The sequence below is a fragment of the Bubalus bubalis genome, chromosome 16, assembly GCF_019923935.1.
Source record: "Bubalus bubalis isolate 160015118507 breed Murrah chromosome 16, NDDB_SH_1, whole genome shotgun sequence".
Taxonomy (NCBI): Eukaryota; Metazoa; Chordata; class Mammalia; order Artiodactyla; family Bovidae; genus Bubalus; species Bubalus bubalis.
In genome coordinates, this window is record NC_059172.1 from 84126808 (window position 1) to 84198896 (window position 72089).

The 72089-nt window shown below is 42.3% G+C and overlaps 1 long non-coding RNA gene across 1 annotated transcript; it reads left to right on the forward strand.

Moving 5' to 3' along the window:
- The first annotated feature begins 7085 nt into the window (after positions 1-7085).
- Positions 7086-57371, forward strand: LOC123329674. The gene is made up of 3 exons (XR_006545186.2): positions 7086-7174; positions 29871-29983; positions 56528-57371. It is a non-coding gene; the product is annotated as an uncharacterized LOC123329674 (long non-coding RNA).
- The last annotated feature ends 14718 nt before the right edge of the window (positions 57372-72089 follow it).

Here is a 72089-nt window from a genome sequence, read left to right on the forward strand (position 1 = left end):
TGCTGGGAGGGATTGGGGGCAGGAGGAGAAGGGGACGACAGAGGATGAGATGGCTGGATGGCATCACTGACTCGATGGACGTGAGTCTGAGTGAACTCCGGGAGTTGGTGATGGACAGGGAGGCCTGGTGTGCTGCGATTCATGGAGTCTCAAAGAGTCAGACATGACTGAGTGACTGAACTGAACTGAATGGGACTGGATACCATGATCTCAGCTTTTTGAATGTTCAGTTTTAAGCCAGCTTTTTCACTGTCATCTTTAAGCTTTATTAGAACACTCCCTAACATCAAACACAAAAATAAACTCAAAATGGATTAAAGACCTAAATGTAAGGCTGGACGCTATAAAACTCTTAGAGGAAAACATAGGTAGAATGCTCTATGCATAAATCACAGCAGGCTCTTTTTTGACCCACCTCCTAAGTAATGAAAATAAGAGCAAATAAATAAATGGGCCTTAATTGAACTTAAAGGCTTTTACATAGCAAAGGAAACCATAAGCAAGATGAAAAAACAAATCTCAGAATGAAAGAAAATAATTACAAATGAAGCAGTTGACAAAAGATTAATCTCCAAAATAAACAAACAGCTCATGCAGCTCAATATCAAAGAAAGTAAACGATCCAATCAAAAAATAAGTGAAAGACCTAAATAGACATTTCTCCAAAGAAGAGACGCAGATGGTCAACAAATACATGAAAAGATGCTCAGCATCACTAATTATTAGAGAAATGCAAATCAAAACTATAAGGAGGTATCAACTCATGCTGGTCAGAATGGCCATCACCAAAAAATCTACAGGTAATAATCCTGGAGAGGGTGTGGTGAAAAAGGAATCCTCTTACACTGTTGGTAAGAATGTAAATTGATACAGCCACTATGGAGAACAGTATGGAGGTTCCTTAAAAAAAGAAAATAGGACAAGCATGTGACCCAGCAGTCCCATTCCTGGGCATATAATTGGATAAAACCATAATTCAAAAAGATACATGCACCCCAATCAAGTAAACTGTCTTTGGGGCTTATCCTGTTTGAAGACAGATTTCTGCCATTTCCATACAAAGTATTCCTAATGTACAGACTTTCTGTGTTTTTTTTTTTTTTTTTTCCTCTCCATGGTAGTGCGATTGCCTCCTTTCGTAAGACATGGAATATAAGCTACCACAGGTGAGAAAAGGGCAAGAAATTGCTCTAAGTGTCAGCATAAGAGACCCAGCTTGAGGGTCACTTAACACCTCAGAGGGGCACAAATGCTGTTGGTTGAGACTTTTTCTCTAGAGCTAAGGCATCAGGAAGCTTGAGATGAAGAGGAGAAAGAAATGTATATCATCTCTGCTCAAAAAAAAAAATATAATTTCTAGTTAGACAAAGATTTCCTTTAACAGCTATTTATTGCGGACAGTGTCACATCTTTTGTTTTGGACTGAATCCAGATCCTCCTCCTCCCTCTTCAGCATTCTTGTATCTTAACCACCACCCCTTGACTTGGAGTCACACCTAAGAAAACAGAAGTCTGTGATCTCAAAATTTATTGACTATGCCAAAGCCTTTGACTGTGTGGATCACAATAAACTGTGGAAAATTCTGAAAGAGGTGGGAATACCAGACCACCTGACCTGCCTCTTGAGATACCTATATGCAGGTCAGGAAGCAACAATTAGAACTGGACATGGAAAAACAGACTGGTTCCAAACAGGAAAAGGAGTACGTCAAGGCTGTATATTGTCACCCTGCTTATTTAACTTATATGCAGGGTACATCATGAGAAATGCTGGGTTGGAAGAAGCACAAGCTGGAATCAAGATTGTCAGGAGAAATATCAATAATCTCAGATATGCAGATGACACCACCCTTATGGAAGAAAGTGAAGAGGAACTAAAAAGCCTCTTGATGAAAGTGAAAGAGGAGAATGAAAAAGTTGGCTTAAAGCTCAACATTCAGAAAACTAAGATCATGGCATCTGATCCCATCACTTCATGGGAAATAGATGGGGAAACAATGGAAACAGTGTCAGACTTTATTTTTTTGAGCTCCCGAATCACTGCAGATGGTGATTGCAACCATGAAATTAAAAGACGCTTACTCCTTGGAAGGAAAGTTATGACCAAACTAGATAGCATATTCAAAAGCAGAGACATTAATTTGCCACTATGGATTTTCCCATTGGTCATGTATGGACGTGAGAGTTGGACTGTGAAGAAAGCTGAGTGCTTAAGAATTTATGCTTTTGAACTGTGGTGTTGGAGAAGACTCTTGAGAGTCCCTTGGACTGCACGGAGATCCAACCAGTCCATTCTGAAGGAGATCAGCCCTGGGATTTCTTTGGAAGGAATAATGCTAAAGCTGAAACTCCAGTAGTTTGGCCACCTCGTGTGAAGAGTTGACTCACTGGAAAAGAGTCTGATGCTGCAAGGGATTGAGGGCAGGAGGAGAAGGGGACGACAGAGGATGAGATGGCTGGATGGCATCACCAACTCGATGGACGTGAGTTTGAGTGAACTCCGGGAGTTGGTGATGGACAGGGAGGCCTGGTGTGCTGCAGTTCATGGGGTCGAAAAGAGTTGGACATGACTGAGTGACTGGACTGAACTGAACTGTAGGCTTTACTGGACTTCCCTAGTAGCACAGTGGATAAGAATCTGCCTGCCAAAGCAGGGGACACGGGTTCAGTCTCTGGTCCAGAAAGACTCCATGTGCCATGGGGCCACAGAGCCCGTGAGCCTAGACCCTGTGCTCCGCGGTAGGAGAGGCCGGGACTGTAAGAGCACCTCTGTGCCCTGCAGCAAAGAGCAGCCTGGCTCCCAGCAGTTGGAGGAAAAAGCCTGCAAGCTGCAAGGAAAGCCCAGTATAGCCAAAAATAAATAAATAAAAGTTTTTTTTTAAAAAGAGGGTAAGCTTTACTCACTGTCTTAATGAAATGAAGTGTTCAAGAAAAAAAGAAAACAACTTTTCTCTCCCTTCCTCCTTCCCTCTCACTCAGTATCCCTCCAGTGTGACAGATTCTGTCAAACTCTCCCATCTCTTTTATTATGAAGTTTCCCAAACTCATCAACCCACATACGCTTCTTTTTCCCTTTTCCTTTTTGCTGCTTCCTCCATCTCCTCCTTTCCCTGTAACTCTCTGCCAGTGCAGAGGTTAAGATCTAAGTCCCATCTACTTCTCTTGTTATCCATCATTCTGATGTGAATAATGAGGTCCCAGGAGCCAACCAGCAAAACAAAACTCCCCTGGTGGGTGGAGATGTGGGCGAGGTGGTGAGCGTTCGGTCACAGGTGACTGGTCTGTATTGCTTGCCTTATGAACGAATTCAGACCCAGGCCTCCATTGCATTCAGGTTTGTTGAGAAAAGCTTTTCCTGCCATCTAGGTAAACCCTGGACACAGCTTTTAAAACAAAGCCAACAAACAAAACCCCTCTTCAAGCAGCTTTATAAACTGAACTCCCCAATACTGAGCCAGGAAAATTGTTTGGAAAGAGTCACTTATCACAGCCCCACAGCCTTTGGGATCTGTTCCCTGCCCAGCAAGGTCTTTTTGGAATATAAATAATGTGAGGTTGTTTCTCTCTGGCCTGAAGAATTACCTGCTACATAACAAGCTTTTTGCTTGCTCCCTACTGAACCTGAGCAGGGTCCTGCAGGGCCATCCCAGGTGGGATGAGTCTTTCTGCACTGTTCCCCGCCCCCCTCTCCATTTCTTGTTTGTAGGAAAAAGACCTTCACTGAGTCCCAAGTTGCATTTCAGAACCTACTATGTACAAAGTCTCATTCTGGGCACATTTAGAGACAAAGAGTTGAGTAAGACTAAGCCACATATCTCCAGTTACTATCCTAAGAATCGCTTGGGTTAACAAAAATCATGGGATAACATTGTAAGCCAGTATATGGTCAGGAATCCTGACTAAGAGGAAGGCATAAATGTAGCCCCTAGGTCAGGGGAGGGGAGGTGGCATGTATCTTACTTGTCTTTTTTGAGGAATATAATATGTCCCATTCTCAGAAACAGCATAGAGCCACAGACATCTGTGGGATCAGAAATATCAATTTTGAAATAGTCATGGCTCCACTTGTTATGAAGTTGCAAACATATCTCTGTAGAAAACAAAAGCACTTTGATTGGGTTCCATTGATGCTGACATCTCTGCCTTGTGGTGTACATGGGGGGAAGTGCCTCTCCCCTAGCTTCTTGTGTTCATCTGGGGGGTGCTGGTGGCAGCATCATGCCCCCCCCCAATTCAGATTCCCCCAGCGAGTGGGGCACATGTGGTCAGTAACACCTGCTTCCTTCTGGAGGTTAATCCAGCATTCTGGATTGCCCCTTTATGCTGCAAGTTTTCAGGGGCAAGCCCCACTCAGGAGGCCTTGTTCACCACTGCTTGTGGCTGGGCAGGGAAGTCCTGCTTGAGTTTAATATTAGGAAGTCACATTGTCCAGTATTGACTTCATGGGTAGCAAAGACAGCATTTGACTGCCTATTTGCCTTCTCTGCTGCTCAGTGGTTCCAAATTCACATGGAAAAATTAATGATATTTATTTGGTCTACCTCAAACCCTTACAGAATTTTTTCTCATTTGCCAGCAAGACCTTGATTGTCCACACTGGACTCAAGTCTTCCTAGTTTTGTATGAACACTTACATTTCACTTAAATTTCTTAACATTCTTATTTTACTACTTTAACTGTAGTTGAACTATATGGCTTATTTCTTGAAAACTGCAATTGTTTGAAAATGATTTCCATAGAGGACGTTTTCTCTCTCACTGATGACATCTCAGTGTCTAAGGTTAGTAGTAACAGCTATGCCTTAGAGTGGCTTTTCTCTGAAAAAATTATGGTGTTTTTCACACTGTACGTCAAGACCTATTAGCAATAATATCAATTTAATGGGTCATGACAACATTTTAAAATGAGATAGAAGCTATCAGACCATATTACACACAGAGCATTATTTGATGAGAATCTTGTTTTATATTTGTTTTAAATTTGTGCCTATGTATATGTGTTTGTGTGCATGTGTGTGTGAACTGCATAACAACAGAAAAATCAGATCAGATCAGATCAGATCAGTCACTCAGTCGTGTCCAACTCTTTGTGACCCCATGAATCACAGCACGCCAGGCCTCCCTGTCCATCAGCAACTCCCGGAGTTCACTCAGACTCACGTCCATCGAGTCAGTGATGCCATCCAGCCATCTCATCCTCTGTTGTCCCCTTCTCCTCTTGCCTCCAATCCCTCCCAGCATCACAGTCTTTTCCAATGAGTCAACTCTTCTCATGAGGTGGCCAAAGTACTGGAGCTTCAGCTTCACCATCATTCCTTCCAAAGAAATCCCAGGGCTGATCTCCTTCAGAATGGACTGGTTGGATCTCCTTGCAGTCCAAGGGACTCTCAAGAGTCTTCTCCAACACCACAGTTCAAAAGCATCAATTCCTCGGTGCTCAGCCTTCTTCACAGGCCAACTCTCACATCGATACATGACCACAGGAAAAACCATAGCTTTGACTAGACGGACCTTTGTTGGCAAAGTAATGTCTCTGCTTTTGAATATGCTATCTAGATTGGTCATAACTTTCCTTCCAAGGAGTAAGCGTCTTTTAATTTCATGGCTGCAGTCACCATCTGTAGTGATTTTGGAGCCCCGAAAAATAAAGTCTGACACTGTTTCCACTGTTTCCCCATCTATTTCCCCTGAAGTGATGGGACTGGATGCCATAATCTTCATTTTCTGAATGTTGAGTTTTAAGTCAACTTTTTCACTCTCCACTTTCACTTTCATCAAGAGCCTTTTTAGTTCCTCTTCACTTTCTGCCATAAGGGTGGTATCATCTGCATATCTGAGGTTATTGATATTTCTCCTGGCAATCTTGATTCCAGCTTGTGTTTCTTCCAGTCCAGCGTTTCTCATGATGTACTCTGCATAGAAGTTAAATAAACAGGGTGACAATATACAGCCTTGATGAACTCCTTTTCCTATTTGGAACCAGTCTGTTGTTCCATATCCAGTTCTAACTGTTGCTTCCTGACCTGCATACAGATTTCTCAAGAGGCAGATCAGGTGGTCTGGTATTCCCATCTCTTTCAGAACTGTTTGGCAAAAACTGTCTGGTCGTTTTCCAATGAGTACACAAATGGGCGACACCTCACGGCTACTTTTGTCCTCAGGAATGGATTTGTGGCTGCATTTTAGTTGATGGCATGCCATTGGAAGTGTTAAGCATTCCTTCGAGGTCTGGTTCATAAAACCCACCATGCAGTCCTCTATTCTCTCACTTCCTGTATACCACCTGGAGGCTAAATGCTGATCCCAGGCCATGATGGAAACTCTATGTTGAAGATGGTGTTCTTCATCAATGCAGATCCTTGGATGACTGTGTAGAATAGACCCCCTTACCACATCTCACCCCTACCCCTAGGCACCAATGAGACTCTACAAGGATGAGAAATAAACTTCTAATATGTTATGCTACTGGGACTTGGGGCTTACCTGTTTCAGCAGATAAGTCACTTTAACTAATGGATATTACTTACTATTAATATGTGATCAAAAGCCACTGTGAGACATGGAGGACATTATGTTAAGTGAAATAAGCCAGACATAAAAAGACAAATAACACTTGATCTCACTTACATCTGGGATTCTAAAAAGAGTCAGATGAACAATAACAGAGAATAGCTACCCACTCCAGTATTCTTGCCTGGAGGATTCCATGGACAGAAGAGCCTGGTGGGCTAAATTCCATGGAGTTATGACTGAGCGACTAACACTTTCACTACTTTACCAGAGTCTGGGAGATGCGGGAAAGGGGAGATATTGATCAAACAGTATAAAATTTTAGTTATAGAATGGGTAAGTTCTGGAGACCTAATGTATATAGCATTGTGACTATAGTTAATAAGAATATACTGTATGCTTGAAATTTGCTAAAAGAATAAATCTCTAGTGTCTCAACATATATAAAAAAGGTAACCATGAGAAGTGTTAGTTAATTTAATTGTGGTAATTATTTCACAATTTATACATATGCCAAAACATCATGTTATACACTTTAAATATATACAATTTTTATGTATTCCTGCTTCCTCCCAAAAAAACCACTTTGGGACTATAGTGGACCCCAGACAGCTGGACCCCAGACAGCAGCACACACCTATTCCCAAGAAGCAGGAGCTGTCAAGGTAAGCCTGCAAATTCTCCTAACATAAGTCAGGCCAGACTGTTGTGTATCTTATTATGTTTCCCTGGTGACCCCAGGAAAGTCAAAGGAGTATTGGTATCTTTGGTTGACTGGAATTTGTGCAAATGAAACTTGGGAAGGCCACTCCAAGTTGGGATCCTGTATCAGCAAGAATGAGTAGTTAAGGCAACTAAGTGCATTTGTTTACAGTGAGCACATTCACAGATATAACACAAAACGTGTCTACCCTACAGGATAGCTCAGTTGGTAAGAGTCCGCTTGGAATGCAGGAGACCCTGGTTCAATTCCTGGGTCGGGAAGGTCTGCTATAGAAGGGATAGTATACCCACTCTGGTATTCTTGGACTTTCCTATGGCTCAGCTGGTAAAGAATCCACCTGCAATGTGGGAGACCTGGGTTTGATCCCTGGGTTGGGAAGATCCTCTGGAGAAGGGAAAGGCTACCCACTCCAGTATTCTGACCTGGAGAATTCCATGGACCAGTCCATGGGGTCGCAAAGAGTTGAACATGACTAAACGATTTTTCACTTTCACCCTACAAGATAGCTACCATATTTTACAGATGAAACTAAAGCACAGAGAGGTCAAATCACTTACCCCAAATCCCACAAATAGGTTATGGCAGAACTAGGGTTGAACCTTGGCAGCTGGAGTTGTGGTGTGAACCGCCGGCCATAATGACCTGGAGGGTGTTTCATCCATCGTTAACTGCCTCTTCAGTATGCTGGATATTATAGACAGCTGGCCTCATAAGACTTACCAGGAAAGGAGGCTGTTACTAAGATTCAGAAATGAGTTTAAGTTTTCACTCTATGTTAATATACATCTTTATTAAACTGAACTCATTCATAGATTTTATATATGCTTAGGAGACAGCATGGTACAGGGCAGGAGTTATGAAGCATTTTGTAGAAGAAGACCCTTTTCTTCAAATAAAATTATATGTAAAACTCAATACCTAGCACATGTGGAAGCAGAGATGCTCTTGTCAAAGCAGGAATAGCAGACCAGGTGCGCCACTCTCCAGGCAGCTCCTCCACTCTATTCCTCCTCACTTTAGCCCAGGGCTCTGTGGCTCGCAATTTAAAACCACCAGTACAGGAGACAAAGCATGAACTTTGGGGCTGGATGGGCCTGCCTGCTTGCTTGCTTTATCATTTTACCATACACTCATTTATTCATGGCTCAATAAATAGTCATTGAAGACTGTGTGCTAGACACTGGTTTATCAGCTGTGTGACTCTGACAGTCTCTCTGGGTTTCAGTGCCTCCCTTGTGTTTATACCTAATGAGAACTGCCTCGTAAGACTCCAGGTCATGAGAGAGGCTGTAGATGCAGCATCCAGTGCATGTCCTGTGCTTAGTGAGGATGTTCAGAAGATGGTCCTCCTTTACTTTCTATGCAGATCTTTAAAGTGTGATGTCATTCAGAGTAAAACCGTGTGAAAGCATATTTAATATACAGAAGCACTTTAGAAACAAACCTACGTGTCCTCACCCATTGCCCCCCTCCCTTGCAAACCTGTCCAGCTTTGAAGGCTTCCTTTTTGTTCCTTCTCACCTTCAGCTTAAGACCATGTCTCCATCCTGCTCTTGATCAAAGCCCCCAGTCACCTGTTTACTGGTCTTTTCTTTTTCTCCAAGCCTATGAGTCCCCAGCGCACTCTTTTATCTCCTCCACAGTAGCTGATCCCAGCTCCCCGCCCCTGGCTGAGCCCTCATTCCTCATAGTCCCTTTTCTGCCCAGAGTATCCCGCATCCCCTGGTTAGAGGATTCTGCCTTCACCTCTTCTGTTGCTTCCCTGCTGCTGGAGAACTAATCACAGCCTTGTTTCAAGATTGGCTATTAATGACTGAGGTTAGTACTGAACAGGCTTTCAAGAGTTTCCACTAGCAACAACTCTAAGATGTATAAAATTATATCATTCAAGTCAACAACAAAAACTATACATTTAAAATTTTCTCTAAGGTCAAATAGTTCATCCATTATACAGATAGTGCAATGGCTAAGAATGGGGGCTTTGTAGCTACACTGCCTGCTTTCAAAACTAAGCTCCTCTTTATATTAGTAGTATGACCATTGCACAATGTCTTGGCTTTCTTATGAGAAAATGAGCATATTAATAGCACCTATCTCATCACACTATTATGATATATAAATAAGAAAATGCTCAGAATATTGCCTGACATACAAAAAGCACTCAATCAATGTTATCTCTTATCTGGATCGTGGAAGAGTAAAACTCAGACAAATTATAAGAAAGCAGACAATTGCCAGGGTGTTTAGAAGACAGAAAATGCAGGAAAAGCATCTAGAAGGTAAACTCTTTAGCTCTTACCACAAAGCATTGGAATTATATCCATCTTCTTGGGTTTTCCCTGTCTTCTTCCTAGGTGTTGACAAGGTAGGTAGTCAGTCATGGTTGTAGAATAAGTGATTAAATGAATAGATGAGAAATGAATGAGTGAGGGAATCATTGGTAATGGAACAAACCAAATAGTCAGGTCCCTTTCCACAGTCTTTGATGCCCAGTTTATCATGTGCCATGCCCTGCTAAGTCGCTTCAGTCATGTCTGACTCTTTGTGACCCCAGGGGCTGTAGCACACCAGGCTCCTCTGTCCATGGGATTCTCCAGGCAAGAATACTGGAGTGGGTTGCTGTACCCTCCTCCAGGGGATCTTCCTGACCCAGGGATTGAACTCCTGTCTCCTGAAGATCCTGTATTGTAGGTGGATTCTTTACCACTGAGCCACTGGGGAAACCCCCAGTTTATCACACTTGACCCCAAACACAGGTCTTTGAGAAAGTGTTATAGTCTTTCTCAAATTAAGAATACTGTTGGTAACTGTCCAGCACCCACCATCTCCCTCACACACACACACACACACACACACCAAAAAGAGGATTCTCAGCTTTTGGCTCTACTTTCTTGGCTTTGTGATTCTGCCCAAAGTCCTCTGTGATTTTGCTCCCCTTCTCCAGGAAGGACAGCAGAATCCACCTGTCCGTCATAGAGAAAGCTGATGTTATTAGTAGGTCCTGGCATTATCTTGGCAAGAAACAAATAGTGCCATGTGTCTCTGTTTTCCAGAAAGACTGGAGGATGGTCAGAAGTAGACTGGCTTAGTTAGGAGGAACAGGACTGAGTTTTCTTGCAGGAACTCTTAGACTTGGGTTTTATGATGGAGAGAATTTCCATGTGAGTAATAGCATGCCTGCCAATTATTTCTGTTCCATATTGACTAAAGTAAGTTCTGCTTTTCTGACATGGTGCTGACATATAGTACAGTGGTATGAGATAGAAAGCAGGTATAATTTCAGAAATCTTTCAGGAGTGACCTGGCACAGAGGCTTTCCTTCAATTTTCTTAGTGCACTGGAAGTGGAAGGCAACCATGCTTGTAACTTGGTCAGACCAAACTGTAGGTTTCAGCCATTCAGTCTAGCACAGAACACAGTGAATTTGGTTTAGAGCAATTGCAACAATCTTGCTACATGCAAGTACATTTTCTTATTTCTTTCCGCCATAACGGAGGAAGGGACAGCCTGGCATAAGGGGTGAAAGAGGAGGGAGTGGTCAACAACCGTATGTCCAGGCATCATGTCAGCTGTCAGGTGCCTCCCTGACATCTGAGTTTAATGGCACTTGTTTCCCATTGACTCTCTGTGTGGCCTTGGGCAAGTTACCCTCTCTGACCTCAGATAGCTCATCTGTAAATTGGAGGTAATGTTAGCTACCTGGCACAGCACGAGCATTAAATGAGAGAATGTGTACAAACTGCCTGATGCAAGGCCTGGCACAGTGAACAGCCCCCTTCATGGATCCTAACGTGTTTATTAATACATTGAGGAGAATGGGGCCTCCTTGAGACCTCTGCTGAGAAGAGGACATGCTTTGAAACAGATCTGATACATGTAAAGTGTTTCTGGAGTTCACAGAATGGTCAGCTTGCATACAGCTGACATTCGGCAAATGTTTAATGCCAGTAATGATGACAGAATCTTGGGGAGCTTGTGGTTTGGGACCCCTGAGAAGAGTGAGCCTTGTGAAGAGTTTGAAGAGCCCTGTGAAACAGACTGTGTCTGCTACATTCACTTTTCTTAAAAAATAATTTTATTAATTTTTTTTTTGGCTGTGCTAGGTCTTCGTTGCTTTGTGTGGGCACTGTCTAGTTGCAGCGAACCAGGGTCATTCTTCATTGCAGTGTGCAGGCTTCTTATTGCAGTGGCTTCTCTTGTTGCAGAGCACAGGTTCTAGGCACATGGACTTCTATAGTTGTGGTGTGCAGGTTCTAGCTCATGGGCTCGGTAGTTGTGGTGCATGGGCTGAGTTGCTGTCTGGCATGTGGCATCTTCTCAAACGAGGAATAGAACCCATGTCCCCTGCATTGGCAGGCAGATTCTTATCCACTGGACCACTGGGGAAGTCCTGCTTCATTCCCTTTCATGTTCAGGTGATCTCAGAATATCTGTGCCATTAGAGAATAAAAGAGAACAAGTTCAGAGCTGGTAGGAATAGGAGACACTCTAAGAAATCAGTAGAGCTGTGTTCTGCTATCAATTTTATAATTTTATAAGCACTATGGTCAACTACATGTAGGGCATGGCCAACCAACTTTGGCAATTTGTAAGTTTCATTAATAATTATGACTATAATTGATTGAACAGTACTTAAGAGCCAGGCACTATATTAAGCACTTTCTGTTGTTGTTCAGTCGCTCAGTCGTGTCTGACTCTTTGAGACCCCATGGACTGCAGCACACGCCAGGCTTCCCTGTCCATCACCAATTCCCAGAGCTTGCTCAAACTCATATCCGTTGAGTTGGTGATGCCATCCAATCATCTCATCTTCCGTTGCCCCTTCTCCTCCTGCCCTCATTATTTCCCAACATTAGGGCCTTTTCCAAAGAGTCGGCTCTTTGCATCAGGTGGCCAAAGTATTTGAGCTTCAGCTTAAGCATCAATCCTCCCAATGAATATTCAGGGTTGATTTCCTTTAGGATTCATTAAGTGCTTTACAAATATTATTAAATTTAATACTTACTACAACACCATGTCAAACCAACCCCCTCTGGTTACCTTTGCTTTAGACATACCTATCTCTTACTTGGTAACTAAACCGTAACTTTTTTTGGTCTAGGCATTTGAGAACAAAGATGAACACGTGTCTGTACAATGTGCCAGGCTTGAAACCAGGCCCTTCATGAACATCATTTCATTTCTCAGTACAACCCAATGAAATAGTTGTTAATATTCTCAAATTGTCGTTTTTTTTTTTTTGAAACTGAAGCTTAGAGAAATTAAGAAATGTTTCCAGGCTTCACAGTAGAAAATGATTAAGCTGGAATTTCACTTGATGTCAATTTGCCTCCAAGGCTGTATCCTGCAACATGGGGTCCCAAAGCATTCAGCTGGAGGAAGTCTTGGCAACCCACTCCAGTATTCTTGTCAGGAGAATGCCATAGGCAGAGGAGCCTGGCAGGCTACAGTCCTTAGGGTCACAAAGATTTGGACAGCACTGAAGCAACTTGGCACGCATACACATAAGGTGCTCAGAGTAGAAGGAAATATATGGCGGAGAGAAGGCCATGAATGGTTCTTGGTTCCTCGTGTTTACTAGTGGTATGAACTCTCCGGAAGAGAGGATTGATGGCAGTCCTAGAATAAACAGCCATTGGCATCCTTAGGGTCAGCATCCAAGTTGGCAGGGGCCAGAGATGGAGTTCTCAAAACTGCGACAGGGAAGGCGGCTCCTTCTGAAATCACTATGAGACTTCTCTGGTGGCTCAGTGGTAAAAGAATCTGACTGCAATGCAGGAGACTCAGGAAATGTGGGTTTGATCCCTGGATTGGGAAGATCCCTTGGAGAAGGAGGTGGTAACCCACTCCAGTATTCTTACCTGGAGAATCCCATGGACAGAGGAGCCTGGCGGACTACAGTCAGTGGAGTCTCACAGAGACAGCAGGACTGAAGCGGCTAAGCAGGCTAAGTTCTGATTCAGATGGTCGATAAAAGACACATTTCCCCCTCTGGGTTTCTTCAGTATCTAGGAGCTGTGACCCAGAACCTGTGTCTAGGGACAGACTGGAGATGGAAGTGGAAAGGCCACTTGAGCGCATAAACTCTACAGATGACAGCAGAGGTGGCCAGAAGCAGATTAGATGTGCAAACACGGTCAGGCGTGGTCTTCCAGTAGTTACTCTGCTGCATTACTGATTCATCACAATTCTGAGTTCATTAAACAGAAACACCACTCCATACCGCTGAGTCTCTAGGTGGGCGTGGCCCCTGGACTCGCGGCCGAAGCCCCTCCCAAGGGGACAGGTCCTCGGTCGCGCCCCCTTTCCTGCATACACATGTTGCAATCACGGCCAGGCAAATGTACCACAAAGCTTCGGCTGCTTTGTCCTTTTTCCCTCATGAGACCCCTGCCTTGCAGTTCCTCCTGCCCTTCGCTTTGGAGCCGCTAAGTTCACTGCCCTCAACTCCTGGCCAGCTCTCACTGCAGCAGCCTCCTCCCCTCCTGCTTTTGGAGCAGACGCCCTCTGCTCTGCCCTGCCCTCAGCACTCACCTCCGACTCCCCTGTACTGCCCTGGGAGTCCCTTCCCAACCCAGAGTCAGTCTGTCCTGGTGTCCCAGTTCTCCCTCGGCTCCACTGGATCCTGAAGCTGACCACTGTCGAGGCTTCCAGGCTCTCTGTGACCACTCGCAACCCCAGAGTCTTGGAGTGTTGGAGGATCTTGGCAGTGAATGGATGGTTGGGGAGAGAAAGATGCAAGACAGAAAGGGAGCAGGCAAAACGGAACTCTGTATACAGCTCTGCAAGGATCATTGTTACACATTATGGCTGGCTTCAGAAGGGTTAAATTACTTGAAAATCTGTTTTTCATAGATAGATAAGTATATACTTACAGTTTTTCATGGTGCTTTTAAAAAAGCAACACTTTAAAAATTAAAAGTCAGCTAATTTATAGCAATAAATGCGGCAGAAAGAGAAGCTCAGTGTATTTATAGAAGCATGTTTCATATCAGGTTCGGCTATTAAAATATCCAGATGTACAATTATGGAATGAAAATCTACTCAGTGTATGTTAAGCAGATGGTTCCCAGCTGCAGCATTTCTTTGCACTGAATTTTGAGTCATAAAGCCCTGACATCAGGTCTTCCATGCAACGTTAGGTGGAGCGTAAGTCAGCCTGATCCTGCTGGTTAAAAACCGCAATATTGGGTTTTGTATTTTTTAATATTATTAACAGAGCTCTTATACTTGGAGAAGTTCAAACAGTACAAATAGAGGTAAGTGGAAAACTAGTCTCTTAAATTCTGTTGCCCTATCCCACCCTCCAGTCTAACTTCCCCAAAGTAAGCACTTTTAACCATTTCTAATTTTACTTCATGTTCCATTGATTCAATATCTTCTCAAATATCTGAGCTGCCAGCAGAACACTCTCTGTCCTGGGAAATCCCATGGACCGAGGAGCCTGTCAGACTACAGTCTATGGGGTAGCAAAGAGTCGGACACAACTTAGTGACTAAACAACAGTAGCCAGTATTGGCCTGCTGTCAATGATGGTGAATTTTGTCCATTTGTACTCTTCTCCACATTATCTTGTGAGCTCCATAAGGGCAGGAAATGTGCCTGTTAGCCCTACAGACATGCTCAGCACTGTATCTCAGGACCCAGAGCGATGCTAGCATGTGGAGGGTGTTTAATAAGTAATTTTAGAATGAACTAAACAATCTGCTCAAGTATGTACTTCTGACTCAGTAAACTGACTCAGTAAAGGGAGTGCCATCACTTGGTAAAAGTGGGCCCTTCAGAGATAATGCAGCCTCTTTCACCTCTTCTTTTGTCATTTGTGCTACTGTATTATTTTTGTAAAGTTATACCACTTGGATTTTGTTCTGTACCTATAATTATATCTCTCATGTTTTGTCTATAGATTGAGTCCAAAAAATAAAATGTCACTACCAATATTATATTGGTATAAGATTATAATTTTAATATATTAATTGCAATTATTATAATATTAAACATAATTATTATAATAACTGCAAATATACTAATATAAATTAACATTATATTGGCATAATGTAACACTATAATGTATAATAAGTAACTACATATTTTTCACTTATTGCAGACCCAAATTCTAATGATATCATGTCACTAAAACTGCAGTTCCAAGGAAAATGTTCCAGTGCATGTGTCAAATGAATTCTCTTCTGACTTTACACCCTTGCTCAAAATCATGTCATTTAGTTTGCTCCATCTTTGCAATGGGATTTTCTTACTTTTGTTTGTTTTTCCCCAAATTTCTAAATCTTTCTCTTTTGTGTATCAAGGGGAAAGAGTAACTTCCTTATTAAAGAGTAAAATTCTTCCTTGTCTGTAATACTATTTTTTTTTTTTAACTGAAATTCATTCTTTGAGATGGTCATCTTGGAGTCCTTTGACCTCAAATTCTAATTTGGGTCAATTGTTTTGTAAACTGTCTATGGAACTATCTGCTTTACATTTTATCCTTGGAATAATTCCATATTATTGTAGATCCTCCCATACGTTTTTTCTTAAATTCCTCTTTTTTCACTTCATTTTTCAGTTTCCAAGTGGATTGCCAAGTCTATTTTTTTTTTTCCCCAAAAGACTGCAGGAGAGAAACTCTTTGACTCCTTGCAGTTCTGAAATGAACTTAGTCTCCATGGTGACTGACTGGAGCAGAAACTGGCTTCAAATGTAGATCCACTGGAGGGCAGGTGCACCTGCAGACTGACATTGAGTTCACTCTGTCTCACAGTAAACATTCTTGAAAATTACTTGCTTGTGGTGGGCTGGCAGGAAAGAAGTCAGAGGAAGAGGGTTCAATACAAAATAACACTAAATAGGGCTTTCCTATTGGAATGCTCACCTGAACCAGGTGGCACAGCAGGAGCCGGGTACTTTTAGGGAGATGTGAGGGTCGTACTCCAGCTGTGCTGCTGGCCTGTGTCCTGTGCGACCATACGATGGACCTTCTGTCTATGGGGAAGGACCCAGATGCTCTGCTGTATCCTCTGCCTCTCTCCATCCTTCCCATGGGACAGCCATGCCGGTGGGTGTAGGGTCACAAGTTCTATTTCCTCAGTACCCTGGAGGTATAGCTAGAATGTATTCTGGCTTCCAGTATTGATAATACAGTTTCTATCATCAGTCTAAGATTTGACCCTTTGTAGCTACCTACTTTTTGTGTGTGTTATTTTTTCTTTATGGCAGCTTTCAGGAGTCTCTAGCCTTGGTGAGGTTTTGTACCAATGTATGTGTATCTTGTTTTATTCATGCTACTCAGCATGAATAAAAATGGATTCATTTCATTCTGAGATGAACACATTTCATTCTGAAGATTTTAGGGGGTTGCTTTTTGGCTCTGAGAAATTTATTTTTTTTTATTCCCCCAATTATATCCTCTTTGCATTAACTGGATTCGATTTTGAGGGGATGGATGTTGAACACTTGGTTTGGTGCTTCGTGTCTTTCATAGATTATATTCTTTTTCTTTAATTCTGTGAGCTTCCCTGGTGGCTCAGATGGTAAAGAATCTGTTTGCAAAGCAGGAGACCCAGGTTTGATCCCTGCGTTGGGAAGATCACCTGGAGAAGGAAATGGCAGCCCACTCCAGTATTCTTGCCTGGAGAATTCCATGGACAGAGGAACCTGGTGGGTTACAGTCCATGGAGTCACAAAGAGTCTGGACATGATTGAGGCACTAACACACACACACAAGAGCTTAACAGTTTCCTTGCCTTATTATCCAGCCCTACTATTAAACTTTTAGAGCAGAAATCACATTATTTTCTAAATGTTCTACTTTTCAGCAGCCTATTCATGTTCCGTTGATGCAATATCTTCTCAGATACCTGAGCTGCCAGCAGAACACTCTCCAGGGAGGGCTGCAGCACACAGGGAAGTTCTGCTCCCAAGTAGAGATTCAGAGTAGGTCCAAGCTCTGAAATAGCAGGTACGAAGAGTAGAAGCTGACTTCCCTGGTGGCTCAGATGGTAAAGCGTCTGCCTACAATGTGGGAGACCTGGGTCCAATCCCTGGGTCAGGAAGATCTCCTGGAGAAGGAAATGGCAACCTACTCCAGTATTCTTGCCTGGAGAATCCCATGGACGGAGAAGCCTGGTGGGCTACAGTCCAAGGGGTCTCAAAGAGTCGGACACGACTGAGCAACTTCACTTTCACTTTTAAGAGTAGAAGAGGGGCTTCCCTGGTGGCTCAGCTGGTAAAGAATATGTCTGCAATGCAGGAGACCCTGATTCAATCCCTGGGTTGGGAAGATCCCCTGGAGAAGGAAACAGCTACCCACTCTAGTATTCTTGCCTACAGAATTCCCATGGACAGAGGAACCTGGCAGGCTACAGTCCATAGGGTTTCAAAGAGTTGGACATGGCTAAAGTGACTAAGCAGCAGCAGCAAGAGTAGAAGAGAGATGTGGGGTAGTAATCAGGACAATTAATCTACTGAGGTGGTGAGTCTGTTACTCAAACACCTTTCTCCCTTTCTACCACTGGTCCCCCAGCACACAGAGCAATTGGCAATAGCAGTATATGCCCCAAACAGGAAACCTGAGACCTGATCTTGGAGGGAGAATCTGCTCAGAGAGTCTAGGGCTTAGATGCGGGAATATGCTGGCCACCTTAGAGTAAGTCTGTCTTTATTTTTACCACGAGGATGGAGGCAGGGGTGAGCCTGCCTGTCTGCTCCGCACAAACATACCTGTATGGTTATCCCTCTCTCTGCACAAGTACACAAAGCTCACTGCCAAACTTTTTCACTTAGGAACTCGGGTATCAGAGAAACTGTAGAGGAAACCTGTGCCAGCATCTCTATTAACTGACTTAGTTTTTCTTTTATAAATCTAAAAGGAAACCCAGGATGACAAGCTTTTTGAGGAAGATCAGCACGTTAAAGGAGAAAGACCAAGGGCGGGAAACAAAACAAGAAACTAGTTCAAAAGAAAGTTTAAAAAAGAAAAGAAAATCTGACCTTTGTGGAAACAGACTATTTAGGAAAAAAGGGAAAACTTTAAATGATTTTTATTAATATCCTCAGATATTTGAGAAGATATCGCAACAACAGAGCATCAATAGGCTGTTAAAAAAATTGAAGATTCAGAAAATAATTGATTGAAAATTTAAAATGTGAAACAATTTCGTTCATGTGAATTAGTGTTTTCGGTGGCCCCCAGTGAAACATAGTTCCCAGTATTCATGGTTCTCTCGCTTTGTATCTGGCCTACCCTTGTGACGGGTACTTTGAGTAATGGGATACTGTGAAGGTGATGCTGTGCCAGGTCTAGGGCGGAAACTCAAGAAGGGTCAGCAGCTCTTCTCTGGTGCTCAGGATGTAAGGGAAGTCAGCTGTTATTGAGGGAGTCTGAACATGCCTTGAGAACCCAATCTAGCCACATGGAAAGGCCACCTGAAGGAGAGCCGAGGCTCTCAGCCAGCAGCCAGAGCTGGGCTCCCGGTCAACAGACAGCAGATGCTGTGTGAGAGGCCATTGTGGAATTTTCTTCCCTAGTACCCAGTGATCCACACCAGCTGGTGCCATGTAGAAGAGCGATAAGTGCACCTTGCCAAGCTCTGTCCAAATTTCAGAATCATGAACAGATGAACTGAAGAGTGGTGTTTTAAGCAATTGGTATTTGGAGAAGTTCATTATGCAGCAATAAATACCCCAAACCAGTGTGTCCCTTGGCTGATGTGTATATGAACTGGTCTATCTCCATACCTGTCTGTATCTCTGAAGCTATTTATTGTTGTTTTGAGACTCTTCAAGAAACAATTTGAATTACAAGACATTTAGAGACTCAGGACGATGAAGCCTCCTAATGTCCATGATCAGTCTTATATTTTTAAATATATTTGGTATTTATAGGTTATGGTTCAGCATCCTGATGTTCCCTTTTAAAATGTTATGTCTAAAATATGTGTCATCTGGGAAGTGGAATAACATGTGCTGGTTCTATTAATGTACATGTCCTTCAGGTCCCAGGGAAATTATAAAGAATCTTTAAAAGAAAGAAATAAATGAAAATAAAACAAAACAAAAGAATTTCAGAAGCAGGAAGGAACTTAACCTGCATTCATTTACAAGATCGTTCAGTAACGCTCAGTTCTGTATGAGTGACTCACCTTTTGTTGAATTTGACTAACATCTAGCCTTCAGTTTCTACAATCATTTCTGTTCACCTGGCAACTTGAAGTATTATGTCTCTCATCATATTACTCGTTTTAATTACACTGCAGTGTAATTGCAGTGTGGCCTCAATGAGAAAAAATACACATGATAGAGCTTGATTTGTAATTCTGGCTGTGACTCACCATATTGCTGTTAGAAAAGGAAAAAAATAAATTGTCCCGAGATGTGCTATCTAAAACTGTAGACACTGTCCATATGTGGCTATTGAGAATTTGCAATGTGACTAACCTGAATTGAGATGGCCCAAGTCACTCAGTCATGTCTGACTCTTTGCAATCCCATGAACTGTAACGTACCAGGCTCCTCTGTCCATGGGATTTTACAGGCAAGAGTACTGGAGTGGGGTGCCATTGCCTTCCCCAGAAATAATGCTAGTTCACTATTTTTGGAGAATGGTATCTTGTTAACTAAAATTTATCAGCCTGCATATACAATTATGCCTCTCTCTTTATATATTGGACAGCACTCTAGATCAAGGTTGTCCAATATGTTAATAAATATAATGCAAGGCACAAATGTGAATTATATAAGTAATTTTAAGTTTTCTAGAAGGCACATTAAAATGTGAAAGACAGATAATATTAATATGTCTTATTTAATCCAATACATCTAAATTACATTAACATGTAGGAAAATATTTATACTGATTACACATGTTAATGTAATTTAGATGTATTGGATTAAATAAGACATATTAATATTATCTGTCTTTCACATTTTAATGTGCCTTCTAGAAAACTTAAAATTACTTATATAATTCACATTTGTGCCTTGCATTATATTTATTAACATATTGGACAACCTTGATCTAGAGTGCTGTCCAATATATAAAGAGAGAGGCATAATTGTATATGCAGGCTGATAAATTTTAGTTAACAAGATACCATTCTCCAAAAATAGTGAACTAGCATTATTTCTGGGGAAGGCAATGGCACCCCACTCCAGTACTCTTGCCTGTAAAATCCCATGGACAGAGGAGCCTGGTACGTTACAGTTCATGGGATTGCAAAGAGTCAGACATGACTGAGTGACTTCACACATCACAACGATATCATTTCACAATATGAGTCCTTATATTGAGGCCTGACAATCTTAAGTAACTTCAATGGCAATAACAGAGTCATTTATTCTAATTAAACTATCCATACCTTTGCTGGCCCCACTACCTTCAGCAAAGCACCTCTAACCCTACCTTGGGGAAATTAGAAGCCATCAAAGAGATATTTTCTTAATGTCTTATCACAACACCTACAAACTTACTTTTAAAAATACTGTTAAAAGTTGATCAAGCAAGAAAAATTCTCTCTGCCCTTCATCTATCTATAATGGATGGTGACATAATGTGTATGACAACAATAGCACAAGGACTGGGAGGAGGGAAATGGGAGTGCTCTTCCATAGGTTTCTTTGACCATAGTAATATTGCTTTAAGACAGTGACAAAGACTACAGTATACTAAAGAATCTACAATTACCTCAAAATGGAAATATAATTAATAAAAATACATACTATAAACTCAACCAATTATGGGAAAAACACACTGAGATATAGCTAATAAGTAAATAAATAAAATTATTAAAAATACATAAAAGAAGGTAAGAAAGAGAAGTGAGAGTATAAAAATAGATGCAGTAAGACACATATGACATGATCATTTCTGTAGAGAAATTCTAAGGAACCTAAAAAATGAAGATAAAAAAATGAAACTATAAGAACTAAAAATTAGAGTACCAAGGTTGCAGAATCCAAGTTCAATGTATAAAAGACCATTGTGCTTCTATATACTAGATATAGCATGTCAATTTTTTTAAATGCCATTTATAATAACATCCAAGAAATACTTAAGGTAAGTTTAATAAAATATGTGCAATATCTGTTTACCAAAAAGTATAAGATATTGCTGAGAGAAGATAAGAAGACCTAAAAAATGGAAGCATATACCATATTTATGGATTGCCCTCAAATTGCTGGAACAACTGGATATACATATGGAAAAAAGTAAATTCTGAGCATTATCTCACAACATACACAAAAATTACCTGGAAATGAATCATAGACCTAAATGTAAAAGTTCATGTTATAAAATTTCCAGGAGAAAATATTCACAACCTTGTGGTGACCAAAATTTCTTTTTTTAAAAAATACTTATTTTTAATTGAAGGATAATTGTATTGGTTTCCATCATACATCAACATGAATCACCCATAGGTATACATATGTATCTTCCCTCTTGAATCTCCCTCCCACCTCCCACCCCATACCACTGCAAAATTTTCTTAATAAGCAAATCGTAGAAGAAAAAGTGGATAAATTGGACTTTATCAAAATAAGAACTTATGATCTTTGAAAGATACCATTAAGAAAATTTTAAAAAAACCAAGCCTTCTGCAGATTGAGAAAAAATAAACCAATACATATCTCACAATAGACTTGAATCCTTAAAACAACATGTGAAAGACTACCTTTATCATCTGAGTTTGGATACAGTTTTGAACAGACACAGAAGCTACCTACACAGAAGAAAGGATTTCTATATCTAACTACCTCACAGTTGAAACTTTTGAATGCGAAGAGTGTTATAAACAAAAGAGAAAAAGAATGACTTACAAATTTTTCTCAATAGATTTACTGACCAACTCTTTAAAAATCAATAAAAAATATGAAATAATTCAATAGAAAAAAAATGGTTGATTCACAAAGAAAGCCTATTTGCCTTATAAACACATGAAAAGATATCAACTATTACTAATAATTAGATATATAAAAGTTAAAACAACTATATCATATAATTTCCACCCTCTAACTGGCAAAAACTTTCAATTTGATGATCACAGGACACTCTGCTCTGATTGAAGGGGACTGGTTCTCATTCTTATTTCAGTTTAGGGGACCTGAACCCTACAAAGGCTTCCCAATCCTCCCTGGCTCCATCCACTTCCCAGAACTGATTTTTTGCTTTATTTCTCACTCTTGTGTCTCAGATGATAAAGAATCTGCCTGCAGTGCAGAAGACCCAAGTTCAATCTCTGAGTCCAAAAGATCCCCTGGAGAAGGGAATGGCAACTCACTCCAGTATTCTTGCCTGGAAAATCACATGGCCAGAGGAGCCTGGCAAGCTATAGTCCATGGGGTCACAAAGAGTTGGACACGACTGAACAACTAGCACTTTCCCTTAATGCTATAGCTTTTCTCTCTGCTTCACGATTAATGGCTTGTGTATCCGTGTCCTTGACTGAACCATGCGCACGTGGAAAGCACACTGAACACTACCTCTCCTTTCTGTGCCCCAACTCCTGCACTCTTTGTGGCTGGTAGTTGGCTTGTGATGAATGTTTGCCACAGTGAATACAAACCTTCTGTTTTCTTCCAGAAAAGCACAGAGGTCAGTTGCTGACAAGTTAATCTGAATTTTTGTAAGTTGGGCTTATAGTTTATAAATTATGGATGAGTCTACTTCAGAAAGCTGTATGTCAAAGGGTACCAGGGAAGAAGTTGATTCTTAGAAATTAATGCGCAGAATGCTTCTATTGCTTATCTCTCTGGATTCTCTAACACATTCTTTGTGCATGCTCCAAAGGATGGTGGGAGAGACTATGGACAAAAGTGATATGAGGCTATTCAGGTATCAGAAACATTTCCACTAGCCATTAATAATTTGCGTCTTATTTGGTAATGTCTACCACTGTAGGCTGTGAGTTCTGAATTGATATCAATTAAAAAAAATAAGATACCAACCAGAACTAGAATTGTTTTGAATTAAGATAAGGTCCTCTGTAGCAGCAGAAATTACAATCATGACTTTGCTCATCTGTCTCCCTTATGGAATTGTTTTGCAGATCTGATCGTTTTTTAAAATGTATTTACTTTTAATTGAAGGATAATTGCAATATTGTGTTGGTTTCCACCACACATCAACAAGGGTCAGTTGCAGGTCTATATATGTCCTTTCCCTCTTGAGCCATCTCCTACTCCATCCCACCCCTCAAGTTGTCACAGAGCCCCGGTTTGAGCTTCCTGAGTCATGCAGCAAATTCCCACTGGCTCCCTATTTCTCATGTGTTAGTGTGTATGCTTTTATACTACTCTCTCCATTTGTCCCACCTTTTCCTTCCTACCCCGACTCTCCATGTCCATAAGTCTATTCTCTATGTCTTGTTTTTCAGATCTAATTCTGTATTTAAGGCAGGAATTTTAGGAGGTCTTTGTGGAGGTGGAGAAATAAGGAGAGAGGAAAGCAGGATATACTAATTTTGGTTAATTATACTCTGCAGAAGAGAAGGCAGCAGGTATGGCTTTGTGTGTGTGTGTGTGTGTGTGTGTGTGTGTGTGTATGTGTATGTATGTATGTGTGGCGAGAGGCAGAGAGGTAAAGTGGTAAGGCAGTGCTAAGATGAATGATTCATTATTATTTGGTTGTGTATCTGTCTCTTGATTAAACCATAAACATAAAAAGGCAGTTACCTTACTATCAGTTGAAAACTGGCACTTAGGAGACAGATTGGGGCTGAAAGTACAGATTTAGGAATTACCTGCAGAGATGTAATAGCTGAAATTAAGGAGATAGATGAGACCACGGAAGAAAAGAGTCAGAGAGAAGTAAACAAGGACAGGGCTTCGGAAAGACATTCAAAAGATCTTTACTGAACATGTTATTATAGACTTAAGAACAGACAGTCTGGAAGAGACAGCCCAGCTGTGCCACTTCTTAGTGTGGCCTTGAGCAAACATCTTGAATTCTCTGTGCCTCAGTGTCCTCATCTAATTTTAAAAGTTGTTAGATGCAAAGAATTTAACATTGACCTGGCGCACTCTAAATGCAGTGTTAGTTGTTGTTAATGCATGGTATAAGGGTTAGCTGTTCCTGTTGTGGTGGTGGTTGTTATAATGGCTGGGCACTGGGTTAGATTCTCTTAATACAATAATGAAATATATATATATGTGTGTGTGTGTGTGTGTGTATATATATATATATATATATATATATATATATCTGAGTTACTTTGCTATATACCTGAAACACTGTAAATCATCTATATTTCAATAAGTTTAAAAAAACAAAACTAAAAAAAATTAATTAGACACACCCTTACTCTTAAAGAATAATCTAGTGGTAGAAACAAGACAACAGTTTATTGCAACAATGTGGTCTATGTCACTGTGGAGACAAGTCCAGGGCACCTTTGGGACTGCAGAAGAGGGTGCCATTCCAGTGATGGGGTGTCAGGAACTGCTGCCTCTTTTCTTTTCTCCTGTCTGTGTTTTTCTGCCCTGTCCCGCCCACACCAGCCACACATCCTTAACAGCCCTGAGACCTAAAGAAATTGGACACCTGGACTTCCCACCTGCCCCCAGGCTGTGAGATGCTTCAGCCAGTGCTGGGTGACACAAGGTTTTGGCTCCTGAGCTCTGAGGCTGCTTGGAATTCAGTCTTGCTGACAGTGTAGACAAAGCCTTCCTTGCCCTAGCTCATTTTCATTTCCCCAAATTGCCTTTTGTGGTTTCCATAGAAATGAGAGCTTCTAGCTGGGCCTATCCCTATGGAAGCTTCAAGGAGATTAACAGTCCCCATTGGCATATTCTGTTTATTTCTCATTTTCTGGTTTTATTAAAAACTCAAAATTCATCTCTTTGTCTCCTTGATTGCAAGGGAGAGGAGATTCAGCACTTTGTTAGTAGGTTACATATAACATGGGCTTCCTTGGTGGCTCAGTGGTAAAGAACATTGGAAGTCAACACTGTAAGTTGAAAAAGAACATGGAAAGTGGTAAAGAACCCACCTGACAATGCAGGAGATATGAGTTTGATCCCTGGCTCAGGAAGATGCCCAGGAGAAGAAAATGGCAACCCATTCCAAGATTCTTGCCTGGTAAATCCCATGGACAGAAGAGCCTGGTGGGCTACAGTCTACAGGGTTGGAGGAGTCAGATAGGACTTAGCAACTAAACAGCAACAGCAAATACATATAACGTACATTTGATTTGCAGCCACTGTTTTATGGTTGATCAACATCATATTTGCTGGCTTGGAGTGAAAACCGTATGTGAATTTCCCTAGTTGCTGATGCTAGACAAAAATGGCTGACTTTCAATGTTTGCTTGTCAGCTGATGGGATGCTGAAGACCAGGTCGTGATGCCATCCTTGTCTCAGTTGGTGTAGACACTTACATTGGTTCTGAGTAGCTAGGTCACATACAGTCACCCTGAATCTGTATACTCCAAAGTGACAGATCCCCCAAGGCAGGGAAGAGTCCATAGGGAGGCTGAGGATGGAAGTGTGTAAAAAGGAAGGCTTGTCTATATGGCACCTTGTCTATAACCTCAGAAAGCTCAGAGGTGCAGGCCAAGCCTGTGCCGGTATCTTGGAGGGCTAGATTGAGAAAGCTATTGTGTTTGTGCCTTTCTTTTTCCCATTATTTTCCAAAGCAGGTTTGTTGAGGTAAAACCTACACACAGTAAAGTTCACTGTTTCAGTGCTCATTTCTGTGAGTTTCAACAGAGTTTTGCAGCCGTCATTATAATTGAAACAGAAAAATGTCCCCTTCAGTTCTCTTGTGTCCCTTTACTCCTCCTCTCCCTCTTGCCTCTGACATCTGATCTGTTTTCTGTCCATCATTTTGCCTTTTCCAGAATGCCATATGCAGATGTAGCCTGCTGATGATTTACAATAGCCAAGACACAGAAGCAACCTAAATGTACATTGACAGAGTGAAGCAGCCAAAAATGAAAATAAATATATAAATAAGTAGCTATTATTTTAAAAAGTATACTTCAATTATATATATATACACATATATGTATATATATATATATGTATATATATCCTTTTAATCTGGCTTCTGTCCCTGAAAGAAGAGATTCATTCCTGTTGGTGAATGTCTCTGACTCTTAGAGTAATTGCTTGTGGTAGGAGTTATCCTAATTTCATTGATTAGGTTCCAAAGGCTCAAAAAGGAGTCATGATGCTGGGGGAGGAAAGACTTTCCTTACCCTCTTAATCTGGGTCTATGAAATAAACTCTTAATAGGCAGATTAACTGGAGCAAAGTACACAAATATGAATATAAAATATCCATTTTTAATATTATGTGCACAGGGGCATCACATACAAGAAAGGAAATACCCTGTCCCTCAGAGCAGACAGATTTGAGAGCTTATGTGGGAAACCCAGGTTCGATCCCTGGGTGGAGAAGATCCCCTGGAGAAGGAAATGGCAACCCACTCCAGTATTCTTGCCTGGAGAATCCCACAGACAGTACAGCCCATGGTCACAAACAGTTGAACACGACTGAGCAACTAATGCTTTCACTTTCTTCTTTCATGTCCTCTTAATAGGAGGAGAGTGGAATATAGGCAACATAGGGTCAAGTAAATGACTCTTAAGAAAGATAAATGGGCTCTGGGAAGAATAGACGGGATATATGACAGTTTGTGACAAAGTTTGTCTAGGTGTGATATTGATTTTTAGTGTTCTATTCTGTGATGAGTCAGTCTTCCCCGGTGGATGAAAAAGCCTGGGAGATGGAACTTATGACAACTGATTTCCTTTAGGAGGATGTATCTTTAGGCAGATAAGTGGAGTTCAGAGAGTCTGCAACTCAAAATAACCAATGTAGCAAAGGTGCATATTTTAGGATGATATGTCCTAAACTGTTTCAGTACTCTAAAACCCACCCAGCTCATAAAAGTGGACCTGGGTCTGGGTCCATGTGGTTCCCAAGTCCACACTCTTTCCACTATCCCTCTGCCAAAGGTGACTCTGGCCAAGGAGACTGCATTTTCCCCTGTTCTTAACAGCTGAGAGAGGAGATGATGAAGAAGGGACCCCATGGTAAAGACCATCCATCTGCAGGAAAACATAGCCCCCACTCCCACCTGCCTCCCTCTGTGAGCCTTTTGGGTGTCAGGATGTTTGGATTTCATGTGCACCTCATAGCTTGGCGTGCTCCCATACCAGGATGTAGAGTATCTCTTTCTCTGTTTGGAGAAGGTCTTCTGTAAGTATGTCTGTATGTCCTGCTTATTTTTATATTGCAAAGCTAGCATTTCAGAAGAAGGCTTTCCAGGGAAAGAGTTTGGGTGGGCAACTGAGTGAATGACGGCAGGCAGAGCAGAGCCTCTGCCCTGGGGAAAGAACAGAAGCATGTACTACCAGGTACTGTGCTTTAATTTCTTTTTAATAAGCTTCTTTTTTAAAATTGATACAGAACATAGTCCATCTGTGTATTCATTATCTATTGCTGCATAACAAATTACCGCAAAACTTTGCAGCTCAAAACAATCAATATTTATTATCTCACAGTCTCTATGGGTCAGGAATCCAGGCACTTAGGTAGTCAGAACTACCCAGGAATCTTAGCTGGGTAGTTCTGACTCAGGGTGTTTTACAAAACTGCAAGCAAAATACCAGCTGGGACTGTGGTCTCATATCAAGGCTTGGCTGGGGAAGGGTCTGCTTTCAAGTGCATTGGCTGTTGCCAGGCCTTGGGTCCTTCCTGGGTGTGGATCAGAAGCGTCAGTTCCTTGCCATGTAGATCTCTCAGAGGACTGTGGGCTAAGTGCACAACATGGCAGCTGGTCTGTCCCAGAGCAAGCAAGAAAGAACAAAAAAACAAACACAAGACAGTATCCCCAAAGCCACTCTTTTTGTAACATCATTACACAGTGACAACCCATCACTTTCCCTTTATGTACTTGTTAAGCAGTGAGCCACTAGGTCCAGCCCACTCTCCAAGGGAGGGCATTGTACAAGGGTGTGAATACTTGGAATTGAGGATCATCTTAGGTGCTGCCTGCCACGAAGTATAATTTTATTACAGTAAAATGCACAGACCTTAAGGATTTAAGTAAATGAGTTTTGACAACTGGATGGACCATGTAACCATCACTCAAAATAAGATTTATAACATTTCCATCCCTCTAGAAAGTACCTGATGACCCTCTCTAGCCAATTTACCCCAACCCTGCCACAACCACACATCCACACATGCCACCAACCACTTTCTCATTTCTGTCACCATAGGCTCATTTTGACTGTTTGTAGACTTCATATGAATGGAATCATTCAATTTGATTTTTAATTCCTGTTCTTTCCACCATACTTGGTTGTATGGAAATAATCAAAGACCACTCACATGAGAACAAATAAAGACCATTTATTTGGAACTTGCTCTAACAAATGAGTCAGCCACCATCATTTGCCTCTTGGCAGAGATTCAAAAGGAGGCAGCAGGGTGGGAAAGCTTTCCAGTGGATAAAAAGCGAGGCCCCAGATATATCCCAGTTGGAGGCCACCGGCATGGGGAAGCTGTAGATAGGATAACTAGAAGCTGAGCATCCTGTGGTTAAGGGACCATTGGTTAAGGGACCATTTTTTACTTTCTCTGGTTAACTTCAAATTGGAAGTTAGAATAAAACTTAGGGAAGCTGTCAGTAATGGTCAAATCCTGACCACGGGGGGCCTATAGCTATAGAGGTTGTGGTTTGGCTTTCCAGGCTGGTTGCTCCAGCTTGTGGGTCAGAGCTTTGTAACATGGTTCTAATGTCTGGCCTGGCCATGATTATTTGACTCTCCTGGTTCTCAGTTGCCTTCAAAGAGCTGAGAAGAGAGATCCTTGTGACTCTGTCCTACAGGTCAACCGGTGAGATGAGAAGAAGAGCAGGAAAGCCCTAGGGGTTCATTTACAGGGAAAACCAGTGTTAGCAACTAGCAGATATGCTGCAGGGAAACCAGACAGGACCATGAGAACATGGCCCAAACTGAGGGACAGCCTCTCAGGCCTGCCAAGGGGGGTGACAACTGGCAATTTGGGCATACCTAGAGACTAAAGGGGGCTTCCTTGGTAGTTCAGCTGGTAAAGAATCTGCCTGCAACACAGGAGACCCTGGTTTGATTCCTGGGTCAGGAAGATTCCCTGAAGAAGGGATAGGCTACCCACACCAGTATTCTTGGGCTTTGCTGGTGACTCAGACAGTAAACAATCTGCCTGCAATGCAGGAGACCTGGGTTCAATCCCAGGGTTGGGAAGATCCCCTGGAGAAGGGAAAGGCTATCCACTCCAGTATTCTTGCCTGGAGAATCCCATGGACAGAGGAGCCTGGTGGGCTACAGTGCATGGGGCTGCAAAGAGTCAGACATGACTGAGCGACTAAGCACAGCACAGAGACTAAAGGATGAATATTTAGGCCAGATGGAAACCTGCCTCTTTTCCTTAGTGGCAACAGCCAGGGTGGGCTGGGGAGGAGGCTGGCCCCGGTCTAGAGAAATCAGGAAGGAGGCTCTCTGAGGCCCGAGAATCCACCTGAACTAGCAGCCCTAGTGCCAATGTGGATTTCCCAGATCTCACAGACTAAACAGTTCTTGAAATTGAGGACACATGGGGATAGCTGGAAAAAGAAGGCGGGAACTATGACCCCAGATCCCTTGTTTTTCAGGAAAATCAAAGAAATGGAGACCTGGGGAGAAGAGGCTGTCCTGGGGCCCTGAAGTGGAGACGGCAGTTCCACAGAAAAGTCCTCCATGACTTCTCTTCAAGACTTCAAGCCAGGTAAGGAGGGGTCAGTAGAGGACCCCAGGCCCTACTCCTCATTCTTCTGTGTGAATATAAATAACCCAGAAACTGGACGATCCCGACAGGATGTCCAGGAAGACAGCCTGGTTCTGTGGGATTATGCTGGGGCAGCCCAAAGGAAGTCATTATCCTCTCCATCTTTCTAGGCTGTTCCATGCTCTGCATCCTGATACTCAGTCTGCCAGCACTTCACTCAGACTGGCCTTTAGTGTTTTTCTCTCTTCCAAAATCTGCTTGGAAATTCAATTATATTTTCACTCTCTTAGACGGGTCCTCTAAGGAAGAACTTGGCTCGTAAACTTGCTATGCGAAACACAGAAATGTTACTGTTTTCTCCAGCAACAGATTGCTTTAAATGTTTAAAGCAGTTTCTTTTTTACTTTTACATAAATGATCCGCTGCCACTGATATTTGTGTCATGATCTAAAATACAGAAATGGTAGATTTTTTGTGTGTATATGTGCTTTGTCTTTGTTTTGCAGAGCTACACTTCAAATTTTGTAGCTACTATCTTCTGAAACTCAGTCTCTGGGCTTGGATGGAGTCCAGTAGGGCTTTTTAAACTTTGCTCTGTGCTGAGAAAATGAAGGCCAAGATATCAAATGTGCGTTCTTACTTCTCGGCACCATCAGGCTTATCTCCATCTTCTCTGTTCCTCCCTCTTTCCTTTCCTTCCTTCCTATATCCTTTTCTCCTTTCCTCTACCTATCTGTGTTTCACCTCCCTTTCCTTTCTTTCCATCCCTCCTTCCTTTTCCTTATAACTATTTCTTTCTCATGGTTTTGGCCGTGCTGTGTGGCAGGTGGAGTCTTGGTTCCCTGAGCAGGGATGGAACCCCCTGCCCCCTGTGTTGGGAGCATGAAGTCTTAACCACTGGACTGCAAGGGAAGGCCCCTTGAAACTACTTTTGAGCATTTAAAGTACAACAGGCAACATGATGGCATTGAATGTAGACACACAAGAAGGGAAGAAGACCAACATCTGAGAAAAGAAATAATATTATCTTAACAGTGCTTGAGTGCTCAGTTGTTCAGTCATATCTGATTCTTTGTGACCCCATGGACTGTAGCCCTCCAGGCCCCTCTGTCCATGGGATTCTCGAGCCTAGAATATTGCAGTGGGTTGCTATGCCCTCTTCCAGGGGATCTTTCCAACCCTGGGACTGAACCCGCAGTTGCTGCATTGGCAGGCAGATTCTTTACCACTGAGCTACCTGGGAAACCTTATCTTAATAAGTAGAAATGTATAAAATACTTTCAAAGTCCATATACGAGTATGCCTGATGCTGCCCGGAGGGATCAAGTAAGGCTTCGCATAGGAGGTGACCTACAGGCTGAGAACTGGAGCATTAGCAAGGGTTTGCTGTTGTATATGTTGGACAGGGGAAAAAATGGTGTTCAAAGTGGAAGTAATGGCGTGTGCAAAGGCACAGGGGCCTGAGGGGAACCCACAGTGGTTCCATGATGCTCAAATGTTAAATACTAAAAATGATGGGAAGAGGTAGAATGTAGGGATCAAGCCTGTCTGTCATCAAAGTTCCTGGAAACAATCCCAAAGAAAGGCAATGCCAAAGAATGCTAAAACTACCACACAATTGCACTCATCTCACACGCTAGTAAAGTAATGCTCAAAATTCTCCAAGCCAGGCTTCAGTAATACGTGAACTGTGAACATCCAGATGTTCAAGCTGGTTTTAGAAAAGGCAGAAGAACCAGAGATCAAATTGCCAGCATCTGCTAGATCATCGGAAAAGCAAGAGAGTTCCAGAAAAACATCTATTTTTGCTTGATTGACTATGCCAAAGCCTTTGACTGTGTGGATCACAGTAAACTGTGCAAAATTCTGAAAGAGATGGGAATACCAGACCACCTGACGTGCCTCTTGAGAAACCTATATGCAAGTCAGGAAGCAACAGTTAGAACTGGACATGGAACAACAGACTGGTTCCAAACAGGAAAAGGAGTACCTCAAGGCTGTATATTGTCACCCTGCTTATGTAACTTCTATGCAGAGTATATCATGAGAAACACTGGGCTGGAGGAAGCACAAGCTGGAATCAAGATTGCCGGGAGAAAAATCAATAACCTCATATATGCAGATGACACCACCCTTATGGCAGAAAGTGAAGAGGAGCTAAAGAGCCTCTTGATGAAAGTGAAAGAGGAGAGTGAAAAAGTTGGCTTAAAGCTCAACATTCAGAAAATGAAGGTCATGGCATCTGGTTCCATTACTTCATGGGAAGTAGATGGGGAAACAGTGGAAGCAGTGGCAGACTTTATTTTTTTGGGCTCCAAAATCACTGCAGATGGTGATTGCAGCCATGAAATTAAAAGACGCTTACTCCTTGGAAGGAAAGTTATGACCAACCTAATAGCATATTCAAAAGTAGAGACATTACTTTGCCAACAAAGGTCCATCTAGTCAAGGTTATGGTTTTTCCCATGGTCATGTATGGATGTGAGAGTTGGACTGTGAAGAAAGCTGAGTGCTGAAGAATTGATGCTTTTGAACTGTGGTGTTGGAGAAGACTCTTGAGAGTCCCTTGGACTGCAAGGAGATCCAACCAGTCCATTCTAAAGGAGATCAGTCCTGGGTGTTCATCGGAAGGACTGATGCTAAAGGTGAAACTCCAGTACTTTGGCCACCTCATGTGAAGAGTTGACTCATTGGAAAAGACTGTGATGCTGGGAGGGATTGGGGGCAGAAGGAGAAGGGGATGACAGAGGATGAGATGGCTGGATGGCATCACCAACTCGATGAACATGAGTTTGAGTGAACTCCATGAGTTGGTGATGGACAGGGAAGCCTGGCGTGCTGTGATTCATGGGGTCGCAATGAGTCAGACAGGACTGAGCAACTGAACTGAGCTGAGCTGAATAATTAGTGATGTTGAGTATCCTTTCATATGCTTTTTTCTCTGTGTCTTTTTTTGAGAAACACATGTTTAGCTCTTCAGCCCATTTTTTGATTTGGTTGTTTTGCATTTTTGATACTGTGCTGCATAAGCGGTTTGTAAATTTTGGAGATTAATCTCTTGTTGCTCACATCATTCACTAATATTTTCTCCCAGTCTGTGGGTTGTCATTTCATTTTGTTTATGGTTCCTTTTGCTGTACAAAAATCTTTTGAGTTTAATTAGGTCCCACTTCTTAATTTTTTATTTTATTTTGATTATTATAGGTGATATATTGAAGAAAACTGCTGTGATTTATGTTGAAGAGTGTTCTGCTTATATTTTTCTCTAAGAGTTTTATAGTATACCTGTGGAGAACAGTATAATATGCACTATGGAGGACAGTATAGAGGTTCCTTACAAACCTGAAAATAGAACTAACATATGACCAGTAATTCCAATCCTGGGCATATATCCAGAAAAAAACATGGTTTGAAAGATGCATGGACCCCAGTGTTCACTGCAGCACTATTTACAATAGCCAGGACATGGAAGCAACCTAAATGTCCATTGACAAATGAATGAATAGAGAGGAAGAAGTACATATATACAATGAAATATTGCTCATCCATTTAAAATAATGAAATAATGCCATTTGCAGCGATATACATGGACCTGGAGATTATAATCCTAAGTAAAGTAAGTCAGACAGAAAAGGACCAATAGCATATGATACCACTTATATGCAGTATCTTAAAAAATGATACAATAAACTTCTTTACAAAACAGAAACATCCACAGACTTAGAGAAGGAATTTATGGTGGGGAGTGATGGGGAAGAAGGGATAGTTGGGAGTTTGGGACTGACATGTGTACACTGCTGTGTTTAAAATGGATAATGAGTAAGGACCCACTGTGGCTTCCCAGGTGGTGCTAGTGGTAAAGAATCCACCTTTCAATACAGTACACACAGGAGATGAGGGTTCAATCCCTGGGTCAGGAAGATCTGCCTGGAGGAGGAAATGGCAACCCACTCCAGTACTCTTGCCTGGAAAATCCCATGGACAGAAGAGCCTGGAAGACTATAGTCCATAGGGTCACAAAGAATTGGACATGACTGAACCATTGAGCACACACACACACACACACACATAATGACCTACTGTATAGCACAGGGAACTCTGCTCAATATTCTGTAATCGCCTAAATAGGAAAATAATTTGAAAAAGAATAGATACCTGTACTGAGAACAGACTTGTGGACATGGCTGATGGTAGAGGGGGAGTGGGGAAGAAGGAGAGGGTGGGAGGTATGGAGAGGGAAACATGGAAACATACGTTACCATGTGTAAGATAGATAGCCAATGGGAATTTGCTATAGGACTCAGGGAACTCAAACCAGGACTCAGTAACAACCTGGAGGGGTGGGATAGGGAGGGATGTTCAAGTGGGAGGGGACATGGGTAAACCTATGGCTGTTTCATGCTGATGTTTGGTAGAAATCAATGCAGTATTGTAAAGCAATTATCCTTCTGTTAAAAATAAATTAATTTAAAAAGAGAGAGAGAATAAATACCTGCACTGTATAACTGAATTACTCCAATATAAAACAAACAAAATTTTTTTTTTAAAGAAGAAGGAAGATTGGAAACAGCAAGGTCACATTAGCCAGAGGCTATAGAAATCTAGGAAAAGTAAAGACAACAAGAGAGCTCAGAATTCATCCAAGTCGCTTCAAACCCTCCCCCAGTAGATTATTTCCTATTGTGCTGAGAAAGGTTGCAGATGAAATTTTGGAACCATTGGTGCCTCAGGGAAAATGGGTGGAGGAGTTCAACGGGCCTTGTGTTATCCTATCAATTTCATTATATTTTTAGTTTTTTGAAGGATGTACAATATCATATAAGATAAAGGTGTACAATATAGTGATTCATAAATTTTAAAGAAAATACTTCATTTAAAGTTATAAAATATTGGCTGTATTCCCCATATTGTACAATATATCCTTGTAGCTTATTTTATACCTGACAGTTTGCAACTCTTAATGTCCAACCCCTGCATTGGGCCTCCCCCTCCCTCTCCCCACTGGTTTGTTCTCTATATCTGTGAGTCTGCTACTTTTTGTTACATGCACTAGTTTGTTGTATTTTTTAGATTTCACATATTAACTGATATCATACAGTATTTGTTTTTGACTTATTTCACTTAGCATAATTACCTCCAAGTCCATCAATGTTGCTACAAATGGCAAAATTTGACTCTTTTTATGGTTGAGTAGTATTCCACTGTGTGTGTGTGTATACCACATCATCTTTATCCATTCATCTGTCAGTGCACACTTAGGTTGCTTCCATGTCTTGGCTATTGTTAACAATGTTCCTATGAATGTTGGGGTGCATTAGCCCATCTATATTAGTTACTGCTGCTGCTACTGGTAAGTCGCTTCAGTTGTGTCTGACTCTGTGCGACCCCATAGACGGCAGCCCACCAGGCTCCTCCGTCCCTGGGATTCTCCAGGCAAGAGTACTGGAGTGGGTTGCCATTGCCTTCTCCATGTTAGTTACTATAATATAGCTAATATGCATATTAGCTATACTAGCTGTTGTATCACCAAATCCCTCTAGTCTTGGTGGCTTAAAATGATACCGGGTTGTCTCTCCCTCTTTGGGTAGCACAGCCTAGCAGTTTTCCACATCAACTTTCAGAAACCCAGCCCATTTCCATCTTGAGGCTCTACTCTCCTCATGAGCATCAGAGCTTGTCCCATCCAACTGGAAGATGCGAAAAGAGATGATGGGAAATGTACTCCAGCTTTTTAACCACCTCTGCCGAGAAATGACACATTCACTTCTGGCCATGTCGATTGTCCAGAGCTCAGTCACAGGGTCACATCCGACTGCAGGAGAGCTGAGCGGTGTGGTCTAGCTGTGCGCCCAGGGGAGAGGGGAATGCACTTGACGTGATGAAGCAGAAAGCCAGAAGTTAACTGAAACAAAGACGCCAGACTGCAGTGACAGACCAAGCCTCGCTCTTCCTGGCTTTATTTTCTTTCAAAGACAGTCTGAACCTTCTTGCTTCTTTTCCTATCTTTACTTTAGTTACTACCAGGCTCAGCTGAAGAACTTTACAGTGTGTGCTCCTATGTATAATCTTTTTCTTCTGATTGAATATTTCAGTTCTCTATTTATTTCCTCCTTTCTCAGACTTCTTTGTCCATCTGGGGAAGACAGGTTTGCATAAACGTAGATACTTTTGGGCCCCTGCTTTTAAGATGAGCCTAAAACTTGGTTCAGAGTCTGGTTGTTTGCCAAGAATCTTATAGGGGTTTGTTCTGGGCTCTTCTGGGGTCTAGTTTCATGAATTAACAGGAAGGGGATTTGCTTTACTTTGTGTTTGGGAGGATAGAGGGGAAATAAAGGAGGAGAGAGATGTGTGCCCTGGTGCTTAGGGAGACAGTGAGAAATGATACTCATGGAGTGAGTAGGGAGGTCTGGCCCCAGCCCAGATACGAGCTTCCATGAGAATACTTAGGGCCCCAGGCTGCAAGGATTGGTTCAGGACAAACTTTATAAAATATAGCAGTAAGGTGACAAAAATGGACTTCCCAGGTGGCGCTAGTAGTAAAGAACCCACCTGCCAAAGCAGGAGACAGAAAAAACACTGGTTCCATCCCAGGGAAGATCCCCTGCAGGAGGGCATGGCAATTGTCTCCAGTATTCCCGCCTGGAGAGGCCCATGGCCAGAGGAGCCTGGCAGGCTACAGTCTATAGGGATGCAAAGAGTTGAACACAACAGAGTGACACAGCCTGCAAGTGACAAAGTAACAACCAGAGGGAGAGAAAGGGCATAAGACCCTTCCACAGCCACAAACAGTGCAGCAATGGAAATGCAGCGAGCCTACAAGTGGAGAATATGCTCAGGGTGTCACCACCTCCAGAGGTGGTGAGATATGGCTCAGTGTGGAACAGGGGCATAAGAGAGCAAGGTGTGGGGGGGTCCTCCTTCATGGTGGGAGAATCTCTCAGAAAGAGTTCTTGGGTTTGTTGCTGTTTGGTTTTGTTTTGGAGGGGTGCTAATATTCCCCATAAACAAGTAGAGAGAGATTGCCATTGTAATTAAAAGATTAATGATGGTATGACTATGACTCTTTCATGCAATAAGCTTGTGACAGGCTTGGGACATCCCAGTTTCATTCACTGTGTGTGTGTGTGCACACATGCTCAGTCCTGTCGACTCTCTGTGATCCCATGGACTGTAGCTCAACAGGCTCCTCTGTCCAAGGGATTTCCAGGCAAGAATACCAGAGTGGGTTGCCATTTCCTTCTCCATGGGATCTTCCCAACACAGAGATTGAACCCACATCTCCTGCATTGGCAGGTGGGTTCTTTACCACTGAGCCACCTAGGAAGCTTTCATTCATGTTGTAAATCATTTCAACCCTTTTGAAAATGAGATGGGGCTGGTTATGAGTTGAATTGTGTCTCCCCAAAAGATATGTTGAAGTCCTAACCCTCAGTACCTGTGAACATGACCTTACTTGGAAACAAGGTCTTTGCAGATGTAATCATGTTCAGATGAAGTCTTTAGAGTAAGCCCTAATTCACTGTGGCTGGTGTCCTTATGAGAAGAGGAAAAGAGACACAGAGACACATGCAGGGAAGAACGCCATGTAAGGATGGAGGCAGAGATTGGAGTGATGCACTCAGAAGCCCAGGAACACCAAGGATTGCCAGCAACCACTGTAAGCTAGGAAGAGAAAGGAAAGGACCCTTCCTATGAGCCTTCAGGGAGAGCATGGCCTTTGGACACTGGCCTTTAGAACCATGAGAAGAGGCCTTCACTGGTGGTATGGTGGATAGGAGCCCACCTGCCAATGCAAGGGACATGGGTTCAATCACTGGTCCGGGAAGATTCCACATACCGTGGAGCAACTAAAGCTCATGCACTACAACTGCTGAACCCATGAGTGTAGAACCCATGCTCCACAAGAGAAGCCACTGCAGTGAGAAGCTCCAGCACCGCAACAGAGTAGCCCCTGTTCACCTCAACTAGAGAAGGCCCGTGCACAGCCACAAAAATAAATAAAAATAAAAAAAAAGAATCTTAAAAAAAAATAACTGTGAGAGGGTACATTATTGTTTTAAGATATCCAGTTTTTGGTCATTTGCTCTGGTGGCTAGGAAACCAATGCAGGGCTGTTAATAATTATTAAAATGTGAAAGTAGAAATGCAACAGGTATAAATACTTGGCATTTCTATTTTACAAATACTTTTATATCTCTGATTTCTCTTGTGCTGGTAAATAATAGCTGATATGACCAAAGAAACCTTTTGTTCCTTCAGAATTAAAGGCATTCTCTTCCCCCAGCAGACACAGGCACACCAATTACTCAGTCAACCACTTTAGCCGGTTTCCCCATGCTGTAATTACATGATTAAAAAAATAAAAACTGTCCAGGCAAGCTCCTTTCTAAATTGGAAGCAAATGCTCATATTTTGCTCCTTTGAAGTCTGGCATGAAATCTCTGCCCTCAACTTGTCCGCTGCATTTCAGATATCAGAGTCCAGATGCTTTTATAAATCCAGCAGCTAAGAATGAGGGCATCTATTATTCCTTCCTGTACCCCCAACACTGCAGGGCCTGACATGGTGTAACTACTCTATAATCATGGGGCTCACTTATCTGTACCTGTTTTTCTCTTACTAGAGTGTGAGTTCCTTGAAAGCAAATTTTATTTGTAGTCAGCTCTGGCTGCTGGTGTTTTTCACTCTCCACCTTGCTTTCCTTTCTCCTTTCTCCTGGTGAGGGGGTTCCCTTTCCTTTTGGGACCTCTTCCTCACCCCATGTGATCCTGGTGGGCTTTCATTGATGATAATTTTCTCCATTCAGTGGGATGGGCATGTGATTCAGGCAGGGCCAACTATAATTCAGTGTTCCTTGAAAGCCACAATAGCTCAATTGGTAAAAAATCTGCCTGCAATGCAGGAGACCCTGTTTAGATTCCTGGGTTGGGAAGATCCGCTGGAGAAGGGATAGGCTACCAACTCCAGTATTCTTGGGCTTCCCTGGTGGCTCAACTGGTAAAGGATCTGCCTGCAATGAGTAGGAGACCTGGGTTCAATCCCTGGGTTGGGAAGATCCCCTCGAGAAGGGAAAGGCTACCCACTCCAGTATTCTGGCCTGTATAGTCCCCGGGGTCGCAAAGAGTCGGACATAACTGTGTGACTTTCACTCACAAGCACATGATTCAGGGTCAAAAAATCCTCTGAATTAGAAGGGGTAGGGTAAACCATTTTTCTTGGATTCTGAGATGGAAAGAATGTTGCTTTGGGGCTTCAGTAGCCCTCTTTCCTGTTACCAAGTGGACCTAACTGCAGGAAGAAGAGTAAGGCCAAGACACAGGGTGAATCGGAGACAGGCAGTGATGTACAGAGTGAGGAGCTTGAGTCCCTTACTCCAGTTTCTGGGTAAAGTCTTAACTCTTAAATTTCCTCCTTTGATTCTGTTATCTCCCCAGTAGCCCTGCAAGCTTGTAATCCAATGAGTCCTACTTTTTTGTTAAGCAAGCTTGAGCTCAATTTCTGTTGCTTACTACCAAAAGAATCCTAAAGTACACATGGTTATACACTCAACGCCCACTGAAAATAGTAATAATGGAAAACATTTATATATGCTTGCTATGTACCAGGCATTGTGGAAGTGCTTTATGTATATTATATTGAAGTGCTTAATGTATATATATTTTTGTATATTAATTTGTTCAGAAGTAATGCCATCTGGTAGGTATGGATATTTTCATCACCCTTTTAGACATTAGAAAATCAAGGAACAGAAAGGCCAGAGAACTAATAAGTAGCAAAGTTAGTATATAAAACTAGGAAGCTTGGCTCCAGAATGTGCTCTTTTTAAAAAAAATTATAATTAAAAAATTAATTTATTTTTAATTGAAGGATAATTAATTGCTTTACAGAATTTTGTTGTTTTCTGTCAGACATCAACAGGTTATGTATTCTTAAGACCTGTGCTATTTTACTTCTTATAAATCAAATGCTTAACAATATTCTGTAGAAGGAGTGAGGGCAGAAAAGGAAATGTAGGAAGACTACATTGCTTTGATGGCTGTAAGGAGGAATGGATGCTATGTTCCACACGTGAAAGCAGAGGAACAGTTCTGCACTTAAAGAATAGAGAAGACCAAATGTCCATCAATAGAAACTGCACACTCTACTGTTCAGATAGCAGTCTCTAAATATTATTTCTCTGTACTGGGAACTAAGGCTCCTTGTAAAAATGGCAGTTTCCAAATCTGAGCAGAAAAATGAACACATGGAGTTTAGAACATCATATCATACCAGAATTAGGGCATTTATTGAAAACCACTATTCTCTTTAAAAAAAAAAATCAAGAAGTAACTTGGAGAGGTTCCCATTGACTAATGATCAGAGAATCTGAGCAACAATAGGGATAATTAAGTACAATGGATTGAAACATATAAAATAGATTTAAATCCATGATTTTAGTATATATAATGTACATTATATGTGATATTATCTTATATTTTATTTTACATATGTATACCAGCAAAAACACCATTTGATTGTCTTTGAGGGATGATCAAAAATCAACTTAGTAAGTTGATTTGAAAACTGGCAAATAAAACAACATTTTTTCCCCCTGTCTTTCCTCTGGGTAACAGATAGTCAATGAGGGGAAGCTAATGTATCAATAAAGAAGGAAAGAGAGAGAATCTAGAGAACAAGAAGAGAGAATCAGAAAACTAGAGAATCACTGTTTGCAACCATTAATTAATGAATCTAGGCAATGATCAGCAACAACTGTTTGACATAACAAAAAGAGAAACAGCCAGGCTTGATACGACTCCTGAAGGAAGTATCCCACACCACCTATAAGGGTGTCTTGCCAAAATAGTCAAGTATGAATATGATTAAGTCTTTAGCACTAGCTACCAATTTATAGCAAATACAGGGAACAAGGAAACATATTAAGTGACACCATAAATAAGCATGCAAGCAGCAAAATCAAACTGTGGGAAACTCTAGAGGGCAAACATCTTATTATCTTCAACAAATAACTGCAAGGGGGAAGAAAAAATGAAGGATGTATCAAAAGAGAATTGTGAGATATGAAAATAAATAGTAATGAATGTATCATAGTTGGAACCTGATTCAAACAAACTATATTAACAAAAAGATTGTTGACAATACTTATTAGGAATTATTATTATTTAGTCTTGATAAATGTCATTTTTTAAGAGTCCTTATCTTTTAGAGAAATACACTGAAATGTTTATTACTTTGCCAACAAAGGTCAAGGCTATGGTTTTTCCTATGGTCATGTATGGATGTGAGAGTTGGACTGTGAAGAAGGCTGAGCACTGAAGAATTGATGCTTTTGAACTGTGGTGTTGGAGAAGACTCATGAGAGTTCCTTGGACTGCAAGGAGATCCAACCAGTCCATTCTGAAGGAGATCAGCCCTGGGATTTCTTTGGAAGGAATGATGCTAAAGCTGAAACTCCAGTACTTTGGCCACCTCATGCGAAGAGTTGACTCATTGGAAAAGACTCTGATGCTGGGAGGGATTGGGGGCAGGAGGAGAAGGGGACGACAGAGGATGAGATGGCTGGATGGCATCACTGACTCGATGGACATGAGTCTGAGTGAACTCCGAGAGTTGGTGATGGACAGGGAGGCCTGGCGTGCTGCGATTCATGGGGTCGCAAAGAGTCGGACACTACTGAGTGACTGAACTGAAACTTTTGTGTTGTCTGTAATTTCTTCAAAATAATCTGTGGAGCAAAAGAAGTGTCTGGGAGTATAAGTGAATTGAAAATTGCTGAAGCCGAGGGATGGATACGTGTGTCCATTATGCTTGCATGCTCAGTAGCTCAGTCACGTCTGATTCTTTGCGACCCTATGGACTATAGCCCACCACACTCTTCTGTCCATGGAGTTTTCCAGTCAAGAATACTGGAGTGGGATGCCATTTCCTCCTCCAGGGGACCTTCACAACCCAGGGATTGCACTTGTGAATCTTTTTTTAAATTTTATTTTATTTTTAAACTTTATGATATTGTATTAGTTTTGCCAAACATCGAAATGAATCCGCCACAGGTATACCCGTGCTCCCCATCCTGAACCCTCCTCCCTCCTCCCTCCCCATACCCTCCCTCTGGGTCGTCCCAGTGCACCAGTCCCAAGCATCCAGTATCGTGCATCGAACCTGGACTGGCGACTCGTTTCATACATGATATTATACATGTTTCAATGCCATTCTCCCAAATCTCCCCACCCTTTCCCTCTCCCACAGAGTCCATAAGACTGATCTATACATCAGTGTCTCTTTTGCTGTCTCGTACACAGGGTTATTGTTACCATCTTTCTAAATTCCATATATATGTGTTAGTATACTGTATTGGTGTTTTTCTTTCTGGTTTACTTCACTCTGTATAATAGGTTCCAGTTTCATCCACCTCATTAGAACTGATTCAAATGCATTCTTTTTAATGGCTGAGTAATACTCCATTGTGTATATGTACCACAGCTTTCTTAGCCATTCATCTGCTGATGGGCATCTAGGTTGCTTCCATGTCCTGGCTATTATAAACAGTGCTGCGATGAACATTGGGGTACACGTGTCTCTTTCCCTTCTGGTTTTCTCAGTGTGTATGCCCAGCAGTGGGATTGCTGGATCATAAGGCAGTTCTATTTCCAGTTTTTTAAGGAATCTCCACACTGTTCTCCATAGTGGCTGTACTAGTTTGCATTCCCACCAACAGTGTAAGAGGGTTCCCTTTTCTCCACACCCTCTCCAGCATTTATTACTTGTAGACTTTTGGATCGCAACCATTCTGACTGGCGTGAAATGGTACCTCATAGTGGTTTGGATTTGCATTTCTCTGATAATGAGTGATGTTGAGCATCTTTTCATGTGTTTTTTAGCCATCTGTATGTCTTCTTTGGAGAAATGTCTATTTAGTTCTTTGGCCCATTTTTTTGATTGGGTCATTTATTTTTCTGGAGTTGAGCTGTAGGAGTTGCTTGTATATTTTTGAGATTAGTTGTTTTTCAGTTGCTTCATTTGCTATTATTTTCTCCCATTCTGAAGGCTTCCTTTTCACCTTGCTAATAGTTTCCTTTGATGTGCAGACGCTTTTAAGTTTAATTAGGTCCCATTTGTTTATTTTTGCTTTTATTTCCAATATTCTGGGAGGTGGGTCATAGAGGATCCTGCTGTGATGTATGTCGGAGAGTGTTTTGCCCATGTTCTCCTCTAGGAGTTTTATAGTTTCTGGTCTTACGTTGAGATCTTTAATCCATTTTGAGTTTATTTTTGTGTATGGTGTTAGAAAGTGTTCTAGTTTCATTCTTTTACAAGTGGTTGACCAGTTTTCCCAGCACCACTTGTTAAAGAGATTGTCTTTAATCCATTGTATATTCTTGCCTCCTTTGTCAAAGATAAGGTGTCCATATGTGCGTGGATTTATCTCTGGGCTTTCTATTTTGTTCCATTGATCAATATTTCTGTCTTTGTGCCAGTACCATACTCTCTTGATGACTGTGGCTTTGTAATAGAGCCTGAAGTCAGGTAGGTTGATTCCTCCAGTTCCCTTCTTCTTTCTCAAGATAGCTTTGGCTATTCGAGGTTTTTTGTATTTCCATACAAATTGTGAAATTATTTGTTCTAGCTCTGTGAAGAATACCATTGGTAGCTTGATGGGGATTGCATTGAATCTATAAATTGCTTTGGGTAGTATACTCATTTTCACTATATTGATTCTTCCAATCCATGAACATGGTATATTTCTCCATCTATTAGTGTCCTCTTTGGTTTCTTTCACCAGTGTTTTATAGTTGTCTATATATAGGTCTTTAGTTTCTTTAGGTAGATATATTCCTAAGTATTTTATTCTTTCCATTGCAATGGTGAATGGAATTGTTTCCTTAATTTCTCTTTCTGTTTTCTCATTATTAGTGTATAGGAATGCAAGGGATTTCTGTGTGTTGATTTTATATCCTGCAACTTTACTAGAATCATTGATTAGTTCTAGTAATTTTCTGGTGCAGTCTTTAGGGTTTTCTATGTAGAGGATCATGTCATCGGCAAACAGTGAGAGTTTTACTTCTTCTTTTCCAATTTGGATTCCTTTTGTTTCTTTTTCTGCTCTGATTGCTGTGGCCAAAACTTCCAAAACTATGTTGAATAGTAATGGTGAAAGTGGGCACCCTTGTCTTGTTCCTGACTTTAGAGGAAATGCTTTCAATTTTTCACCATTGAGGATAATGTTTGCTGTGGGTTTGTCATATATAGCTTTTATTATGTTGAGGTATGTTCCTTCTATTCCTGCTTTCTGGAGAGTTTTTATCATAAATGGGTGTTGAATTTTGTCAAAGGCTTTCTCTGCATCTATTGAGATAATCATATGGTTTTTATTTTTCAATATGTTAATGTGGTGTATTACATTGATTGATTTGCGGATATTGAAGAATCCTTGCATCCCTGGGATAAAGCCCACGTGGTCATGGTGTATGATCTTTTTAATGTGTTGTTGGATTCTGATTGCTAGAATTTTGTTAAGGATTTTTGCATCTATGTTCATCAGTGATATTGGCCCATAGTTTTCTTTTTTTGTGGGATCTTTGTCAGGTTTTGGTATTAGGGTGATGGTGGCCTCATAGAATGAGTTTGGAAGTTTGCCTTCCTCTGCAATTTTCTGGAAGAGTTTGAGCAAGATAGGTGTTAACTCTTCTCTAAATTTTTGGTAGAATTCAGCTGTGAAGCCGTCTGGACCTGGGCTTTTGTTTGCTGGAAGATTTTTGATTACAGTTTCAATTTCTGTGCTTGTGATGGATCTGTTAAGATTTTCTATTTCTTCCTGATCGAGTTTTGGAAAATTGTACTTTTCTAAGAATTTGTCCATTTCTTCCACGTTGTCCATTTTATTGGCATTTAATTGTTGATAGTAGTCTCTTATGATCCTTTGTATTTCTGTGTTGTCTGTTGTGATCTCTCCATTTTCATTTCTAATTTTATTGATATGATTTTTCTCCCTTTGTTTCTTGATGAGTCTGGCTAATGGTTTGTCAATTTTATTTATCCTTTCAAAGAACCAGCTTTTGGCTTTGTTGATTTTTGCTATGGTCTCTTTTGTTTCTTTTGCATTTATTTCTGCCCTAATTTTTAAGATTTCTTTCCTTCTACTAACCCTGGGGTTCTTCATTTCTTCCTTTTCTAGTTGCTTTAGGTGTAGGGTTAGGTTATTTATTTGACTTTTTTTCTTGTTTCTTGAGGTATGCCCGTATTTGCACTTGTGAATCTTGTATCTTCTGCATTGCAAGGATGCTCTTTACTGCTGAGCTGACTTTCCTGGTGGCTCAGACGGTTAAAGCATCTGCCTGCAATGTGGGAGACCTGGGTTCGATCCCTGGGTTAGGAAGATCCCCTGGCGAAGGAAATGGCAGCCCACTACAGTATTTTTGCCTGGAAAATCCCGACAGAGGGGCCTGGCAGGCTACAGTTCATAGGGTTGCAAAGAGTTGGACACGACTGAGTGACTTCACTTTCACTAAAGAAGCCCATGGGTCCATCTTACTATTCTATTTCTGTGTCTGTTTGAGGTGTTTGGAATTTTCTATAATAAACAACTTTAAAATATCAGTGTAAAACACATCAGTCAAGACGAGCTTGCAAAATGGGTCCCAACAGAGGTTTTAAGAGGGGGTGGGCATCAGTAAGGCCAATCATGAGGGCTGGTGGACCTGGGGAAAGTGCTAGACCACGTGAAAACTGAGGATTAGCATGGAAAACTGCATCCTGAGGGCTTGCCTCATCTTTTCCTCTTGTGCTCATATATTTCTTCTCATGCACCTACATAACAGTCTGTCTCTTCTCCCAGGTGCTTACCTTCCCAAGTCATGTGTTCTGGGAAAGACTGAAGGCAAAAGGAGAAGAAAGCAGCAGAGTATGAGATGTTTAGATAGTATCACAGATTTAATGGACAGGAATCTGAACAAACTCTGGGAGATAGTGGAGGACAGAGCAGGCTGGTTTGCTACAGTCCACAGAATCAGAAAGAGTCAGACACAACTTAGTGACTGAACAACAACAACAACCCCCACCCACAAACTTTCCATTTACCACTGACTTTGTTTTCTCCTCTTTCTCTATGCTTGAACGTAAAGATGAAGTGGTAGATAGGCCCATATCAGTTCAATGATTGGACAGGATAAAAAGTGGATTTGAATGGCATTGAGTTCCTAGAACTCAGTAAACCCCCTACTGGCAACGAGGGACTTTTACTTCCATATTCCCTCACAATTCCTAATCCAGTCCTGCAAATTAAATTAGTGTCTCATCTACAATGATTTTAATCTGACTTAAAGACTGACAATTTAAGGGCCCGATATTTTCTAATTTGGCTTTATAAAATTTCCAGTCAAATCACTTTTTCCATTGAGTGAGGAGTAGCTCCTGCTCCTCTATGTTTCATGTGGACTATCTCCATAAATCCTTATACAGAAGGTACTAGAATTCCAAGGTAAGTTGATGTTCAGAGGGTTGTATCTGAAAATCAACCTCAAGACTAGCATAGATGAAGTAAATTTTCTTCTATCCTGTGACCTGGTGCCTTGAAGTGTCTTCTGTCATAAACTGTCTAAACTGTTTTTTTTCCTGAAACTTTTCAATAGTACAGACCAATGGGATAGGGGGAAAATCCCACAAAATGGCAGAGAAACTTTTTTTAACCAATTGCCTCATTCAGATCTCTACCTCTTACTCTCAGTCCTTTCCTCATGGCTATAAAGCCTCATTAGAAAGGATGCAGAGAATCACTTTGCTTTCATATAGCTTATCATTTAGAAATATTACAGAGACAAAGGAAAAGTCAGAATTAACTTTTTAAGGATCTTCGGTGTGCTAGGTATGACTTTGTTTATGATTATGTACATGCATTATGTCATTTAATAATACAAGGGTCTGGGACTCTGGGACGTCTCTGTTGGTCTAGTGGCTAAGAATCCATCTATCATTGTGGTCCAGGAAGAGTCCACATGCCGCTGGGCAACTAAGATCATATACTCCAACTACTGAGCTTGCACGCCTAGAGCCTGTGCTCTGCAACAAGGGAAGCCACTGAATAAGAAGCTCGGACACTTCAGCCCCCGGTTACCACAGCTAGAGAAAACCTGTGCACAGCAACAAAGAGCCAGCACAACCAAAAATAAATAAATATATATTTTAAATAATAATAATATAAGGGCTTGTAGAAGATTAAATGGGGGCAATACATGTAAAGTACTTAGTTTGGGCTTCCCGGGTAGCTCAAACAGTAAAAAATCTGCCTGCAATGAGGGAGACCTGGGTTCGATCCCTGGGTTGGGAAGATCCCCTGGAGGAGAGCATGGCAACCTACTCCAGTATTCTTGCCTGGAGAATCCCATGGAAGAGGAGCCTGGCAGGCTACAGTCCGTGGAGTCGCAAAGGGTTGGACACAACTGAGTGACTAACGTTTCACTTTCTTTCAATATGTGTAAAGTACTTAGTGTAGAAACTGGTAAATAGAAAACACAAAAATAGTAGTGTTCCAAAACAAATAATAACCTAAGAATAATTTTGACTAATAATTATGAGGCAGTTATTACTTTCATTTTACAGATCCAAGACCAGAGCTTCAGAGCCGTTTGCTAGTTTTTCTAAGATCACACAGATAATGAATCACAGGGCTGGGCTTTTGACTGGGATTTCTATGCTTATGCCAGAGTTCAGCCAGAGCAACAGAACCAGTAGGAGATATAGAGTAAGAGAGTTATTGCAAGGAATTGACTTATACAATTGTGAAGACTGCCCAGGCAAGTCAAAAGTCTACAAGGCTGTCGGGACAGGCAGGCTAAAATTTTAGGCATGAATTGATACCGGAGTCCACAGGCAAAATTTCACCTCCTTCAGGGAAACCTTGGCTATACTTAAGTCCTTTCAACTGATTGAAGCAGGCCAACCCATATTATTTAGGAAAAGAAACTGATTATGGACATTAGTTACATCTACAAAATATGTTTGCAACAAAACCTAGATTAGTTTTGGAATGAGTAGGGATTATGGGCTAGCCAAGTTGAAACTTTTAAAGATACTCACAATGTTCTATTTGCCCTTTGACTTAGTCATTTAGAGCAAGAAGTTACCTAGGCACTTACCACTTTCAACTTCCACATTTTATTTATTTACTTTTACATTATCCTGTGCTTCTTGTTTTCTTTTGTTGTTGTTTTTGTGTTTCTTTTAAATTGGAAGATAATCGCTTTACAATGTTGTGTTAGTTTCTGCCATACATCAACATGATTCAGCCTAGATATATACATGTCCCCTCTGTCTTGAACCTCCCTCTCACCTCCCACCCCATCCCTCCCCTCTAAGTTGTCACTGAGTTTCAACTCCCTGTGTCATACAGCAAGCTCCTACTGGCTATCTATTTCACATATGATAATGTATATGTTTCAGTGTTACTCTTTCAATTCTTCCTTCCCCTATTGTGTCCACAAATCTGTTCTCTATGGGGAGAGGAAATTGAGGCTCAGAGCTGTTCAATGATTTAGCCAAGCTCACACACTTACCAAAGCCTAGGCCTTCTGGTCCCCCTGCAGGGCTCTTTTCAGAGCATCAAATGACTGAGCTCATTGAGCAAGTGTTTGCTGTGTCCATCCTGCACCTCTGAAGGATGAGATATGACACAGAGCATCAGAGATGTTGCAATAGATGTGTCAATGGTGCACAGTGGAGACCCCAAGTGAGAAAATAAATCCCACCTTGTACAGGAGTGTGGTGAGGAAGGGCATCACAAAGAGGGAAAGCTAAGATTTGGAAAAAGTGCTGGTATTGGCCAGGCAGTCAGCAAGGGAGACAGCATCACTGATGGAGGAAGCAGTAAGAACAAAGGCCTGAAAGCAGCATTTACAGGAGGTGAGAAGAGAAAGAAGACATTGAAATTCTGCCTTCAAGGGAAGCACAGGCCTTTCTACATTTACAGTGTGATAAAGTCAGCTGGGAGTGCCTAAGGGGGCTCCTCTGGGTCCCAGTGATGTCATTTTGAGAACTACTGGCTCACAATAACCCATAGAAAAAGAGGTAAGCAGGTACTCCTGGTTTTAAATATAGAGAAAGATGAGCAACCCTGGCAAGAATATAGCCAGAGTCATCAAGTCTGAAGCAAAAATCCCTCCATTCTCCAGTTTGACAGTAAAAGTAAAGTGTTAATCACTCAGTTGTGGATTGAGCCCACCAGGGTTTGTGACCACATGGACTGTAGCCCACCAGGCTCCTCCGTCCATGGGATTTCCCAGGCAAGAATACTGGAGTGGTTTGTCATTCCCTTCTCCAGGGGAACTTCCCGACCCAGGGATGGAACACAGGGCCTCCTGTGTTGCAGGTAGATTCTTTACCGCCTGAGCCACCTTCACAATAAGGAAGAGCCAAATCTCCACAGTCCAACAGCACAGGGACAGGTCTCTGGGGATTTCAGTCTGCCTTGGGCAGTGTCTGCGCCTCTGGAAGGGGGATCTGAGGGATGGAAGGTCATGCTTCTGTTCCTCGGGACACTTCCATCTGGAAGAAAGGAAGTTCTTGATGACGTGGTGGAGGGCATTTGCCACTTGCTGGCAAAGAGGGGCTGTGAAGGCAATCTCATTGCTACCCAAATGTGCAGTCAGCACTCTTTTGAATCAAGTAGACTTCTTGAGGAAATTGCAGCTGTTTCAGACACTGCTTCTACACAGGAGGCTTCAGGGTGGGAGGACCTGAGCTCTCAGAATTTGGAGAGGGTTGTTGTCCCAGTGGCGGGAAAAAGGGTAAGTGAGGCTCCCATAGGCTTGGTGTGGCACGGGAGAGTCTGGCATATAAGTCCCTTCCACACAAGCTGTGGGACCTCTCTGAGCTTCAAGGAAGCTGAGACCATACAAAACCCTGTCTCTCGGGGTTACTGTGAAGGCTGTGGGAGGAAATGTAAGGGAACACATCCAGCAGGGAAAATCTTTACGGGATTTAAAATCATGGGACATCTATATTACATACCACCCCATAATTCCCCACAGATACATATAGTTAGATACATATTAGGAGAAAATTCAATAGGGAATTAATTATCAAAATCCTCCCTGAACTCACCCACTCATTGCCGCTCCAAATAAGTTAGTTTCCCCAAACTGGGCAATCTCATAGCATTCTTGTATATCTCCTGTCATAATGCTAAACAGACTTATAATTTTAGGTTGGTTGCTTGACTTCCCTGATAGCCTGTCAGCCCTGGGAATAACAGGGACCATATCCATCTTGTTCCCCACTGTATTGCTGGAGGCTAATATAAGCCTGGCACATGGTGGTGGTGGTGGGGGTGGTGTTCAGCCACTAAGTTGTGTCTGACTCTTTACGACCCCATGGACTGCAGCATGCCAGGCTTCCCTGTCCTTCACTGTCTCCCAGAGTTTGCTCAAATTCATGTCCATTGAGTCAGTGATGCCATCCAACCATCTCCTCCTCTGCCACCCTCTTCTCCTTTTGCCCTCAATCTTTCCTAACATCAGGGCCTTTTCCAATGAGTCAGATCTTCGCATCAAGTAGCCAAAGTATTGGAGCTTCAGCTTTAGCATCAGGTAGGTGCCCTGTATTTACCAAGGGAATAAAAGAGTGTATGAGGCAGTGGGCAGATTCCAGTGCTTTGCCTTGGTCTTCTGGACCCCTGGATTTGCTACCAGCATCATAATATTTGGGAAGAACAACCAAAGCAGCTAGAATCAAGTGATGAAAGGCCCATATCCACCTTGGGTCTGGGTCACCTAGAAGACCTAGCCAAGCTCCTGACAAGGAGAAGATAAGGAAGGCATCACTGGATCAGAGCTTCCCATAAGCAGATTACAAGTGTGTTGAGATGGTGATCCCTTGAGCCCGTCTGGCAGGCCCTAGGACAGCTGAAACTCACAGGTTTGTTACCTCTAGTCAGGAACAGCCTAAAGTATTTATGCCAGGTAAAGTGTCTCAGGCATGACATAAAATGGAGAAGAAGAAATTTGGAAGTATTGTTTAAGGTGAATAGAAATATGTCCCCTGGCCTTGGGCACAAGGAGACCTTTCCTGGGAGGCACTGGGTGTTTGAAGACCTACAAGGACACTTCAAGGGCAGGGCTAACTGGAGGAGAAGATTGAGTTGTCCAGAAAAAATAATGGGTAGAAAAATAGGCCCATGGTTTCTGTCTGTGGTGCTGAACCAACTCCCTGCCAGGTTGAGCCCATCTCTTCTCTTATTTGACTTTGATCTTCTGCTACTTTAATCTTTTCTTTTCTCACAGATCTTTTTTAAAATTAAATATTTTAATGTTATTACACTTTTAGTGCATATTCAAATAAAATTAGTGCTATTTTAATAATGCAAACTTTACATTAATATCATGTAATACATTGACTGAGGATTCCATGTATTTTGATCATTTGATTTTTTGAATTGCTTCATGAGTAAGTGAAGTTTCTTTTGACTTGATTATTTGTTTGTGCTTCCCCAGTGGCTAAGTGGCAAAGAATCCACCTGCTAAAAAGGAGACACAGTAGACATGCGTTCGATCATTGGGTTGGAAAGAGCCCCTGAAGGAGGGCATGACAACCCACTCCAGATTCTTGCCTGGATGGCCAGAGGAGCCTGGCGGGCTACAATCTGTAGGGTTGCAAAGAGTCATACAAGACTAAAGCAACTGAGTATGCACGCACACTTGTTTGCTTAAGCTGCAGTTTGGAATTGAAGATTCAGTATTTGTTTTAAGTTTTTGGATGCTTTTTGTATTACCAATGTTGCTGTTGTAGTTTAGTCGCGAAGTCATGTTCAACTCTTTGCAACACCATGGACTATAGCCCACCAGGCTCCTCTGTCCTTGGGATTTTTCAGCAAGCATACTGGAATGGGTTGCCATTTCCTTCTCCAGGGTCTTACAGATCTTGAAACAATGATCCTGACTTCATTTCATTAAGCCAGTCCAACCAGTTATGGGGAATTCATATGCGACTCATCTCAGAACACTTAGCACTCCTGCAGGCATCTCCGCCCTCAGCCATACAGGAATCTCAACTCTCCTCTTGACTGCTTCTCCTGCTATATCTATGGTTTAAAATGTGCTAACTGAAGGCTCGTGGGACAAAAAGTCAAGGGAATTTCTGAACTGAGGGAAGGAAGTGCAGTTGAGCATATACACCTGTGAGCCTCAGTTTGAGCTCTAAGAAACAGAAGCCCAGGAGACTTCCTGATGATGCAGTGGCTAAGACTCTGTGCCTCAAAGGCAAGGGGACCAGGTTCAAGCCCTGTGTGGGGAACTAGATCCCACATGCCACGACTAAAGATCCCACATCCTGCAACTAAGACCTGGCACCGCCAAATAAATAAATAAATGTTTTTTTTAAAAAGAAAGAGAACCCCAGTCCTGTATGGATTCTGCCAGCTTTAGTCAGGATAAGCTAAGCTATGTTGCAGTAACAACCCCCCACCCACCACCAAAATCTACTTGTCTGTCCACAGTAAAAGTCAAATTCCTGCTCTAAGTCTTCAGAAGGCTTACAGAGCTGATGCTTTACATGCATTCACTCATCATTCCAGGTTGCTCTGCTCTTACGGTAACTTCATACCAAAATGCACTTTCATATACTGGAAGTTGTAACAAGGGAAAAAGGGGAGCTGGTGAGTTGGCTACTAAGAATTAGATGCTTTTGTCCAAAAATGACTGAATCTCTCTCTTTTTTTTAATTGGCTATGTCTGGCCAATATAGACAGCCATGTCCAGCTTCAAGGCAGCAGAGAAACACATCCTGTTTACCTAGAGCTGTTGCTGATCATTGGTATTGTTTACCACAGTACCTGGCATGGAGCCTTGGTGTCATGAATTTCAAGTCAGACACACACTGTTTGAGTCCCTGCTCTGCCACTGACATGGACAAGTCACTTCATCTCCCTGAGTCATTTTTCTTCTCTTTGTGTAAAGTGTAGATGACATCCATTCTTCCTGTTGAGATTCAATTGATGTAATTGCAAGTGTTTTGATAACTATGAGCATTAATTATTTATCTTTAAAATTAATAGAAGCCCTTGTAAAATTTAATCAAAGAGGAAGCTGAGGTTTCTAAATAAAGAAACAACCAAGCACAAAAATATACTTAGGGGAGCCATTTCTAGCAGCTGTCATTAGAAAAGGGATTCAGTTTTCATTGGGTAGTTAGTCTGCACTGCTTTGTGCAGCTAATTTTTAAATTCTTATTGGAGTACAGTTGTTTTACAATGTTGTGTTAGTAGTGTGGCTATTTTAAATATTTCTTATATTCACAAATTGTTGATTGACTCTTCTTTGAGGTTTGTGTGTGCGTGCTCAGTCACTAAGTTGAGTCCAACTCTTTGTGACCCTGTGGACTGTAACCCACCAGGCTCCTCTATCTGCAGAAATGTCCAGGCAAGAATACTGGAGTGAGTTACTTTTCCTCATCCAGGGAATCTACCTGACTCAGGGATCGAACCCCCATCTCCTACACTGGCAGGCAGATTCTTTATCACTGAACCACCTGGGAAAAGCTGTTTAGGGCTTATGGGACAATAAATAGCACCCTTCTCTACCTGACTTTGGATCAGCTGAAAAATCAAAGTCAGGCACAGGCAGAATAAAATATTGTTTTATTAGTAATAGGGCTGATACTCTTCTGTATATGAAACAATGGATTTCTTTATATTGAATCCTGGAGTTAGACAGACATACTCCTAAAAGGAGAAGGAAATGGCAACCCACTCCAGTATTCTTGCCTAGAGAATCCCGTGGACAGAGGAGCCTGGTGGGCTGCTGTCCATAGGGTTGGACAGAGTTGGACACAACTGAATTGACTTAACAGCAGCAGCAGCAGCATCAGCAACTCCTAAAAATCATTTCAATGTAATCTAAGCGTGCTGAAAGAAATATATGCAGGGAGTGATGGAAGCAGGGGAAAGGAAAATCACTTCTCAGCTATGTGCCAACTATCAAATGAAGAGAATGAATAGCACAGAATGCAGGGTCATCTACAGTTGCACAGGTTGCATATTATACAACTCCTCCCCAATCCAGAGTGTGCAAGGCACTGCCTGAATGGTTGTGCACAGTGCCTCTTGTAGAAAGAATGGATAATATTTTGGGGATCTAAACTGCTTGGAGAATCTGATAGAGTACAGGGATATGACTATCCCCAGAAAGACATACACGTTTATAGTAGAGTTCTGCAAGTAATTTTTGAAGTGACACAAACTGCCTGAAGCCCATCTCTGAAGAGCTCATCAAGAGTTTCTTTGAAGGTGATTGCTGAAGTCTTATATAGCTCGGATCTTCTATAATTCTAGAACAACCTTCTGACTGGATTGCGGAGTTTGCCTGGCAACAACTTGGGGAAAATGCATGAACAAGAAGACTAAGAGAAAAGAACCATGTACAACAACCCAAGGCATGCATTAACACAGAATGCAAATGACCCAAGACTGAAAAGCTCACGCAAAAACCTACAATAGCCAGTAGGTTAGTTGTTGAAGTATGAATTTGTTTCTCTTTTGACATTTAAAAATTGTGGTTATTTTTGTATTTAGAGGGGAAAAAGGAGAGAGATAAACAACCCCTGTGGTCTCTGTGCTGTTGGCACAAATTTGAGAACAGGATTTGTTGCTGCAGGAGTGAGACCTGCCTCACTTACTGGCTTACCTTTGCTCTTGACTCTCTGGTGGTGGCTGTCAGTCAGAATCACCCCAGAGCCCTGCCCCTGATCCAGTGTTGCTTCTAAACTCATGTGGAGGAGAAAGACAAGCCAGGCTATGTAAAGGGCTGACCTTGCTTGAGCTTTGAGGTTTCCTCCCAGAATGTGGTGGACACCCCCCTACACACACTGCCCCCACAAAGACATAGAATGGTATATATTAAGCTTTCAGTTGCTTTATCTCTACAAACAAAATTGCCTCACTCCCCCCCCACCCCTGCCGACCCCACTCAGTTTTCATGAAATGATAATGAAATATCTTGAAGCAGATTTTTAAAAGAAATAGTGTGAAGCACAGCCTCAACATTTTGTGGAAAGAGACTGATTTTTATTTCCCAGAAGGTGGGGGACACCTGAGAGGGCAGATCCAGAGGGCACAGGATTGCTGATGTCCCCAAGGACCCTGGAAAATGGGAGGAGTGAGAATCTGGACAAGAGACTGGTACTGTTTTCTCTGAAGCACTTTCCTCTTCAATGAGCCTCTGAAAATCAAGAAGGCAGGATGAAAGCAGTAGTCACCTGCTGTGAGAGCTCCCAAGGAAATTAACAGTCTCCCTAATCCTTACCCGTCTAGTCAAGGCTATGGTTTTTCCAGCCTTGTATGTATGGATATGAGAATTGGACTTTATAGTCCTTTCTTTATAGAAAGTTGAGTGCAGAAGAATTGATGCTTTTGAACTGTGGTGTTGGAGACTCTTGAAAGTCCCTTGGACTCCAAGGAGATCCAACCAGTCTATCCTAAAGGAAATCAGTCCTGGGTGTTCATTGGAAGGACTGATGTTGAAGCTGAAAGTCCAGTATTTTGGCTACCTGATGCGAAGAGCTGACTCATTTGAAAAGACCCTGATGTTGGGAAAGATTGAAGGCAGGAGGAGAAGTGGATGACAGAGGATGAGATGATTGGATGGCATCACTAACTTAATGGACATAAGTTTGGGTAAACTCGGGGAGTTGGTGATGGACAGGGAGGCCTGGCTTGCTGCGGTTCATGGAGTCACAAAGGGTCAGACACGACTGAGCGACTGAACTGAACTGAACTGAACTAAACCGTATCAGCTTAGATTGGGCTAAACAGATATTTTATATACATGCTTAATTTAGCACCCAAAGTGATGCCTTCCATCCTATGCAATGCTTTGAATAATTTGTTCTCAAGCTTCAGGATCACCTGGATGATCATTAAAATAGTTTGTTTAGATAGTTGGCCCTATTCCTGTTGCAGAAACCAGTAATCAAGAAACCAAGCACCACACTTGGAGAGTTGGAGAACTCAGGTTTATTATGCCGATGGGCCCAGAGGAGTTAACACTCTAAACTCTGAGCCCTGAACAAAGGGGTTACAGAGTTTTTATAGACAGACTATAGGGGGCAACACTGGCTGTTAATAAGCTGGTTTAAAATAAGGGGTTTTGCCCCTGCACAACAGCAGTCAAGATGGGGAGGGGGATGCCTGACCTTTATACGGACAGGTATGATTAAGCAGGTTTGCAGGGCCTGGGCAATTGCAAAGAGTAAGACAAGGATGAGTGAGATAAACTCCAGTTCCTAGCATTTTAAGTCCCCACTTTCTGAGACTATGTGACCTACGTGATCCAGACTTTGCAAGGAGCAAGCTGAGTTACAGAGGCACAATGAGCAGGAGGTTATGTAAAATTTTAACTTTTCCCCTTCACTCCCAGAGTTTTCGAACCAGTGGGTAAGGGGAAGGGATTAAGGATTTGCAATTCTAATAAACTCTCAGATGATGCTTCTGCTGTTGCTGGTCCAGAGATTATACTTTGACAACTGCTGGTTCAATTGTTCATTCTCTCATTATTTTCTCTCCAGGTGGACAAGAGACTAAAGAGGATACACAGAGAATCAGGACAACTGATGCCCACTGGGGAATGGGACAGAAAGGCTGGGATGGAAGAGGTGGTTGAAGGAACAATAGCACATAAAGAGGATCCCACCTCTGGGCTCCAGGAGCAAGCAATTGATTGCACGCAGCATGCAGCACCAGCTAACCTTCAAATTCATGTCTTTGGCTCTATCTCTACTACACTCAGTTATCACATCAATCAAAGCAAGTAAAAATATAAGTAAAAACAGGTAGCTCACTACACGGATCATGGATATTGTATAAATTATACCACAATGCTTGTCTTAAAGATATTTCCTAGGCAGAAAAAGAGAAGTTACAAGAAGAATGGAAGATGAGGGTGTCACAATTTGGGGAGTGGGAGACAGGGTTGTGATGTTTCAAAAAGAAAGGCATTTAGTAGCAATATAAATTTGCTGATGAGTGAATGGGTGCATGGGTGGATGTAATTTCACATGTAATGGATGTAGGTGCATAGACATGTCATTTCACAATGTCAAATTCAATATCATTGAGAGGATTTATGGTGCTTCTAAAGCATGTTTTCTGTGTGGTTTTTAAGTAATGCAAGCAGATAGTACAAAATTTAAGTAGTACAAATAATAAAAATAAAGGTCTCACACAACAAAACAAAACCAAAAAACCCAGTAAACAAAACTGTTGAGAGGATTGAGAATGTGGTAAACTCAGTGCTATTAAAGGCTCCAAGCTCATTGGTTTTTAGATCATGAGAATTAATAACCCTTCTGGACCTCTGCTCTTTAATCTACAAGTGGAAGACTGCACTGAGCTATAGCAGGACTTTTAAGAGGCAACTACATGTTTTGTGAACTGCAAGAAAGATGACAGCACTGGAAATTTTCCTAAGCAAGAAGTTGCTCATGTCATAGTGTTTCAGATGATTGCTTCTGACCACCACTGGACAGCGTGAGTCCACCTGATCATCCTCCACTGGTCTCATCTGGATCCTCAACTTTCCCTCAACCTTCAAAGTATGAGCACACTTGGACACAGACTGTACCCAGGTACACATGATATCCCCCTCCACCACTGGTCTCCACCTGCCCTTCTCTCTCTGTTTTTAAAACTTCATGTTTCATATTGGAGTATTGGCAAAGAATCCTCCTGCCAATGCAGCAGACACAAGAGACACAGGTTTGATCCCTGAGTCAGGAAGATTGCCCAGAGGAGGGTGAAAGGTTCTTGCTGAATGAAAAGATGGCCAGGATTCTTGGCCTCCGGAGGAGAATAATTCAATCAGGGGCCAGAGACAAGGCTTGATTGCTCAGAGCTTTGTGTAATAAAGTTTTATTAAAGTATAAAGGAGATAGAGAAAGCTTCTGACATAGGCATCAGAAGGGGGCAGAAAGAGTATCCCCCTGCTAGTCTTCAGCTGAATGTTATATAGTCACTAGCAGTCTGTTAATGAAAGAAATGAATGTCTTAAAACTCAGAATGGCACCAGGCCCTCACCCATAAGATGCATTTTGGGATAATCTTGGCACCAGATGGTTCATCCTGGGCTATAAAATGATTAACTTGAATCTTGTAGAAGGACAGATTACCATACAAATAGTTTCATTTACATAGATTAGGGGAACAACAACTGAGTATAACATACTGGTTTGTCAAGTAGGTTCTGAGCCATTAGGTGGGAACCGACTTGAAGACAAGAGTTTGGGGTAAATGCATAGTACATTAGCATAGCTTAAGACAAACATTTCCATAAGAAAAATGCATTGGTTATCTCAAGGTTTGAGAGTAGTTAGCTTCAGGTGAAACCAGGTGTCATTATGGTAACACAGTATTTTAAGAGAAACCTCCTTTTAAATTTGTATAGAGAAGGAAAAAAATATTGCTAGTTTGTTTCCTCCTGCCCCTTAAGAGATAAAAATGTCTGACACTTGCAGGTTATTTCCTCTGTTTGGAGACCCCTGGCCTTCCTGCCTGTTACCCTCTCAAGCTCATGGCCGCCCACTCCAGTATTCTTGCCTGGAGAATCCCATGGACAGAGGATCCTGATGGGCTACAGTCCATGGGGTCACACAGTGCTGGACACGACTGAGGACATACACACATAGCCGATAAACAATGTTGTGTTAGTTTCAGGTGGACTGCAAAGGGACTCAGTCATACGTATATATCTGTTCTCCCTTCAACTCCCTCCCATCCAGACTACCACATAACACTGAACAGAGTTCCTTGTTCTTCCTGCCCTTCTCTTGGCAAGGAGACTGGGACCTGACCTAGGGCAACTCAATGATTCTGAGAACAAAAGAGATTGAAAATGTCTTCACTTGTCAAACAACTTCAGTTCTTTCCCCTGAAAATCCTTCCTAACTCCTGGGAAAAAAATGTTTCTGGATGTTATATTCAGTTTATGGTTGCATACATCCTAAAAGTTGAGACCTTTTATGGGACCCAGTCTCCTCTGGCTCTGGTTCAGAACAGCCTGAATGTTCTTTTCATTACATCCCTTTGGTGGGTTACACTTGGGTCACAAACAGTGATTTCAATGGGCAGTTAGGGCTTCAGAGCTTCCTAAAACCCTGGGTGAAGCACAGCAGACCTTTTGGATTTGATTTTAGTATTTCAGTGTTCAGTGGGCTTGGTTAACTGTGCACATGGGGTGTCCAGCTGCAATCTATGTCTCTTTTCCTGAAGCAAAGCAGTGCATCTGAATTAAATCTGCTGGGATCTGGAATGAGCTTCAAGACAAACATTGTAGCTTTAATACAATGCAAGGGAAAAACTGAACATGAAGCTATCCACAGGGATAAAAAACAGTTCTGTGTTTGGCTATCGAGTTGGACATACTCAATTTTTTTTTTTTTTAAGAATCAATTTTCTTTCTTGGCTGCACCATGTGGCCCTTGGGATCTTAGTTCCCCTCCCAAGGATGGAACCTGCAGTGGAAGCATGGACTGTAATCACCAGACAGCCTGGAAATTCCCCGAATTTGATTTCTTAAAAAACATCATGTTCTGCCTCGACAAAACAAAGTGTGCACTGCAGGACTCCATCTGCAGTAAGCGTGGTGGTTTCAGCTTTGCTGGAGACATGACGGTGATGCTAAAGTCATTACTGTTCACTGAAACAATTCCTCTGTGCCCAGTGAGGTTTACTGGGGCTGAAAGGGTCACCAAGGTGGCTCATTCACAAAGGACTGTACATTTAAACTATTGTTATGTCCAAAATGATATATAAATATAATCACAGAGAGTGCCTGAGAAAAGATTATTCATCATGCATGCTTGTGCCTAGTTTCTGGACACAGAGTCCTCAGACTCCTTGATTTAATATTTTCTAGAATTCCCATAATTATCTTATCTTGTATTTTTATATTAAATGTGAAAATCACTAAGTGTATATGTCATAATTCTTCCCCAATTTATGTAATATTGCTTCACTATCCATTTTATATCCAAAAACCTCAAAAAATGAAATGACTCAAGCCCCTCTAGTCCTGGATGAGGCCCCTGTGGGTCCAAGACACACATCATTGGCATTGTTTACTTCTTTTTTTTTCTTTTGGCTGTACAGTACCACTTGTGGGATCTTATTGCCCTGATCAAAGATGGAACCGGAGCCTGGCAATCAAAGTGCTGAGTCCTCACCACTGGACTGTCAGCATATTCCTGAATTTCATTCATTTTTCAAAGCAACCCAAAGACATTGGCATATCACAAGTGAAGAAATGGAGGTTTCCCTAAACTTAAGCCTTTGCTAAGTGGAGGAACTGCAACTGGAGCTTGGGTCTAACTTGAACCTAAAATCCTGATGCCCATAATCACTGCACCTGCTGCTTCAGACAGAATTGTCCACATCTCAAGGCTGCTTGGCCCCTCCTCATTGCTTTCTTCCACCAATGATCACCACCATCCCATTTTTCTCTTGGATCTTGAGTGTGTGATTGCTCCTCCTTACCCAGGTAGGGTGGCTTATGGAGAAGAAAGCCCAGAGTGTCAGCATTTCCTCATGCATCAAGTGGGGAAGGAGGCCCACAGCTGCACTAGAACCTGGTGATTCCCACAGCAAGAGCCAGTCATCAATCAACAAGGAGTTCTCGAGTGTCAGCTTAAACTCAGCCTGTCAGCTGTTCTTAACTGAGAAGTGGGAAGAAGGAAGTAGACAAGGAGACGCAGGACAGCAAGGGGACACATGACAGCTGTGCTGTGGGGGTTCCAGGGAACCTCTGTGTTCTGAAAGGCTGGACGCAGGCTGATTCAGAGGCTGAGAGACACCGCTCTGAGCTACCACTCACCACTCTGGACCCCACAGCCACTGCTGTTTCATTGTGTTCAAGGAATGTGACAGGAGCCTGAGCAGCTCCTGAATGTTTATAGAAGAGGTATTAGAGTAGCCATATAGTTGGTGTGGGCATGGGTTAAACTTTTGTCCTAAAACTGCCTTTAAATTGGTACTTAACAGCAAATAGCTGTTGTTGTTTAGCTGAAAAGTCATTTCCAACTCTTTAATAACCCCATGGACTGTAGCTCATCAGGCTCCTCTGTCCATGGGATTTCTCAGGCAAGAATACTGGAGTGGGTTGCATTTCCTTCTCTAGGAGATCTTCCTGACCCAGGGATCAAACCTGCATCTCTTGTGGCTCCTGCATTGGCAGGTGAATTCTGTACTACTGGGCCACTGGAAAAGCCCCTACTAACTGCGAGAAAATGAAAAGCGTTAGTCACTCAGTTATGTCTGACTCTTTTCAACCCCATGCACTATAGCCCACCAGGCTCCTCTGTGCATGGAATTCTCCAGGCAAGAATACTGGAGTGGATAGCCATTCCCTGCTCCAGATTATCTTCCTGACCCAGGGATTGAACTCATGGCTCCTGTATTTCAGGTGGATTCTTTATTGCAGAGCCACAAGGGAAACATATTAACTTTGACTTATATATACATTTAGGGTAGCTGGGAGATGGATCTAATGAAGATTATGGGGAATTAAGCCAACCACCTCACACACATACAAGTATGTATGTACATGCTAAGTTGCTTCAGTCCTGTCTGACTTTTTGCAACCCTGTGGACTGTAGCCTGCCAGGCTCCTCTGTTTGTGGGATTCTCCAGGAAAGAATACTGGACTGAGTTGCCATGCCCTCCTCCAGGGGATCTTCCCCACCCTGGAACTGAACCTGTATCTCTTATATCTCCTGCAGTGGCAGGCAGATTCTTTAACACTAGTGCCACCTGGAAAACCCCATGTCACCTATATTTTTTAAGATGTTTCAAGCTCACATCACTCACTGTGCCTTCACTGGGGATTTTCTGGGTAGGACAAAGATAAATAAGACTTGAGTATACTCTAAGAAATGGTGAATCTAAAACATTTATAACAAATATAATTTAAAAATTATATATACTAAGATAATTGGAGAAGGAAATGGCAACCCACTCTAGTATTATTGCCTGGAAAATTCCATGGACGGAAGAGCCTGGTGGGCTGCAGTCCATGGGGTCATGCAGTCAGACACAGCTAAGCATGTACATGCATCAAGATAATTCCATTGAAGCTCTGATGTCATCTTCGATTCCTCTGACCGGGTGATAGGTATAATTCTCAGCAGGAAAGGCTGTGCCCTGGTCTTCGGTTGCACTCACTGACTTGACCCACAGCAATTCTTGGTGGCTCACTCACGTCCTTCTGACACAGATGTCACACCAGCCACAGAGGCACCTTTCTCCCTGTAGGTGACACAGTACTCACAAACTGTGTTCCCAGAGTGCTGACTATTTCTGCCTCCAGCTGCTGGACAGATGCCTGTGTTTAACTGGAATTGAGGCAGCAGGAGGACTGGATCTCAAGGCTTTCTGAGCAGAGGAAATACCTGCAGGCTTCTGGGGAGGGCAGCTTCTAGGACCAAACCACTGAAATTCTACCAGGGAGTTGGAAGTGGGGCTGGGAATCTGTGCTCTCCAAACACCCCCAAAGATGCTGAAGCCTGTGGGACCACCACTGGGAAACACGTCTGTTCTTCTACCCCTCAAGTCTCATCCTCTCAATGTTAAATGTGAGAAGAGGGACTTCCCTGGTGGTCAGTTAATTAAAACCCTGCACTTCCACTGCAGGAGGCAAGGATTCAATCCCTGGTCTGAGAACTAAGATCCCACATGCTGCGCGGCCAAAAATAAACAGGCGAAGAGCACCTTCCCTGGGGAGGTATGTTGACTCCCAGAGGCCCTGCAGGCAGTCAGTGTCAGAGCGGCACTCACATTTGCTGGCCCGAAAGCCTCGCCCCATCTGGATGGTAGAGCAACTCTTGGGCTGTGGAAACCACCCCCCACCCCCCCGCCAGGTCTCTACCCAACACAGTCCAAGTGTGGAGCTGTGAACTCTGGATATTAAAAATGACATATGGGCAGTGCTTGGCGCAGAGAAGGCATTCAGGAAATATCTGCTGAAAGGATGATCAAATAGTGACTGTCGTGGTATCCTTTTGAGGGTTCTTTCCCTGGCCAGGCCCTCCACTAGTGTTTTTGAGTCCTGCCCTGCAGGCAGGCCCTCATCTTGATCTCCTCAGTGGCCACTTGTGGGACAGATGCCAGCTCTCCTCTGCCCGTCTCAGGACCCACCAGGGCCCATGACACCCTCACTCACCATTCTGTTTCCCCGTTCCACTTCTCAGCCCTCATCGTTCTCATCTGTTGCTGTGTGTGCTCAGTCACGACCGACTCTTTGTGACCACATGGACCATAGCCTGCCAGGCTCCTCTGTCCATGGAATTTTCCAGGCAAGAATACTGCAGTGGGTTGCCATGTCCTACTCCAAGGTCTCTTTCCAACCCAGGGATCAAAGGTGCGTCTCTTGTGTCTCCTGCATTGGCAGGCAAATTCTTTACCATGTGTCTTCTGGGAAGCCAACAGGGATAGTCAGCTCTCTCTCAGTTGCTGTTGAAGGACACAATGAGATGACACCAGTGATGTGTCATGAGATCCCCAAAAGGATACTGCTAGCTCCTTCAGTCCCTTCCCTGTTAAGGGTGGCTGTCACACCAGTGGCCATTAGCCCCAAGCTGACAACGGGCAACACTGGAGGAGGGGGTGTGATACCCAGGGATGCTCAGACTTTAGAGCAGGGTGGGCAGCCCAGGAATGTCCACTGCGCCCACGCTGGTGCTGTCTTCTGGGTGCTGTGGAAGGAAGTGCCCCTGAAGAGTACCAGGGATGTGTCCTCTCTCGGGCCTGGTGAAGGAAGCTGGAGGTGTGAGCGTGAGAAGAATGTGGGGCACAGGCCACAGCAGACAAAAGGTGGGAGGTCCTCAGACATGCGTGCTGATGCTGCAGCTTCTGAAAGCACCTCGGTTTTCCTGTCCGTGGGTCTCAGCAGTATCTGATCTCTCTGCCAGAACAGCCTCCCTGCTCCCCACCCCGGTCCAGCACAGCAGAGGGCGTGGATTCTCCATTGTTGGCTCATTTCAGAGTTGCCAGGAAGGAGGTAAACACACATTCCCAGTTCCTACCTCAGAGGTTCTCATTCAGTGGGCATGTGGAGAAGCCCAGGAATCTGTCTTTGTTTTTCCCCTTTTCTTTATCTATTGTATTTGTTCCAGTTTATTGAAATATAATTGACGTAAAACATTGTATTAGTCCAAGGTACACAGCATAATGATTCAATGTATGTATACACTGTGAAACGATTACCACAGGTTTAATTAACATCAATTACTCACATGGTTACAAACGATTTCTCTTGTGACAAAAACGTTTAAGATCTACTCTCTAAGAGATTTTCAAGTATACATTATAGGGTTGTTGACTGTGGTTACCATGCTGTACACTTACATCCCCAGAGTTATTCATCTTATAACTGGAAGTTTTTACATTTTGTCTACCTTACGGTTTCTATTGCCACCCACTCACAGCCCATCCCCTGCCTCTGGCAACTACCAATCTGTTCTCTGTTTCTATGAGTTTGGTCTTAATAGGTAGAACATAAAAGTGAGAGCATACAGTATTTGTCTTTCTCTGTCTGAGATTTCACTTAGCATAATGCCCTCAAGGTCCATGCGTAGTGTCACAAATGGCAAGATTTCATTCTTTTTAATGGCTGAATAAAGTGACTGAACAACAACAACAATATTCCATTTGACTGTCAATGAACACTTAGTTTGTTTACATATCTTGTAAATAAGACTGAAATGAACAATCAATAAACAAGATATGATTTATCCATATAATGGAATATTATTTAGCCATGAAAAGGAACAGAATTGTGATATTAACACACACTATGATATGGATAAATCTTGAAAGCATTATGATAATTGAAATAAGTCTGACAAAAAAGCACAAATACCTATATGAAATACCTAGAATAGGCAAATTCATAGATTAGTGTTTATCAGGAGCTAGGAGGAGAGAACATGGCATGGGGAGCTATTGCTTAATGGGTGCATATTTATGTTTGGGGTGATAAAAAAGGCTTTGAAAATAGATAATGGTTATGGTTGCCCAGCATTGTGAAAGTAATTAATGTTTTTTAATTGTATACCTAACAATGGTTAAATTGAGTATTTATATGTGTTTTACTGCAGTTGAAATAATTTAAAAGTGAATTTTCCTGTTTCTTTCCTTCGTGAATTAAAATCCAGCATTAGAAGAATCCCAAATCAAATCATAAAGACCTATTGATTGCATGATACAATACATAAAAAACAATAGTGCAATGAAATGGAAGTACAGATAGATAGCTTTTCAAGAGAGTGATTTTGTTTCCTTTGGATATGTACCCAGAAGCTGCATTGTATAGTAGTTCTATTTTTAATTTTTTGAAAAAAGTCCATACTCTTTTCTATAGTGGCAGTACCAATTTACATCACAGGGACAATGTACAAATGTTCCATGTTTTCCACATCCTTGCCAACACTTACCTTGTCTTTTTTGATGATAGCCATTCTGACAGATGTGAGATGATATCTCATTGTGGTTTTGATTTGCATTTCCCTGATAATTAGTGATGTTTGGCATCTTTTCATATGTCTGTTGGCCATCTGTGTGTCTTCTTTGGAAAATGTTTTTTCAGGTCCTGTGCCCATTTTTTTAAGGGACGTGTTTGATTTTTTGGTAATTTGCTGTATGAGTAAGGAATCTGCCTTTTCAGTAGGGCCTCCCAGGTGTTCTGATGCAGGTGTTCCTCAGACTACAGTCAACGCTAACTGACCTGGGCTTTAGAATCTGGCAGACCTGGGATTAGATTTTGGCAGTGTGACTCTGCTTTAACGCCTCCATTTCCCCATCTGTGAAAGGTACAAACCTGCTTGCTAATGTATAATAAGGGACAAATTAGTAAGTTTAGATTCAGTCCTCTAGACCGGTGCCTACCAAGTCAGGGGCTTAGCAGAGGCTCTCTTTCCTGGGCAGGACTTCCCAACAAGCAAGTCTCTGCAACACCAACTGGGTGTCCTACAATGAACTCAACTCACACTATTTACCTGGAAGTATCAGATCCCACAGGTTAAGGGTTCAATCCCGTGTGACTGTCCCCTCCACACTTCAGGTGCCAATCACAAATAAAAGGTCCCCAGGCTATCCACAACTTCTGTTCACCTTGGCTATAAATCAGAGATTTTCATGAACCTCCTTTTCCCTGGATTTGGTTATTTGCTGGGGTGGCTCAGAGAACTCAGAGTATTTACTTACATTTACAAGTTCATTAAACCAGATGAAGAGATACATAGGGTGGGGTTTGGGAGGGTACCCAGTGTAGGGGCTTCTGTTCCTACGGAGTTGGGGCAAATCACCCTTCCAGTTCATGGACTTGTTCACCCACCTGGAAGTTCTCAAAACCTTGTATTATTGAGATTTTTACTGAGGCTTCCTCATGTAGGCATGATCTATTACTAACTCCATTTCTACCCCCATTATCCTCTCTGGAGGATGGAGAAGGGCTGAAAATTCTAAGCTTCTAATCATGGCTTGATTTTTCCAATGATCAGCTCTCATCCAGAAGCCAACCCAGAGTCATCTCATTAGAACGAAAGACACTTCTATCACCCAGGAAGCTACAAGAGTTTCAGCAGTGCAGTGTCAGGAACTGGGGGGAGACCTATACATATGTCATACATACATGATATATGTCACATATATGGCATATATACATTTCCTGTATATATATATATATGTCATATATATGCCATATAAAATAAAGGATACAGACAAACAGTCAAAACAACTAGATGAAGAGATACATAGGGTGAGGTCTGGGAGGGTCTCCAGTGTAGGAAATATATAATATATCCTGTTAATGTCCCAGGCATCAAATGAGTCCATGCCTATAAAGTAACTGGCATAGTGTATGAAGAATCCCCAATAAATACCAGCATCTGTCATTCTTGTCAAATGACCTGGTCAAGCCATACACATTACAGTTGATTTTTATTTTGTATTTTGTGTGTACTCTACAAATTCCGCCCCCCTCCCCCCACCCCCCATGAACATATATTACTATCCTAGTGGGGAAACATGCATGCACCTCCTGGTAAACCCCGCCCACCAGATCCTACTCCTTTGGGCTTCATCAGGTGCTTAAATTCACCAGGCTTATTTCGATAATCTAAGTTGGTTGGATTCATACTGTGAGGTGATCACTAAAGACCTGAAAATGCTACAAAAGATTGTGTGAGATGGGAGAATTTCCTGTTAGTCCAGTGGTTAGGATTCCTTGCTTTCAGTGCTGGGGGCCCAAGTTCAATCCTGGGTGAGGGAACTAACATTCTGCGAGCCATACCAGGGAGCTGGAAAAGAAAGGGAGTACTACCTGAGAGTTAAATGTTACGGCAAATACGATGAATTCTAATCAAAAAAGGGGTCCTAACATTAGGCTTCCCCTGAGCCAGGGGGGTAGCTCTCCCACATGGTCCCTCATTTCATCCTCACAAGTCTTCAGAGGAAGATGCTACCATCCCCATGTTCCAAATGCACTTTAAGTTGTAAGGAGGTTGAAGAGCTTGCTCAAGTCATGGGGCAAAACCCCAACCCAGAGCCAGGCTGCCCGTCTTCAGTACCCACCTCTTCACAGCTTTTAAATCCACTTAAGAAAGAAGTCCTCCAGACCCAGAGTCAGGTAATGCTTGACTAAAATAGTTTGTTGGTTGAAAAATGTATGTGTTCCGAAATGGTGACACTCTTCCCTCTCCTGGACGATTCAGTCCTAACCTCATTAAGTGGGTAGAGCAGAGCAAGTGCTCATGGGGAGATGCAGCTGGCTGAGGGACCTCGAACCCACGAAGTGGGTGGAGGCGGAAGGACAGACACCCTGGCTTGGAACAGCAAGGAGAGACGTGCAGGCAGGACTCTCACTCCACACATTTCTGTCTTGTCTGATCTTCTTTTTGAAACACATATGTAATCATGGATAGCCTGCCTCATCTTTACTTTTTTTTGTAATTAAAAATAAAGAAACAGTGAGAAAAGGGCAGTAGAAACTGAGAGCGGCCAGAAAAGATGAGCGGAGGGCCACACTTGGGGCTGGCGGCGCTGAGGCCAGAGCCGGGACATGAGGCCTTGGTCTCCTCAGTGCCCACTCAGCAAGGCTTGGGGCTGCGCTGGGTTCCCCGCATGGCTTCTCCAGCCTCCACTCCAAGTGCTCTGGGGTTCACACCCATAGGGCCCATCTGGCTGCTCTTCAGGGGCTCTCTGGCTCAGGGATATTCCTGAGTAGTTTTGAAACTACCCACATCACTCTCAGAATCTCCCCTGTCTTTGCTGCTATTCGCACGGGGCCCAGCCACAAAACCCAGGGGCTAAGGGCAGGGGGTGGGACTGCTTTTGGAAAAACTGGAGCTTTTCCGGTGTTTAGTGTCATCTTTCCAGGGTGCTTTCCCAGTCAAATGTCCCACCACCGGCTATCATGAAGAAACTGGGAGTGATCCTTTGCGATGAGCTGTTGTGAGTGGGTTTTTCTTTGAGGGAAGAGAAAGAGCTACTATTTGTCTAGCTCCTCTGGAGTTTCAGGTGCATTGTCTCATTGAATCCTCACAGCAGCTCTGAAAAGTAGACACTTGTACAGAGAAAAATATTTTAAATCACTTTCCCACCATGACCTCTTGGATCAGAGGTCAAGAGCCAAACCAGATTTTCTGATCTAAACCTAAAATTGAACTGTTCCAGTATGCAATGGGTGATTGCATGAGGATTTCTGTTATGTTCCAATAGTTCAGAATTTTCTAGTTTTCAAACAAGATTCACTTTGCAAACAAAGAAAATGCTTCATCCTCATAGGAAATTTGTATCTAGGGAAAAACCCATCTTTTTTGGCTCCCATTTTTGGCTCCATGCCCCAACCAATTGGTGCTCAGGAATGACTCACACGTTGGCAAGGAGCCTAGTTCCCCAACTAATGTACTGAAGAAAGATTGCTCCAGGGCCAAGAAGGGGATTGGCCAGCTGACATAGCCTGCGGTCTGGAAGCAGGCACAGAACAATGCTAAGAGCTCTGGGCTCAGCATCCCGGACCTCGGATCTTATAATCTCAGCCTCCTCCCCTCTCTGGGCCTTACTCTCCTTGGCTCTAAAAGGAAGGAATGGACTAGGATGCACTCTGACCATATGGTTTATCCAGAAGAAAGGTAAACCAAGGTGGAGTGGAATTCCTGTGCCCTGGGGATTGCTGGTGTCCATTTTCAGCAAGGTCTCAGAATCAGCCCTGGAAAGAAGACCTAACATTTACTGAATCCTCTGCTAGTGACTTACTGGTTTGTGCTCTTCTTACAGTATTCTGTGGGGTCTTCAAACAAATTTGTGCAGAATTGTTGTTGTTCAGTCACTAAGTCGTGTCTGACTCTGTGTGATTCCATGGACTGCAGCATGCCAGGCTTCCCTGTCCTTCACCATCCCCTGGAGTTTGCTCAAACTCATGTCCATTCAATCAGTGATACCATCAAAATATCTCATCCTCTGTCACCCACTTTTCCTCCTGCCCTCAATCTTTCCCAGCAACAGTATGTTTTCAAAGGGGTCAACTCTGCCAAAGTATTGGAGCTTCAGCTTCAGCATCCTTCCAATGAATATTCAAAGTTGATTTCCTGTAGAATTCACTGGTTTGATCTCCTTGCTGTCCAAGGGACTTTCAAGAGCCTTCTCTAGCTCTACAATTCAAAAGCATCAAAAAAAAAAAAAAAAAAAAAAGCATCAATTCTTCAGCATTCAGCCTTCTTTATGGTCCAACTCTCGTATCTGTACATGACTACTGGAAAAACTGTAGCTTTGATTAGATGGACCTTTATCGGCAAAGTGTTGTCTCTGCTTTTAAATATGCTGTCTAGGTTGGTCATAGCTTTTCTTTTTGAGGAATACTCTTCAGCAATAAAAAGGAACAAGCTATTGATACATGCAACAACTTGGATGATCTTGTGCTGAGTGGGAGAAAAAAAAAGTTCATTTCAAAAGATTGTATGTTGTGTGAACAAAGAATGCCAGCAGCCACTTCAGTAAACAAAGGATGTCCTGGACATAAAGACTGAAGCTGCTCCTGGGTGTGCCCTGAGGAGGATTCAGGATGGAGAAAAACAGAATATTGTTCCTAGATAGCTAAGGAGAATAGCAAAGGAATAATTTCTATGAGCCTGGAAACCCACTCCACTCTTCATGCCTGGAGAATCTCATGGACAGAGGAGCCTGGCAGGCTACAGTCTATAGGGTTGCAAAGAGGTGGACATGACTGAAGCGATTTAGCACACATGCGAACTCTTACATCTTCCCATACATAGAGAAGTACTAAAACCATCAACTTGAGATGTATATGCTTTGTGATTAGCAATAATCTCTGATGTTTTACTACATGTTTTTTTTTGTTTGTTTGTTTGATTTTTTTGTTTCCCAGCAAAAAAAACTTATATATCCTGGCTCCTCCCTTATTTCTTCGAAACAGTTCTTCCAGAGTTATCTGAGACGCTGTCTTCCAGGCTATAGTAATATCCTCAAATAAAACATAATTCTCAACATTTAGGTTGTGCATTTTTTTTTCTTTTTTTGGTGAACAGCTGTGTTGTTCCATTTATATAGCATTCTGGGAATGACAAAATTATAGAGAACTGATTAGTGATTGCCAGAGATTGAGGATAGATCATTGGCCATAATGAGTTCTCTTGTAGTCATGGAACTACTTGACTTGTATCTTGCCTGTGGTGGGGGTCATACATATTTATCTATGCAATGAAATTGCATAGAACTTCGTGTGCCCACACACACAGGAGTACATGTAAAACTAGTTAAAGTTTATAGCCAATGTATCAATGTCAATTTCCTGGCTTTGTTGTTATATTGTAATTATGTAAGATGTTACCATTAGGGAAAGCTAGGTGAAGAAGAGGGGATCTCTTTGTACTTTTTTTTGCAATTTTTGGTGGTTCTATAATTATGTCCAAATTAAAAGTCTAAAAAAAAGCCTGCAAGGTATTCCTATCCCATTTTATAGATGAAAAGCCTGAGGCTCCCTGAGGTCGTGTAACACTGAGCAGGAAAGTAAAGATTCGATTCCATTTCTCTTCTGACCCCAGAGTTGCAAGCTTCTTCTCCACCACAGGGCTTTGAGTGTGCAAGGATAGCTGTTCAAAAGTTGTTCTCCAGTTCCAAGTTACTCTCCACTTCAGAGGTTCCTCTGTGGAGGACACTCAGAGGTTCCAGTGTCTGATATTGCCAAGGGAGCAGATGAAGTATTCATTTCTCCCACCTGGGCAGTGACAGCCCGTGATTTAGTCAGCTCATTTGTGGGAGAATGGGGTTGCAAAGAGTCAGACATGACTGAGCAACTTCTCTCTCTCTCTCTCTCTTTTGGAGGGGCTCTACCATGTGCTCTTATTATACTTCCTTCCCTCCATCATCAAGGCATTTGTTGAAGGAAGAATGACTCTGAGCCCCTGCAGTTTCATTGGGCTCAGAAGAGTAAAACGCATATGATGTCTTCACCCACACATGTCCTTTCTCTCCCTCCCATCTCACTTCACCAGGCTCTGAACTCAGGCTCGGCTGCCCAAAGCTGATAAACCAACATTCTGTTGCAGGAAAGAGTGGATAACGAGAGGATGGTCACATCCCAGGTCACGTCTGAGGTCCTGGGACGGCTGCCAAGTGTGGGCTCTTTGTGTAGGACAGATTTCAAGAGCTAGCCATAGTGAAGTGAAAGAAGGTTTATTCAGGGAGAAACACATTCCATAGACAGAGTTGGGTCATCTCAGAAGACAAGAGAGGCACCAGGGTATGGGCTGTCCGTTTTTACAGGGGTGGATGCTTTCCTAGGCTAATGAGTAGGAGGAGGATTCCAGCTCTTTGGGACAGGGGTGTGGACTTCCAGGAACTGGGCGACTATCTGCTTTTTAACCTTTATGGTAGCCTTGGAACCATTTTGGCAGTGTGAGCGTGTCATTTAGTTTGCTAATGTGTTACAATGAGCCTATACTGAGGCTCAAGGTTTAATGGAAGTCAGCTTGGACCTCTTTGGTTCTAACCAGCCTATGTTGTGTCCTTGGCCTATGTCATTCTTTTAAAGGTTGTGCCCTGCCTCTTTCCTGTTTCAACTTGAGA